The following is a 60948-nucleotide window of genomic DNA, read 5'->3' as shown; positions in this document are numbered from 1 at the left end:
GAGTTAGATTTTTACAATAGGGAGAAAGTTAAATTTTTACAGAGAGCTCCTACTCATGAATGCATTGCAGGTTACTCCCGCAGGGCTTGACACTCCCTTGAAATAACCACAGTGATCAGAAATGCTTTACTTTCTGTTCCAGTTTCATGCTTTCAAAACATCATGTAAATGGTAAAAAGTATATAAACGCTTGCCTGTCTAATAAACATTGAGCTCAGATTCACCCTCCAATAGAGTGTGGTGTCTATCTGTTCTCCCTCGCACCGACTCCTGACCCACCCAGGGCTCTCTTCAGCAGACTCTGACAACTGCTGCTCCCCAGCCTGAGCGGTCCGTTGCACTTCTATATGGTATCCATGCTTGAATCCATGGTCTTACATATGGTAAAATGCATTCTCTATTGGGTGAGATATATATCCCAGCTCCTGAACCTGCATTTAAACAATCCTCTTGGGGGAGTCGGGCGGTAGCAAAGTGGGTAAAGCAAAAGGATTCGCGTGAGGATCCCAGTTCGAGCTCCCAGCTCCCCACCTGCAGGGGAGTCACTTCACAGGCGGTGAAGCAGGTCTGCAGGTGTCTATCTCTCTCTCCCCCCTCTGTCTTCCTCTCCTCGCTTCACTTCTCTCTGTCCTATCCAACAACGACATCAGTAACAACAGTAATAATCACTACAACAATAAAACAAGGGCAACAATAAGGAAATAAATAAATATTTTTTTAAAATCCTCTCAGGGCCGGGCAGTAGCGCAGCAGGTTAAGCACGCATGGTGTGAAGCAGAAGGACTGGTGAAAGGTTGCAGTTTGAGGCCCCGGCCCCCAACCTGCAAGGGGGGGGGGGCTTCACAAGCAGTAAAGCTTGTGTCTTCCCCTCCTCTCTCGATTTCTCTCTGTCCACTCCAACAACAATGACAGCAATAACAATAACAACAATGATAAAGCAAGGGAAACTAAGGGGGGGGAATCCTCTCCTGGTAACTGAGGGGAGCACACCTGGTTAATCACATATATCATCATGTGCAAGGACCCAGGCTCAAATTCCCACTCCCGGGGGCTGGGCTGTAGCACAGTGGGTTAAGCACACATGGAGCAAAACGTTAAGGACCAGCATAAGGATCCCGGTTAGAGCCCCCAGCTCCCCACCTGCATGCAGGAGGGTCATTTCACAAGCGGTGAAGCAGGTCTGCAGGTGTCTTTCTCTCCTCTCTCAATTTCTCTCTGTCCTATCCAACAACAGCAGCAGCTATAATAACAATAACAACCACAATGGGCAACAAAATGGGAAAAATGGCCTCCAGGAGCAGTGGGTTCATAGTGCAGCCAGTGAGCCCCAACAATAACCCTGGAGGCCAAAAAAAAAAAAAAATTCCCACCCCCTACCTGCAGGGGTGATACTTATAGTAGGTCTAGTGAAGTAGGTCTGCCAGTGTCTATCATTCTCTAGCTTCTCCTTCCCTCTAAATTTTATCTCCTTATAAAAGAGAAAGAGAAGGGAGAAAAGAAGGAGGAGGAGGAGAAAATGACTGCCAGGAGTGCTGGATTCATAGGATTCACAGTGCCAGTACCAAGACCCAGCAGTAACCCTAGTGGCAATAAAAAAATAAATAAATAAATCTCCTCCTTTCCCTTGGATCTTTTAATTTTTAAAAAAGTTTAAATGAAGGGGGCCAGGTGGTGGCGCACTTGGTTGAGCACACATGTTACAATGCGCAAAGACCCAGGTTCAAGTCCCTGGCCCCCACCTGCAGGGGGAAAGCTTCACAAGTGGTGAAGCAGGGCTGCAGGTGTCTCACTGTCTCTCTCCCTCTCTATCACCCCCTTCCCTATCAATTTCTGACTGTCTCTATCCAGCAAATAAATAAAGATTAAAAAAAAAGTTTAAATGAATAGTTGAGTGAAGTATGCAATTAAAACCCTATATAGACTTCACCTTGATCACCAGTTCTTAGTATTGGCCACATTTGATTTCCTTTACATGTATGTGTTGATTCATCTTGAAAAGATTCTCGTGTAGTATCAGTTTGGCCCTAAAAACTTCAGCACATGGGAGTCAGTGGGTTAAGCGCAGGTGGCGCAAAGCGCAAGGACCGGCAGTGTAAGGATCCCGGTTCAAGCCATAGCTCCCCACCTGCAGGGGAGTCACTTTACAGGTGGTGAAGCAGATCTGCAGGTGTCTAGCTTTCTCTCCCCCTCTCTGTCTTCTCCTCCCCTCTCCATTTATCCCTGTCCTATCCAACAATGACAACAATAATAACTACTACAATAAAACAAGGGCAACAAAAGGGAATAAATAAATATTAAAAAAAAAACTTCAGCATATATCTGCCAAGAACAAGGACATTTTCAAATATAACTACACCATACCTATAAAAATCAGATATGGAGGGGGCAGGCAGTGGCACACTGGGTTAAGTGCACATAGTACTAAGCGCAAGGACCCAAGCAAGGATCCCGGCACCAGCCTCTGGCTCCCCAACTGTGAGAGGGATCGCTTCACAAGCATTGAAGCAGATCTGCAGATATCTTTCTCTCTCCTTATCTCCTTCTCCTCTCTAAATTTCTGTCTTATCCAATAAAATGGTAAAAAAAAAAAAAAAAAAAAAAAAAAAAGGTCTCAAAGAGCAGTGGATTCCTAGTGCCTGCACCGAGTCCCAGCAATAACCCTAGAGGCAAGTTTGAATCTAGGCTGGGTCACATTATCACCTTGCACAAGTTTCTTTAACTTCTAGCTCTCTCACCCATAAGGTGTCATGTCTAACAAATATACTTTTTTTAAATCTTTATTTATTGGATAGAGACAGCCAGAAATCAAGAGTTGGGGGGGTGATAGAGAAGGAGAGAGATAGAGAGACATCTGCAGCCCTGCTTCACCACTTGTAAAGCTTTCCCCCTGCAGGTGGGGGCTGGGGCTCAAACCTGGGTCCTTGCGCATTGTAACACATGTGTTCAACCAGGTGCGCCACCACCCGGTCCCACAAATATACTTTTTGACAGAGTTGTTTTAGGATCAAATGGGGAAACTATAATAGTTGCTAACATGGTTGTGTTCATTCTGCAATAAGCTTTAAGTCTGGATGTTGTATATATTGACTTCAACTTGATAGTCTCCCTAAAGTTTTGCTTCTAGTCATAAACTACATTTCTTCAGGGCTCAGCTGAAATATCAGGATTGGAGTAGATCTCCATGGCTCCTTATAGTTCTAACGCTTGTCTTAAGTTTAACATACATACGAGCCTCGCCAACGAGTCCCTGTCTGCCTCTAACTTCATCTCTTAACAGTCTCCTTTTCATTCACTGCCCTTCTTTCAACTCTTCCAACAACGAGCCCATAACCTTTGTATTTGCTTCCAGCCTGAAAAACTCTTCCATACGAATTTTTGCTTTCCCTCTTTAGAATTCAGCTCAAATGTCACTCCGCAGAGCATTTCCTGCTATGTAAAGCAACATTCACTGTCCCGAGTCACTATCGCAGCAGCCTGTTTTATTTTCCTTATAAAACAATCTGAAGTCATCTTTGTGATGTATTTTATTTATCTGAAGTTGTCTTGCCGATGTATTTGGGTTTTTTGTTTGGTTTTGGTTTGGTTTGGTTTGGTTTTTTGCTGATGTATTTATTATCTGACTTCCTCATGTTAGGGACCTCGCCAAACTGATCAGTCTGGAACAAAAATGTGTATAAACGCGATAATGAGAATAAATCACGGTAATTAGTAAACGGGGGGAATAATGCTGCCTCTTAACTTACTTTTTGAATCACTCTCTAGCCCACACTATCCCAAAAGACGCCATAAACAAAACTCTGCAAGGAACCCTACAAGCCAGACAGTGAGATGCTGAGGGAGGGGACCGGAAGTGACGAAGTGCTTTTCCGCTTCCTCGGCCACACACTTCCGGGTTAGACGAAAGGTGGCCACACTTCTGGACGGTGAGTAGAGAGCGCTTTTTGTTCGTAACTGTGCTATTTAGAGATGCACCTTTGCAGCCAGCAAGACAGCTTGCTGGGATAGTTCGCTTGCATTGGCAAGGAGACAGCACAAGTTCGCTTCCGTCCCCCTCCCCCTGCACTAGGGGAATCTTCGTGCTGCGGTGTCTGCCTTAAAAAGTTAACCAGGAGTGGTGAAGTCCCAGTGATAAATTAAAACCACGCCGTTGTAGTTTGAGGGGTGAGCGAGTTTTGCGTGAGACCTGCCTTTGGCCTGAGGGCCACGTTCCTCCTCCATATCTAGGCGATGCCACCGGAAGGCTGAGAATGTGAGTCTTTGGGTTTAAGAGGATGCAGAGTTGGACTTCTGGGTAGCTTCTCCCTTCTCAGTCTCAGATTGCTCACCCCAAAGCAGGGCGGGATCGTGTGCCGAATAAGGGGGCAGCAAGGCACGTTTAAATATGCACGGAGAGGGCGGGGGAGATAGCACAATGTTATGTCAACAGGCTCTTAGGGCTGAGGTTCTCTGGTCCCAGGTCCAGTCCCCCGCATCACCGTAAGCCAAAGCCCGAGCTGAGTAGTGCTCTGCTGAAAAAAATAAATAAATAAAATAAAAGTACTGAGGAACCGTTTGGGAGCGGAGATGGGCTAGATTCCACCCCTCTGGAGGCTGAACATGTCATAACTCCTCAAAATGCAACCCGGGGGTTGGGGAAGCGGAATTTATTGTGAAACTGTGCAGTTAAGTCTTCATTTAACGCCAGGCAGGTTCTTGGAAGCTGCAACTTTAAGCAAATATAATATAAGGTCCTGAAATAAGCTGCTTTCATTCAGCGTTGCCCAGGACTTTTTTCTTTTTTTGGGGGGGTAGAGGTAGTGGGTTTCTCATCAACGTTATAACCAAAGGACGTTGCAGGAACCGAGGTTATTCGAAAATCAACTGTCTGCTGTGTAACTGGGGGATGGAGCCAAGGTAAAGAATTAGAAAGGCCTTCTTGACCAAGTAACTAAAACTTAGATCAGTTAGGCACATAAAACAAAGCTTTTCAGGCAGGAGTTGCTTTTACAAAAGACCTTGAGATGAAAGGGAACTTGGTGAGCTTCTGGAACTGTAAAGGAGCAGGGTGAATAAATAAAAATCTTTAAGAAAGAGAGACCCCTGCAACACTGCTTCCACCATTCGCCAAGCTCCTGGGGATTGGGGGGGGGGGCTGGGGGTTTGAACCTGGGTTCTTGCACATTGTAACATGAGTGCTTAAATAGATGTGCCACCACTACCCTCTACCACCTAAATATTTCTAATCATTTAAATTAGGGTGAGAGTAGATAGCATAATTGTTATGCAAAGAGACTCTCATGCCTGAGGCTCCAAAATCCCAGGTTCAATAATCCCCCCACACCACCATAAACTAGAGTTGAGCAGTGCTGATTAAAAAAAAAAAAGAATTTAAGTTGTAACCAACTCTTTTCTCAAGTACATCTCTATTACTGTTCTTAAATTCCATATCATATAATACTTTTTTTTTTTTTTAAAGAATTTTATTCTTGAGGGAGATAGGAGGAGAGAAAGAACCAGACATTACTCTGATACATGTGCTCCAGGGATTGAACTTGGGACCTCATGGTTAAGAATCCAATGCTTGGGAGTCTGTGTGGGGGGTGGGGATAGCGTAGTGGGTTAAGCGCAGGTGACGCTAAGCACAAGAACCGACTAAGGATCCCGTCACGAGCCCCCAGCTCCCCACCTGCAAGGGAGTCTTCCCTTCCTCTCTCCACTTCTTTCTGTCCTATCCAACAACGACAACATCAATAACAACAATAACTACAACAATAATAAAAAGCAACAAGGGCAACAGAAAGGAAAATAAATAAATAAATATTAAAAAATTAAAAGAAAAAAAAAGAATCCACTGCTTTATCCACTTCGCCACCTCCTGGACCACAATATATATACTCTTTTCATTTGATAGAGACAGAAAAAATAATGAGAGGAAGGGGGAGATAGCAAGAGAGACAGAGAAACATTTGCAGCTTCACTACTTGTGAAACTTCTCCCCTGCGGGTGGGGACTAGGGACCTGAACTTGGGTCCTTGCACATTATAACATGCACTTTACCAAGTGTGCCTCCATCCAACCCCCAGAATGTATGTTCTCTAAAGTATTGACACTGTAGCCTTATTAAAATGTATTCCAACAAGCCTGGCATAATAGCCCAGCTGGTTGTATACCTGCAGCGCGGGTTTGATCCCTGACCTCATCACGTTGGAGGGAGCTTCAGTGCAGTGATGTCCTTTTCTTTCTTTCTTTTAAAGGATTTTATTTACTTATTAATGAGTAAGGTAGGAGAGAGAAAGAACCTGACATCACTCTGGTACATGTACTGCTGGGGATTGAACTCAGGATCTCATGCTTAAGAGTCAAGTGCCTTAGCCACTGTGCCACCTCCCAGATTACCAGTGCTGTCTTTTTCTGCTGTCTGTCTCTTAGTTTGAAGAAGTCATCCTGGAGCGGTGGGGGGAGGGGAGGAAATCAAAGTTTATTCCAACATGTTACAGAATTTGGATTCTTTGTTTTGACACTAACAAGTCCTATTCAGCCTTTTTCTCAAAGAATGACCCTTAGGGTTGGCATCAGTGGATCCTTGATACCTCTGCTGTGATGCCAAGCAGTGAGACCTGTGCTTTAATGGCGTTGTAGGGTATGGCTTCTAGATGGTGAAAATACAGAAAGGAGCTACACAGAGATCTACTTGCCTTCTTAGCATTCACTTGTCAGCACAGGAATCACACATCAAGTGACTGTTCCAGTTTCCTGTGAAAGTATGTCATTTGAGAAACTGCCCAAGCCAAAGGGTCAGGGGAAGCTTTCTTGAAGAATTGTGACTCAAGCCAAGCTTTGAAAGATCTGGGCGGGAGGAGGGGGATAAGAATTGTATGTCATTAGACCCTGAGCCAAGGAAAGGATGTAGCATGTTTAGGAAAGTGGGGGGGGGGGGGCATGAGTGACTGGAGCACAGGGTTGGAAAGGAGAAATAGAAGATGAGGCAGGGGGTGAGGGGGACAGATGGTGGCACACCTGGTTAAGTGCACACATCACAGTGCCCAAGGACCTGGGTTCAAGCCCCTGGTCCCCGCCTGCAGGGGGAAGGTTTTACAAGTAGTGAGGGAGGGCTGCAAGTGTCTCTCTCTCTCTGTCTCTTTCCCTCTCTATCTCCCCTACTCCTCTCAATTTCTGTCTCCAATATTAAATTTAAAAAGAAGAAGGTGAGGCAGGGAGAGGACAAAGATTTGCCTGTGTTATCTCTGTTAAGTATTTCTTCCTGTATCATAAAGGCAGTGGGAATCAGACAAAGTGACTGTGAGCCTCCCAGCTATTTAAAACAATGTAAGTGCATAACCATGATTCTAGTTTTGTCATCTGTCATATAATCTCGTTTCCCTGTATTTTTGTTTTTTACCTGTTCAGAGACAAATGTTTACTTTCCAGAAATAAACCACTGTTGTTAATTAGTTCAATAGGAATAAAATGGAAGGCAAATCTAGCCGATTGGGAGTCCACACTCCAGCTTTTGATAAGAAAAAGGAAAGGCATTCTGTTCATAAAGAAAGACTTCAGAAGCATTCCCATGAAAGTTTCAGAGACTCCGTTTTGGCAAATGAGCTGACTCCTAAGAGTGAAAAAAAGAGAAAGGATTTTCAACATCTCATTTCTTCTCCACTGGGCAAATCTGAACTCTCTGATGAGACTGAAAAGGCCACTTCTATGTCCAAAAAAAAGAAAAAGAAGAGAGAGAGGGGTTTGGGTGTAGACAAGGAAACAGGTATTGTGTATGTCCTGGTGGATAAAGAAAACATAGAGAACATTCAGGAGAATCTCAGTGATGTCGATGTTGTTTATGTTGATAATAGCAAGGAGCAAAAGTCAACCAAAGAGCCTGAAAAAGAGGAACCAGATTCAGATAACAAGTCTGAAGAACTGCCTGTTAAAGTTAAGAAAAAAAAGGGTAAGAAACATAAAAGGACAGTTGCATCCTGTGATGTTGTCCAGGAAATCCCATATGCACCCCTTGCTCTACCCCAGTCAGAAGCACATGAGCAGGGTTCCCTGTTTTCTGTGGGCCTAGAAAGTGAAATGACTCAGCTGCCAGTATCTGCTGATAGAAAAAAGTCCAAGAAAAAAAAGAGAAAACGTTTAAGTCACCAGGAATTTGAAACAGCATATGAGCCTGAGACTCCGGAGAATGTGTATTCTGAAGGGCCGCAAGTGGGCAGCTATATGGGAACTGCAGAAGGCAGCGAGGAGCCCACCAGCATAAAGAAAATGTCGAAGAAAAGGAAGCAAATGTCTTCTGCTGGGAATGCGATAGTGTCTGCTGGGGATAGTTTAGTGCACAGTCTGAGCGCTGAGGACATACTCTTTGATTCACTGGAAAGTAATGATACCTTAATTGAAGATGTGACATCTGAGCCACAAGAGGAGGAAGCCCGAGTGGATTCCAAAGAGGGGCAAAGGTAATGTGGGAGTGCAGTGTTACGTGTGAATTATGTCTGTGACCTCTTGGACATAAGTCAGATTAGATTTTCACCAAGAATTTCCAGCCCTTAAATTCTGTGAAAAAAAAATTGCCTTGTTAACATGGTGGGTAGCTCATCATTGTCAAAAAATTCCATGAATAAGCTTAAAAGGCATTTGAGATGGTTAAATAGAAGAAATCATTAGATAACTGATAACTTTTGTTATCTAATGCTACAGAACAGGGAGAAAATTTGAGTTAGGGTTCTCACTAGTAAATATAGATAACATTAGTATGCACCCCAGCATGGAGTATTGAAATCTCAAGAATGAGGTTCCAGGTTTGGTTCCTGGTGTTGCATGTTCCAGAATGATGTTGTAGTTCTCTCTCATTGATAAATAAATAAATATTTAAAAAAATACCAAACGATATAGTTAATATGCTAGATGATGAAAAGATGCCTAGCCGCTTTGTCTTTGTTGCTGACACGTGAGGTAGATTTTCTCCACATTTTTATTTAATGACTTTCTTGTATTTTTTTTTTCCCTTTTGTTGCCCTTGTTTTTTTATTGTTGTTGTGGTTGTTATTGTTGTTGCTTTTGATGTCATCGTTGTTGGATAGGACAGAGAGAAATGGAGAGAGGAGGGAAAGACACAGGGGGATAGAAGGATAGACACCTGCAGACCTGCTTCACCGCCTGTGAAGCGAAGCCCCTGCAGGTGGGAAGCCGGGGGCTCGAACAGGGATCCTTATGCCGGTCCTTGTGCTTCGCAACACATGCACTTAACCCACTGTGCTATCGCCATACTTTCTTGTATTTGTTAGGTTATCCTGGCTTAAAATGTTTTCAACTAGGCCTTGAAAGAGGTGGGAGAGGTATCCTACTCTCGTGGTGGTCATAATAATAGAGGACATTTTCAGGGCACTGATACTGAGGCAGGAATAGTCTGGGATTATGGTTCTTTTTTTTTTAATATTTATTTTATTTATTCCCTTTTGTTGCCCTTGTTGTTTTATTGTTGTAGTTATTATTGTCATTGTTGTTGGATAGGACAGAGAGAAATGGAGAGAAGAGGGGGAAGAAACAGAGGGGGAGAGAAAGATAGACACCTGCAGACCTGCTTCACCACTTGTGAAGTGACTCCTCAGCAAGCAGGGAGCCAGGGCTGGAACCGGGATCCTTACGCCGGTCCTTGCGCTTAGCGCGCTTAGCCTGTTGCGCTACAGCCCGACTCCCTGGATTATGGTTCTTAACTTAGATTTTTAGGCTATGACCCTTTAAAAGCTGTTGACAATTTATTAGGAAAATAAACCACCCTTACCCCCCCCCCCACAAGTTGGTTATCTGAGGAGATTCAGAGTTTAGAGATGATGTCTATCTTTCCCCCTCTCTGGTCTTCCCTTCCTTTCTTAATTTCTCTCTGCCCTATCTAGCAACAACATCAATAAAAATAATAACAAGGGCAACAAAAATGGGGGAAAATGAACTCCAGGAGCTGTGGATTCCTAGTGCAGGCACTGAGCCCCAGCAACAACCCTGGAGACAGAGAGAGAGAGAGGGAGTGTGTGTGTTTGGCTAATTATAAAGTATCTAAAACAAAAAATTAAGATATAGTAGTATAAGTATAAATACAATATATATAAATATAAATATCTGGGACCGGGACCAGACAACTGGGTTCAAGCTCCAGCTCCCCACCTGCAGGGGGGGTCGCTTCACAAGTAGTGAAGCAGGTCTGCAGGTGTCTTTCTCCCTCTCTGTCTCCCCTTCCCTTCTCAATTTCTGTCTGTCCTATCCAGTAAAATAGAAAAATGGTCACCAGGAGCAGTGGATTTGTAGTGCAGGCACTAAGCACCAACAATAACCCTGGAGGCAAATAATAATAATAAATGGGACCAGCAAAATAGTTCACCTGAATGGCATGCCTCGCTGTCTCTTTTTTCTTTTTAAGATTTTATTTATTTATTAATGAGAAAGAATCAGATGTCATTCTGGTATGTGTGCTGCCAGGTATCAAACTTAGGAGAGAGTCCAATGCTTTATCTGCTGTGCCACCTTCCAGACCACTCTCTCTTTCTATATGAAATAAACCAGGTTGGAGTAGTGAGACCCTGGAGACAGAAAAAAGAAATATCTACTGGAAATAGTGCTTGAGGGGGTCAGGTGGTAGCACAGTGAGTTAAGCGCACATGGCGCAAAGTGCAAGGACCAGCTTAAGGAACCTGGTTCGAGCCCTAGCTCCCCACCTGCAAAGGGGTTGCTTCACAGATGGTGAAGCACATCTGCAAGTGTCTGTTTTCTTTCCCCCCTCTGTCTCTCCTCCTCTCTCGATGTCTCTCTGTCCTATCCAACAACGAAAACAACAATAATGACAATAATAAGGGTAGCAACAAAAGGGAAAAAATGGCCTCCAGAAGCAGTGGATTCATAGTGTAGGCACTGAGCTCCAGCAGTAACCCTGGAGGCAAGAAAAAAAAAAAAGAAAAAGAAAGAAATAGTGCTTGAGGTCACACATTTACCTTCTAAGCAATCTTTGAGATGTACTCTAAGTTAGTAGGATTTTAGAATTCTGAGATCACAGGCTGAATCAGCTCCAAACTTTCTTCCATTTTTAATGCTGTATTAGTCTAAATGAGAGTATTTCAGACAAAGCATTTAAGTTGTTAGAGCAGCTGATATGGTAATATTGACCAATCTTACTTTCCCACTTAGGTTAGAATCTACAAATGAAGAAAATAATTTGGAATCAGTTAATGATTCTGAAGCAAAATATTTATCTGAAGATTCAGGAGACTCAAATGATTCAGATGTAGATTTGGGTTCTGCTGTGAAGCAGCTCCAAGAGTTTATTCCGGACATCAAGGACAGGGCTGCCACTACAATTAAACGCATGTATCGGGATGACTTGGACCGTTTTAAGGAGTTCAAAGCACAAGGTAATACAAAGTGATCGAGTAGGGTCTTGAGTTTGGTCACCAGCTTCAAATGTACTAGAATGATGCTCTGGCTCAGCCTCATTGAGCAATAAATAAATATGGTATATTGCACCAAAGTAAAAGACTCTGGGGTGGGGGATAGGGTATTCAGGTCCTGGAACATGATGGCAGAGGAGGACCTAGGTGGGGGGTTAAGATTGTTATATGGAAAACAGAAATGTTACGCATGTACCAACTATTTTATTTTACTACTGACTCTAAACCATTAATCCCTCAATAAAGAAAAATAGGGGGACCAGGTGGTGGTACACCTGGTTGAGCGGACATGTTACAGTGTGCAAGGATGTGGGTTCGAGCCTCAATCTCCATCTGCAGGGGGAAAGTTTAGCAAGTGGGAAAGCAGTGCTGCAGGTGTCTTCTCTCCCTCTATACCTCTCCCTTCCTCTCAATTTCTATCTCTATCAATAAATAAATAAAGATAGTTTAAAAAAAAAAAAGGAATAAGTTGCAGGAAATGAGGGCAATCTAGCTGCAATGTCTGTTAGCAGATTGCTCACTAGACCAATCTGACTGGCTCTCCCCTCCCCTCTACACTCCATGTGTTCCCTTCTGAAACTACATGTTCAATCAAGAAGGACAACTTTCCTTAAATAGAGGTGGATTATTTGGGGCCAGGTGGTGACACACCTGGTTAAGCACTCACAGGTTCAAGCCCCTGGTCCCCACCTGCAGGGAGGAAGTTTCACAAGTGGTGAAGCAGGGCTGCAGGTGTCTCTCTGTCTCTCTCCCTCCTCCTCCCCTCTCAATTTCTCGCTGTCTCTATCCAATAATAAGTAAATAAAAATATAATTTAAAAAGAGAGATTATTCTAGGTCCAGACAATATTCTAGCTCCATAGCTAGAATCTCTTCCAAAGCAAGCTTTCAAGAAGAAACTACAAATTTAAAACTACAATACAAGCTGAGCGTCTGTTGTTGAGGCGTTATACAACAGGCCATTAAAAAAGTGAAAAGGAGGGTGCAGTGGTGCAGCAGGTTAAGCACACATGGCATGAAGCACAAGGACCAGCCTAATTAACCCAGTTCAAGCCCCTGGCTCCCTACCTGCACAGGGGTGGCTTCACAGGCGGTGAAGCAGGTCTGCAGGTGTCTATCTTTCTCTCCCCCTCTCTTTCCCCTCCTCTCTCAATTTCTCTTTGTCCTATCCAATAACAATAGCAATAACAACGATAAACAAGGGCAACAAAAGGGGAAAAATAGCAATGGATTTGCTATTTTTATTATCCATTGCTACCAGGAGCAATGGATTTGTGGTACAAGCACAGAGCCCCAGCAATAACCCTGGAAGGAAAAATAAAAAGTGAAAAGACTCAGAATTAATCAGGTTGAAGAAATTTATTAAAAAAAAAAAAAAAGCAGACTTTTAAAAATTACAGTTTTATCACTGGTGATTTAACAGTGGTTTTCAAAATTGTATGATTTCAGGGATATAGTTTCACACCTCTGTCATATGTGTGTGTGAGAGCTGCTGCACCCTCCCAAAGTTCCTTCCCCCAACCCCTACCGTTGTAGTTCTCACATCACAGTCTGAGACAGCTTGGTTACTTACTTTTTTTTGCAAGTTAATCTACTTTATTTATATTCCACATTTGAACAAAGCCATTCAGGAGTTGAATAAAAGAAATAAAAATTATTATTATTATCATTGTTATTTTTAAATTTCTTTATTGGGGGATTAATATTTTACAGTTGATAGTAAATATAATAGTTTATACGTGCATAACATTTCTCAGTTAAAAAATTATTTTTAAGCATCTGTAGAATGATCCCATTTTATCTATATAGTCCATATTGAAACTTTAAAAAATATTTTATTTATTTTTCTGTTTGTTGCCCATGTTGTTTTTATTGTTATTGTGGTTGTTGTTGTTATTGATGTCATTGTTGCCAGATAGGACAGAGAGAAATGGCAAGAGGAGGGGAAGACAGAGAGGTGGAGAGAAAGGTAGACACCTGCAGACCTGCTTTACCACTTGTGAAGCTACACCCCGCAGGTGGGGAGCTGGGGGCTCGAACCAGGATCCTTGCGCTTTGCGCCATGTGCACTTAACCTGCTGCGCTACCACCTGACCCCCCCATCTTGAAATTTTTATGAAAGACACTTTAAAAATCAACCAAAGGAGGCCTGGAGATAACTGGTCTGATAGCACATGTAGCTTACCATGTGTGAGCCCCCTGATTTGAGTACCATGACACCAGGGAAAGCTCCATGGACGGGAGAACTGTGATGTCTCTCCCTTGCTCTCTCTCTTCATTATTATTATTATTATCTTTATTTACTGCACAGAGACAGCTAGATATTGAGAGGAGTAGAGAGACAGAGAAACGCTGTCAGCCCTGCTTCACCACCTGTGAAGCTTCCCCTGCTCCTTGTGCCTTGTGCTCAAGCAGGTGTAGCACCACCCAGTCCCTCTCTGCCTCGCTGTCTATCAGAAATAGAAGGAATGAGAAAGTCAGTCCAGGAGTGCTAAAATTTGTTGTTTGCAAAGCTCAGGTGCCACACAAGAAAATAAATAAAACGTGTGTGTGTGTGTATGAAAACTGGGCTATCTATATGTATATATATATAGTCATATATATATGCTACTTGGTTACTATATGTATCTATATGTATATATATAGTCATATATATTTGCTACTTGGTTACTTTGGATTATAAAGGAAAGAATATAAAGTGCAGTTGTCTCCTTCACATAATATATAGGCACAGATAATATAGATACATTTTCATGTCAGCCAATTCACAGTACTTTACTACGCAGTAATGTTTGAATTTTTAATAAACCCTTTTTACCAGAGCACTGTTCACCTCTGGCTTATGGTGGTATGGGGGGGGGGGTTTGAACCTGGGACTTGGAACTTCACTATCCAACTTTAAAAATACTGTTTTGAAAAGAGAATATAGGATAAAGGAGATAGCATGTTTATGCAAAAACACTCATGCCTGAGACTCTGAGGTTCCAGGTTAAATCCCCTGGCACCACCGTAAGCCAGAGCTAACCAGTACTCTGGTTTAAAAAGAGTGAAAAGGGGGGGTCGGGCGGTGGCGCAGTGGGTTAAGTGCATGTGGCGCAAAGCGCAGGGACCGGCGTAAGGATCCCAGTTCGAGCCTCCGGCTCCCCACCTGCAGGGGAGTCGCTTCACAGGCGGTGAAGCAGGTCTGCAGGTGTCTATCTTTCTCTCCCCTTCTCTGTCTTCCCCTCCTCTCTCCATTTCTCTCTGTCCTATCCAACAACGAATTGCATCAACAAGGGCAATAATAATAACCACAACGAAGCTACAACAAGGGCAACAAAAGGGGGGGAAAAAATGGCCTCCAGGAGCGGTGGATTCATGGTGCAGGCACCGAGCCCAGCAATAACCCTGGAGGAGGAAAAAAAAAAAAAAAAAGAATGAATGAATGAAAAGGGAGAAGTCGGGCGGTAGCACAGCAGTGGGTTAAGTGCACATGGCGCCAAGCACAAGGACTGGCGTAAGGATCCTGGTTTGAGTCCCCGGGTCCCCACCTGCAGGGGGTCACTTCACAAGTGGTGAAGCAGGTCTGCAGGTGTCTATCCTTCTCTCCACCTCTGTTTTCCCCTCCTCTCTCCACTTCTTTCTGTCCTATCCAACAACAGTGACATCAGTAACAACAATAAAGCAACAAGGGCAACAAAAGGGAATAAATAAATATATTAAAAATAATAATAAAATAAAAAGGGGAAGGTAGCATAATGGCTTTGCAAACAGACTCTCATTCATGCCTGGGACCCCAAAGTCCAGTCCCCTGCACCACCATAAGCCAAAGCTGAGCAGTGCTCTGGTAGGGGAAAAAATAAAAGTCTTAAAAATAAAAAGTTGAGCAAGGGTAGATAGCATAATGTTATGCAAACAGACTCTCATGTCTGAGGCTCCAAAGTCCCAGGTTCAATCCCCTGCACCACCATCAGCCAGAACTGATCAGTGCTCTGGTTTAAAAAAAAAAATTAAAAGTTGAAGTGCGTATCAGGGGGATGTGATGGGCACAGCATTGTAGTTGCTGAAGCCCAAGTGGTAGATCATTTTTGTTCACTACTGACAATATGTTCCTTTTCTCTCCCCTCCCCAAAATCGCAGGTGTTGCAATTAAATTTGGCAAGTTTTCTGCAAAGGAAAATAAGCAGTTAGAGCAAAACGTACAAGAATTTCTGTCCCTAACAGGGATTGAGAATGCAGACAAGCTGCTGTATACAGACAGATATCCAGAGGAGAAAGCCATGATCACCAGTTTAAAAAGAAAATACTCCTTCAGAGTGCACATCGGTAAGTGTAGAGCTGTTCCCTGTCTGACCATCCACAGCTTTCCAACTTTAAACAAAATACCTTAGGCTGGGCGGTTAGCACAGTGTCTGACCCAGCCAGTGCACAAAGTGCACGTTAACTGTGGCTGTGTTGCTAGTGCTCTTATTGCCAATCTGCACATTTGTGGATTGGGCAGATGTTCATATCTCCCAAGCAAGATGCAGTATAGATATTATGAAAACCTAAATGACTTCTTTTTTTTTTTTTTTTTTCCCCTCCAGGGTGATTGCTGGGCTCGGTGCCTGCACCATGAATCCACCGCTCCTGGAGGCCATTTTTCCCCGTTTTTGTTGCCCTAGTTGTTGCAGCCTTGTTGTGGTTATCATTGCCATTGTTGACGTTGCTTTGTTGTTGGACAGGACAGAGAGAAATGGAGAGAGGAGGGGAAGACAGAGAGAGAGGGGAGAGAAAGATAGACACCTGCTGACCTGCTTCACCGCCCGTGAAGCGACTCCCCTGCAGGTGGGGAGCCGGGGGCTCGAACCAGGATCCCTACTCCAGTCCCTGCGCTTTGCGCCACGTGCGCTTAACCCACTGCGCCACCGCCCGACTCCCCCTAAATCACTTCTGTCTCTCCTGCTTGGTAATAATTATAATCTATGTTTCTCTTCCTGTCCTTTTTTTTTTTTTTTCTTTTAATGTGTTGTATGAAGCATATCCTTATATACTTATATATCCCTCAGTCTTTTCAAGTGTATCCAAATATGTGCTCTACAACTCAAAACTCTTGATACTTGGAAAGCAAGGTTCTTGAATTCAACTGAAAGAAACCTCTCTTGAATTTAAAGAGGATAATTTCCTAGGTGTTTTCTAGAATCCTAAAAAGGAAAAGGAGCAAAGGAAGGCAGTAATGATCCCTTATAAAGGACTGTTGCATCATTAGAGGAGGAACCAATAAAAGCTTGTTACCTGGACTGTTATTTATCTTGGGCAGAGTTTCTGGTCCATATCCCCACCTTAGTGTCCCATCTTCTTTGTTTTTATTTTTGGTGCCAGGGAGTGAGCCCAGGGACTCATATATGAAGCATATTATGCCTTCTACCACTGCAGTACATCTCTGGCTCAGGTTTTCCTCCTCTTAAGTCAAATATGTTAAAATGACTTTGCCTGGGGCCAGGTGGTAGCGCACCTGGTCGAGTGCACATGTTACACTGCGCAAGGACCCAGGTTTGAGCCCCCGTCCCCACCTGCAGGGGGAAAGCTTTGCGAGTGGTGAAGCAGTGCTGCAGATGTCTCTCTGTCCCTCTCCCTCTCTATCATCCCCCTTCCTCTGTATTTCTGGCTGTTTCTATCCAATAAATAAAGTAAAGATAATTTTTTTTTAAATTCCTTTGCCAAAAGGGTCATTTCCCTGGAGACCAAAAGGTAGAATTTCTATAAACTAGTTCCAGAGATCCATAAGGAAACTGATAGGAGTTTGTGCATCAGCTCCACTAGACAGTTTTCTGAAGGCTGAAGGCCATATGAAACCTCCACTTTAGTATAGGCTATAGGCAGTCAGTGTTATTTTTCAATAACACTGTTCTCAGTTCCTTTTCTGAGTGTGTCTGCATGTCATGCTATAGTCTCTTGTCTTTCTCCTGACTTCAGGTAAAGGCATTGCCCGACCCTGGAAACTCATATACTATAGAGCAAAGAAGATGTTTGATGTCAACAATTACAAAGGCAGGTAAGAAAACAGTCTTAACCAGGTTGGGGTGGGGGGGTTAGAGTGTTATATGGAAAACTGAGAAATGATCTGCATGTACCGACTACTGTATTTTGTCAGTTGTAAACCATTAACCATCCCCCTCCAAGAAAGAAAGAAAGACAATTTTAGCAATTTGAGAAATAAAATTTCTCGTGTTTGCCAAGACTCTAAGTCAGATATCCACAGTCATGGATTAGATGATAAAATTCAAGATTTGTGGGGCCAGAGGCTAGCTCACCTGGTAGAGCGTCCACTCTACCATGCACAAGAAACCAGGTTCCAGTCACCAGCACCATGGACATCATTAGAGGAATCATCCGTGAATGGTTTGGCAGTGCTGTGATCTCTCTTTTCCTTGTCCTTCTCTCTTTCTTTCTTTTCTTTTTAAAGTCTTTTTTATTTTTTAAGATGTTATTTGTCTGTGAGAAAGATAGAAGGACAGAGAGAAAAAAACAGACATCACTCTGGTACATGTGCTGCCAGAGATTGAACTCGGGACTTCATGCTTGAGAGTCCAATGCTTTATTCACTGCGCCACCTCCCAGACCACTGTCCTCTTTGTCTCTGCTTGAAACTAAAAGAAGAAATTGGAATTGTGCAAGATCCCAGCAGGCAAAAAAGATTATGTATACCAGATGTGTATTCTGTTGTAGGGTGTCTTTAGGGCCCATTTCAAATCACAGCCTCTTTAATAAATCTTTAGTGATCTTGGCTTTTTTTTTTTTTTGCCTCCAGGGTTATTGCAGGGGTTCGGTGCCTGCATTACGAATCCACTGCTCCAGGAGGCTATTTTTTCCCTTTTTGTTGCCCTTGTTGTTTATCATTGTTGTTATTGCTGTCATTGTTGGATAGGACAGAGAGAAATCAAGAGAGGAGGAGAAGACAGGGAGAGAGAGATAGACACCTGCAGACCTGCTTCACCTCTTGTGAGGCGACTCTCTGCAGGTGGGGAGCCGGGGGCTTGAACCGGGACCCTTACGCAAGTCCTTGTGCTTGGCGCCATGTGCACTTAACCCACTGCACTGCCGCCCTGCCCCCAATCTTGATCTTTTTAAAGTGCTCAGTTTTCTCTTTTGGTACTAATTTAGCACTCAGTGTGCTCTGCCTGGATTACTGGCTCCTATCATGTTGCCTGTTACTAATTGTAAGCTTCTTGTGAATTTAGACTTTCCTTCCCAGAACTATTCCTTTTAGCAACTAGGACCGTTCTTTGGGTTTTCAGTAACTATGTAGGCAGCACCTGGTTTTTCAGGTACATTAAGAAGTTTGTTGGAGGGGCCAGGCGGTGGCGCACCTGGCTAAGCGCACACACGTTACAGTGCACAAGGGCACAGGTTCAAGTCCCTGGTCCCCACCTGCAGGGGCAAAGATTCACAAGTGATAGAGTAGGGATGCAGGTGTCTCTCTGTCTCTCTCCCTCACTATCTCTTCCCCTCAATTTCTCTCTGTCCCTAGCCAATAAATAAATAACTGTATAAAAAAAAAAGTTTTTTTGAAGGACCTGGGTAATGCAGCTCCCAGTAGCAGGTATGTGTTATCATGCATGAGGAACTGGTTTCATGTCCCAACTCCCCACATGCAGGAGAGATGCTTCATGAGTGGTGGAGCAGTGTTACAGGTGTCTCTCCTTTATGTCTCCCAGCTTCTAGAAGACAAAAGAGAGAGAGACTGTCAGGGACATTGAACCATGTAAACTAAACGTCAAGGCCCAGCAATAACCCTGGTGGAAAAAAAAAAACTATTATATTTTATTGTTGGCTATAAACCATTAATCCCCCCAGTAAAGGAAAAAGAAAAAAAAATGAAGGAATGAATTTGTAAAAAAAAAATAAAATGTTTAGGAGCCAGGCCATAGCTCACCCAGTAGAGCACATGCCTTACTGTGTGTGGTGAGCATCCAGGGAGCACCAGAGACTACACTGGGGATCCTCCATGGATGGTGGAGTGGTACGATACCTCTCCTCTGTCTTTCTTTTATTTCTGTCTCTCACTTATTCTCTAAATAAAGAATGAACAAAAGAAGGGACTGGGAGTTGATACACAGGTTAAGCGCACATAGTACAAAGTGTAAAAATCCTGGCTTCCCACGTGCAGCAGGGGGGAGGTCACTTCACAAGTCGTACATCAGGTCTGCAGGTGTCACTCTTTCCCTCTCTGTCTTCTCCTGCCCTCTCAATTTCTCTCTGTCCTATCAAAAAAAAAAAAAATCAGGGCGGGGGGAGCCACAGCAGGGCTGCATGTGTCTCTCTGTCCCTCTCCCTCACTATCACCCCTTTCTCTCTCGATTTCTGGCTGTCTATCCAATAAGTAAATAAAGATAATAAATGTGTGTTGTTGTTTTTTTTTTAAGCCATAAGAGCGGTGGATTTATAGTGTAACCACCAAGCCTCAGTCTTCTTCTAGCGTTTGCCCTTTTTCCGTAGCCAGTCAACAGCGTCAGGTTGAGCCTGATGTCTGCTTGTTGCTGGCTTTGAAAGTGACTGGGATCCATGTGGATTCAGTCGGCTAGGAAGGATCGTCAGTTTCCCCAATAAATGGGTACTCAAGGGGTGCACCACAAGAAGGTCAATCCAGTGCATCCCATAAGCCTCAGTGATAACCCTGGAGACAAAAAAAAAAAAAAAAGAATGAGTAAATTTAGACAAGGGACTCTTCTCAGGGCTATTATCATGCATGTGTAAAGCCTTGGGTTCATTCCCTAGAGCTGTAGTTAAAAGGTTGATTTATTTTACAATGGAGAATGAACTTGAGATCTCATATAAACATAGTACCATTGCTGAGTGGCATCCTCAGACTGATTTTTTTTTTTTTCTTTATTTTAGAGAGGGAGAAACAAAGGGGGAGGAGGAGATACCTCAGCACCACTCCACCATCCAGGGAGCCTCTCTCCATGTCATGGAACCTCCCATATTGTGCTAGGATTCAAACCCAGGGCTTCACATATGGTAAGGCACATGCCCTACTGGGTGAACTATCTCCCAATGTAAACTATCTCCCAATGCCCTAAAGAAAGCTTTACTTTAAAAAAGAAAACGAAAAGAAGGACTTATAAATGACTAGGTGGTAGAGGACATGCCTTTACATCAATGAGGCCCAGAATTTGCTCCCTGGTACCAAAACATTTGTATTTCACTGTATTAAATGTGAAGTCTGGGGGCTGGGCGGTAGCGCAGCGGGTTAAGCACACATGGTGCAAAGCACAAGGATCTCAGTTCACGCCTGGCTCCCCAACTGCAGTGGGAGTCACTTCACAAGCAATGAAGCAGGTCTGCAGGTGTCTATCTCTCTTTCCCCCTCTTTGTCTTCACCTCCTCTCTCCATTTCTCTCTGTCTTATCCAACAACAATAACAGCTATAACAACAATAGCAGTAACAACCACAACAAGGGCAACAATAATGGGAAAAATAGCCTCTAGGAGTAGTGGACTTGTAGTGCTGGCACCGAGCCCCAGCAATAGTTCTGGAGGCAAATAAAATAAAATAAAATAAAGTAAAGTAAAATAAAATAAAATGTGATCTTAGGGATTTGGATTGAGAAGTAATCTGTTCTTTTTACTTGTTCTAACTGCTGTATAGCCACACCTCACCTCTGACCTGACTCAGAACCACAGTCACTAGTTGCAGGATGACCAGAATTGAGAAGCCAGAAGTGACCCTGAGCCAGGTTTCCATATGGCCTTCCTCCTCTGTTCAAGTAGTCTCATGCCCACAGCATGTGGCAATGAGAAGATAGTTGCTCATCTTTTGCCTAATTCAAAATTGTAATGTGTTTTCCCTTCCTCTTAGGTATAGCAAAGGAGAGGCTGAGAAAGTGAAGATCTACCACTCCCTCCATGGCAATGACTGGAAAAAGATCGGTGAGCTGGTTGCTCGAAGTAGCCTCTCCGTTGCCCTGAAATTTTCCCAGATCAGCAGTGGTGAGTTGTGGTGCCCATTGCCCATACATACCATCACATGAGTCCAGGGGTGCCCACGTTGCCATGCATGCAGTCCTGGGCCAAGCCCCAGTATGCTGGGGAAGGGGGGTGCTTTGGCATCAGAGGGAGTTTCATTGTTGTGGTGTCTCTCTCTCTCTCTCTAAATGAAAAAGTGATTCAGAGCAATGAAATTGCACCCATATGAAACACAGGTTTAAAAAAAAAAATCAGGTGTCATCCAGTAGAGTGCACACATATCCATGTGCAAGGACCCAGGTTCAAATCCCTAGTCCTCACCTGCAGTGGGGAAACTTCACAAGTCATGGGACAGTACTGCAAGTGTCTTCCTAGCTCTCCTTCCCCTCTCAATTTCTCTCTGTCTCATCAAGTGAAAGAAAGGGGAAAAAAGACAAGTGGTTGCCAGTATTTGGTATATATTTGGTATCATACAGATACCAAATCCCAGCAATAACTTTAGGGCTTCACCCCTCAAAAAAAAATCATAGACATAGAGTAGCTTGCTGACCTATAGGTCTTCCTTAGCATAACTGTGGAAATCTAGACAAGAAGAGTGAGCCACACGTTTCTGACGTCACCATCTCCACCCTCTCCAGATTATTGATTTTAGAAACTCTCAGGTTCCCTCATTAACTGTTATATGGGTGTCATTGTGGCTGTTGACTTTACAATAGAAATTCCTAGGGGGAAGAGGGGTGGTAGTGCAGCAGGTTAAGTACACGTGGTGCAAAGCGCAAGAATCTGCATAAGGATCCTGGTTCTAGCCCCCGGCTCCTCACCTGCAGGAGAATCGCTTCACAGGTCTGCAGGTGTTTTTCTTTCTCTCCTTCTCTCTGTCTTCCCCTCCTCTCTCCATTTCTCTCTGTCCTATCCAACAATGACAACGTCAATAACAACAATAATAACTACAACAACAATAAAAAACAACAAGGGCAACAAAAGGGAAAATAAATATAAAAAAAAATTTTTTTTAAAAGAAAAGAAACTCCTAGGGGAAGTGATGTACGTGACATAGCTCATTGGGAGATCTCATGCCTTGCATGTGTGAGCAATGCATTCAATCCCCAACACCAAAAACTAAAATATAAGTTGTTTAGTATTTTTCCCACAAAATGTTTGGGAACCTTACGTTTTCACATAGAAGATCAAACTCTCAGAAACTAAAGGAACAGTATTTTTTTTTTCAAGTTAATCAAAAATATGTTCCTTTCAAAGGGGGCCTTTCTGGGATCTATTTCTGAAAGTAATCTGTGACCACTTTAGTAGTTTTCCTTTAGTTTTCACATAACTGTGCTTGCTAGTTTCATGTTTATATAGCTGAGATGTTGCCCAGTACCTTCTGAAATGTATCTGTCCCCCCTCCATTTTTCCTTTCACTTTAATTTTTTTACAGCAGCTAAAGTTGAGAGGAAGATAGAGAAATTTCCCATACATCCTTTCCCCTCCACACATGCTTAGCCTTTGCTATTGATGATGTTTGCCACCAGAGTGGTGCACTCATTACAGTTCATGAAGCTACAGTGACATGTCCTTATCACCCAGTCTGTAGTTTGTGTTAGGGTTCACTCTATCTGTCTGGGGTTGGGGGGAGAGAGATGAAGCTAGAGGAACATACTGGCATGTTGAGTGTCAGCAATTAAACTTGAATATTGTGTTTGAAAGCCAGTAGTTTAGCAACCATAAGAATATCCTTTATGCCTATAGAACGAAATCGTGGTGCTTGGAGTAAAACAGAAACCCAGAAGCTGATCAAGGCTGTCGAAGAAGTGATTCTAAAGAAAATGTCACCCCAAGAACTAGATGAGGTAGATTCTAAACTCCAAGAAAACCCTGAAGGCTGCCTGTCAATCGTTCGAGAAAAACTTTACAAGGGCATCTCTTGGATAGAAGTAGAAGCTAAAGTAGAAACGAGAAATTGGATGCAGTGTAAAAGTAAGTGGTAAGTTTTAAGGCTTCTTACATCAATTTCAACAAGATGCTGTCTCTCTTGGCTATTTCTTTTTTTTTAAATTATTTTCCCTTTTGTTGCCCTTGTTTTTTTATTGTTGTAGTTATTATTGTTGTTGTTACTGATGTCATTGTTGTTGAATAGGACAGAGAGAAATGGAGAGAGGAGGGGAAGACAGAGGGGGAGAAAAATACAGACACCTACAGACCTTCTTCACCATCTGTGAAGCGACTCCCAGGGGAGTCGGGGGCTCAAACCAGGATCCTTATACCGGTCCTTGCACTTTGCGCCACCTGCATTTAACCCGCTGCGCTACTGCCTGACCCCCTTTCTTGGCTATTTCTATAGAGAGAGGAGATTGGTGATGTTCCTAAGAAGAAGTGAAAACCTTTAAATGTCAAGAGTGCTTGCTATCTCGGTGTGAGAAAAGCCTCACCTGATAGAGCACACGTCCCACTGTGTTTTAAGCCCTGGCACCTTAGATAAGCACCATGGACAGCCATAAGGGATTTCCCAGAATGGTGGGACAGTGCTGAGGCCTCTCCTCTCTCTGACTCTCCCTCTCTATTTATAGGAAAATAAAGAATGGAAAGTGGGGTTTGAAAAGCTGCTTAAATGATGCTGTTGCCTGCACATGAGGCCCTAAGCTCATTTTCTTAATTTTTTCCCCTTTTTAAAAGATTTATTAATGAGAGAGAACCAGAATATCACCTTAGCTTGGCACATGTGATGCCAGGGATTAAACTTGGGATCTCATACCTGATAGTGTAATGTTTTAGCCACTGCACTACCTCTGAACCACCCTGAGTTCACTTTCTGACACCACATAAAATAAGAGTATTCAGGAGTCAGGCAATAGCGCAGCAGGTTAAGCACAGTTGGTGCAAAGCGCAAGGACCAGAGTAAGGATCTCGGTTTGAGCCCCCATGTCCCCACCTGCAGGGGAGTCACTTCATAAGCAGTGAAGCAGGTCTGCAGGCGTCTTTCTCTCCCCCTCTCTGTCTTCCCCTCCTCTCTCCATTTCTCTCTGTCCTGTCCAATACAACGACATCAATAACAATAAAACAAGGGCAACAAAAAGGAATAAATAAATATTTTTTTTTAAATCTAAAAAAAAAACTTAAAAAAATAAGAGTATTCATCTCTACTCTGCCACTCCAGTTACAATCTGATTTAAGTTTTTATTTAACTAACCCTGATTTGCTCTGTGGCTTTATCAGAAAGAACTAGAGCCTTGTTACTACTGTACATTGGCTTCTGGCTCTCCACCCTGTGCCTTCCTAAGTCTTCAGTGCAAGGTAGTTATTTGTGCGCATCATTGAAATATAACATTGAGGAGAGATGATCATGAGCACCACACTCAGCAAGAGCCCTGCCTTTTGCATTTTATCTTTCTTTAAGATTTTGATTGGGTTATTTATTTCTTAAATATATATAGTTTTTCTTAAAGATTTATTTATTCCCTTTTGTTGCCCTTGTTTTATTGTTGTAGTTATTATTATTGTTGTCGTTGTTGGATAGGACAGAGAGAAATGGAGAAAGATGGGGAAGACAAAAATGGGGAGAGAAAGACAGACACCAGCGGACCTGCTTCACCACCTGTGAAGTGACTCCTCTGCAGGTGGGGAGCTGAGGACTTGAACCAGGATTCTTACACTTGCGTTTTGCGCCACTTGCACTTAACCCGCTCCACTACCGCCCGACTCCCATATATATAGTTTTTATCAGAGCACTTCTCAGCTCTGAGGATTGTGGTGCAAAGGATTGAACCTAGGACCTTTGGTGCCTCAGGCATGAAAGCCTTTTTGCATAACCATTATGCTATCTCACCAGCTTTTTTTTTTTTTTTTTTTTTCTCCAGGGTTATTGCTGGGCTCGGTGCCTGCACCATGAATCCACCACTCCTGGAGGCCATTCCCCCCCCCCCTTTTTTTTTTTTGTTGCCCTTGTTGTTGTAGCTTCGTTGTGGTTATTATTATTGCCATTGTTGATGTTGTTCATTGTTGGATAGGACAGAGAAAAATGGAGAGAAGAGGGGAAAACAGAGGGGGAGAGAAAGATAGACACCTGCAGACCTGCTTCACCGCCTGTGAAGCGACTCCCCTGCAGGTCTCACAGCCTTCTAAGATTTTATTTATTTATTTATTTATGAGAAAGCTAGGCGAAAGAGAAAGAACCAGACATCACTCTGCTACGGGTACTACCAGGGATTGAATTCATAGCACATTACTTTGTCTACTATGCCACCTGGACCACTGCATTTGTTTCTTCCTTACTCAGTGGTTCAGATGTCTTCATATAAAGTGAGGCAGCCATACTCTTAATCTTTGGACTTTTTTTTTTAGCTTTATCAGTCACATAGTAGTATTTTCAGCCCTGCTCTTATTATTTCCTTTGGTGGAGCCAGGGCATAACACATGCATTGTTTCAAGGCTCTGGACTAGTTTTTCCTGCTGCCATGGCACTTCCTTTGGTGCCAGGATTCCTTCCTAGGTGGTGTATATGCCCTATGCAGTTAGCTCTCTCTCTCTTATTCCTTGCTAAATACACTTTGTCGTAATGTAGCTTTTCCAAACCCTAGACAATCTCCTGAATTGGTTGTTGAACTGTGAATTGACTCCTTGAAGACATAGTAAGTTGAAGGGGTGCGACGGACCGCTCAGGCGGAGGAACATCAGGAAGGAGCAGAGTCCCCAAAGAGACCGGTGGGGGGCGTCAGGAGTCGGCGCATGGGAGAACAGAACACACCACACTGTTGGAGGGTGAATCTGAACTCCATTTTTATTCAGCCAGTGAGAACTTACATATCTTTCAGCCTTAAATAAACAATATCTGAAACAGAAAGTAAAGCTCATTTCTTGATTAGATGGCCTTGCGGTTTTACACAGTAATGTCATACTTTATGGGGTAATGCATTTCTGAGCAATAGGCTTAGCAGATAGTATTTTACGTACAGTTTTAACATATTTCATAAGAGGAGGTGAGTAAGTATTATTAAGAATTTTTCCTAAACCTTTATGTATTTGATGACCCATAACTTTGTCCACCTCATTTCTTGTTCATCTGTATCTAATCTGGGAACGGGCTGTTCATCCCCGATTACACGGCATCGTTACCATGTACATAATGAAAACAATAATCAGAGTTTTCAATTTAGATCTGCTCAGGATGTCAAGACCCACTCCCAGAATTCTTCTTCCTTGAAGAGTTTTCTTTTTTTTTAAATAATATTTATTTTTTTAATTTTTTTGTTTATTTATTTATGTTCTTTATTGTTGTTGTTGGTCCCCTTGTTTTTCATTGTTGTTGTAGTTATTGTTGTTGTTGCTGTCGTCGTTGTTAGATAGGACAGAGAGAAATGGAGAGAAGAGGGGAAGACAGAGGGGGAAAGAAAGATAGACACCTGCAGACCTGCTTCACCACCTGTGAAGAGACTCCCCTGCAGGTGGGGAGCCGGGGGCTCGAACCAGGATCCTTATGCCGGTCCTTACGCTTTGCGCCATGTGCGCTTAACCCGTGTGCTGCCACCCGACTCCCTTGAAGAGAGTTTTCTAGGGTGCTGACCCTGTCAGACCCATCATTCTGGAGCTGAGTGGGGCGTGGCAAGGGGGTCTGGTAGTAGAACACCAAGTTAAGCGCACATAGTCAGAAGCGCAAGCACCTCTGCAAGGATCCCAGTTGGAGCCCTCAGTTCTCCACCTGCAGAAGGGTCACAACAGCAAGTGGTGAGGCAGGTAGGTGTGCAGGTGTCTCTCTGTCCCTATCCCTCTCTGTCTCCCCCTCCCCTCTCAATTTCTTTCTGTCCTATAAAAAAAAAAAAGAAAAAATAGCCACAGGAGCAGTGGATTCTTAGTGCAGGCATCAAACCCCAGCGATAACCCTGGAGGCCAAAAAGAAAGGATAGTTGACTGTGTGCAAAGGGAACCTGCATAGGATTTTTTCCCTTTTTTTTTTTTAAATTTTTTAAAGATATAATTTACTTATTAGTGAGAAGGAGGAGAGAAAGAACCAGACATCACTCTGCTACACGTGCTGCTGGGGATTGAAGTCAGGACCTCATGCTTGAGAGTCCAGTGCTTTATCCACTGTACCATCTCCTGGACCTTTTTCGTTTTTCTTTTTTTAATCACAAGTTCTTCAACCTTACATAAAGCAAACATAAATCTACAAATAAAAGTTAAAATGGTGTCCAGAATGTGGCTTAGCTGTAGAGCACATGCCTTTCCATTCATGTGGACCCGGGTTTGATCCCTGGCATTGTATAGGAGCACTATGGCTGGCATGGGAGCTTCATGGTAGTACTGGCATCTCCTCTCTCCTCACAGCACCATGGGCTTAGTGTGTGGTACAATGGTGCTCTAGTGTCTGTCTCAAGTAGTAAAGAGGGGGAAAAAAGCTTGGGTTGTGGGTGCAACTCATGCATGCCTGAGGTCTTGACTTGCTTCTCAGCACATCTCATTAAAAGGGAAAAAAATCAGCTTACATGATGCTAGTGGACACTACATAAACTGTTTGGATTGTTGATAAAAACAGAGTATTGCTCTTATTACCAGTTGTTAAAACACTGATATATTAGCAGAAATAATAAGGGCTGGTTGACTCTTCTAATGCTTAATTAGTGGTGGAAGAAAAAGGCTGATTAATATATTCCTAATGAAACCAGAAACCCAATTACAGAAATTTTTAGTAGCCAGGAGAGATAGTTCGACATGTTAGACCATAGGACTTGTCTGTCTGAGGCCCCAGAGGTCTGAAAGTTCAATCTCTAGCAACACCATAGGTCAGGGCTGAGCTCTACTCTCTTTCTTTCATAAAAGTGAATATTAATAGAATATTTGTTATATGGTTATATAGAATATAACCAATACTTTTTTTTTTTTTCTTCTAATGTAGGACAGAAATTCTAACCAAGAGAATGACAAGTGGACAGGCAGTATATCGTGGAGTTAATGCCCTACAGGCCAAAATCAACCTTATTGAGAGGTATGAAAATAAAAAGTATGATATTGGGTCTGGGTGGTAGTGCACCTGGTTCAGCGCACATGTTACAGTGCTTAAGGACCCAGATTCGAGCTCCCAGTCCCCTCCTGCAGAGGGAAAGTTTTACAAGTGGTGAAGCAGTGCTACAGGTGTCACTGTCTTTCTCCCTCTCTTATCACCCCCTTCCCTCTTGATTTCTGGTTGTCTCTAATAAAGAAAAAAAAATTTTTAATCCTTTAAAAAAAAAGTATGCTATTTAATAATTTTTCTCTCTAGCCAAACAAAAGAGTTCTATGATCCACTCCTTTTCTAGCACTTTCTAGGTGTCTTATCTGGGTAATACTTCCTACCTTTCTAGATTTAGCCCTTTTAAGTGAGAGTGATGATATTACCTACCTCTGAATATTAATTGGGAGGAGAAATGAAATATGTATGTAAAATGTACTGTGCATTCAGTGATTGTAATTATGTTAGTCTGTGGACATTTTCATATGAATATGTCATTTCTGTCCATTGGAAAGTAGGAGAGAGTCATTCCTGCCAGGTGCTACTGCTCTCCTACATGTATTAGATGGTGTCAGTCACTGTTACCTAGTTTTTGATCTCCTGGTCCTTGCAGAGTCCTCCTTCCCCTGAAGGAAGGATAGGATAGATACAGGCCTCATTTACAGAGTGGACCTGTGACTCTGCTGATGGCGCTCCCATAGAGACACCACAGACTCATTCACAGATCTGAGGAGGGTATCTCAAGTCAGACAGCCTGGGTTCCATTGTTGAGACCTTCAGGCAATAACTGGCTCTCAACCCTCCTTCCTTTTCTGTGCAGATGACCCCCAACTGCACAGGGGTTTGTTGATAATAAGTGAATTAGTGACATCCTCATGCTGTTGACATAGAATAGTGAAGTTGCGATTGTTTGTTTTTTATTTTACATAGAGACAGAGGCAGAGAGAGTGAGAGACTACAGCACCAGCACTTCTTCCAGTGCAGTGGGGATCAAGCTTGAACCTTGCCAAGCACATGACAAAGCAGTGCGCTATCCAACTGAGCTATTTTGCTGGCCCTGTTAGTTTTTATTTGAAAGTAGCACGGTTTGGTGAGACATGCAAAGGATCTCAGGAGAGGTTTTTCAGTTGGTAGCTTACTGACTCTGTGACTTTGAGCTACTATGCTAAGGTCTTTAAAAGGTAAACCTGCAGGTCCAGGTGGTGGCACACCTGGTTGAGTGCACATGTTACAGGACCCAGGTTCGAGCCCCTGGTCCCCACCTGTCTGTCTCCCTCACTATCACCCCCTTCCCTCTCAATTTCTGACTGTCTCTATCCAATAAATAAAGATTTAAAAAAAAAAAGGTAAACCTGGGTGGAGGGGGGTATATGCATAATGGTTATGCAAAGAGACTCTCATGCCTGAGGCTCCAAAATCCTAGGTTCAATCCCCTGCACCAACGAGAGCCAGAGCTGAGCAGTGCTCTGGTTAAAAAAAAATAAATGAAAGTAAACCCTGAACAAGGCTGAATGTAGTAGTATTTTCTAACTCTTAATATTCTTGACTAAGAATGTTTTACTTAGCAACTTTTATTCTTACAGATTATATGAAATAAATGTGGAAGATGCAAATGAAATAGATTGGGAGGATCTTGCCAGTACCATTGGGTAAGGAGACCATTTATTTACAATTAAGTTAATTAAAAATTGGAAAGTAATTTTTAATAAATGATTAACCTCAGATTTTAAAGAACAAGGCTAAAATGTCTGCTTCATAGAGGGTGTTAAGTAAACAGTGGCTAAGTGACCAGAAAGGCTGCTTATAGTATAGTTGCTTATAAGTATGTGTGAGGCCTTGGTTTTGATCCTTGGCACAATACATACCAGAGCTGTTCTCTCTCTATCTCTGATTAAATAAAGACGTTTTTAAAAATTCATCATTAGTAGATGAGACAGCATTAACAATTATGCAAAAAAGACTGTCATGCCTGAGGCTCTGAGGTCCCAGGTTCAGTCCCCAGCACTACCATAAGCTAGAGCTGAGCAGTGCTCTGGTAACAAAAGAGAAGTAAAATAAAATAAAATAAAATATTCATCATATTTGCTAGCAAACCAGTTCAGCATAACTTAAGTTTTCTGAATGAAATATACTTAAAAGACTGATGGGGACAGGTGGTGGTGCACCTGGTTAAGTGCACATGCACAAGGAATGCACATGCTACAAGGAATGCACATGCACAAGGAATGCACATGCACAAGGAATGAGGTTCAAGCCCCCATCCCTACTTGCAGGGTGAAAGCTTCACAAGCAGTGAAGTAGTGCTGCAGGTGTGTTTCTTTCTCCCTATCTCCCCTTTCTCTTTCTATTTCTCTCTTATATGCAATATAATATTTAAAATAAGTATTGGCGCTGGGTGATGGTGTACCTTGTTAAGTGCTTACATTACAGAGCATAAGGACGCAGGTGTCTCTCTGTCTCCTTACCTCCTCCCTTTTTTCTATTTATCTGTCTCTAACCAATAAAACTTAATAAAGTATTTAAGAAAAATATTTCTAAGCTGCTAGGTAGAAAAGGTTTTCTTGGCACCAAATATATTGTTTTTTTATTATCTCTATTTTTTTTTATTGGATATAAGAGAGAAATAAAGGGAGATAGAGGAGAGAGAAAGAGAGACACCTGCAACACTTGGAAAGCTTTCCCCTGGAGGTGGGGACTAGGTCCTTGAACCTGGGTCCTTGTGTGTTATGACATATGCTCAATCAGGGGCACCATCATCAAATATATATGTATATATATATTATATATTTTTTTTTAATATTTATTTATTCTCTTTTGTCTTGTTGTTTTATTCTTGTAGTTATTACCAAGTATATTATTAATTGTGTTTGTTTTTCACTTTGCTTTAGTTTTTCTTTGTTTATTTTTGTTGTGTAGATCATCCCACCTAAAGTATTGTTTGACTGCAAATACCTATTGCCCATTTCCCTATTAAGTTTTCCAGTAGACAACAATTGTGTTGAAATATTGCCATACAATCAACTAGACTTTGGCAATGTCTAAGATTATAGATACTCAGCTTTAGTTAGAAGAAATGTATTACCCCTGTTCATACACTTTATCAAATCTAATTATTGGAAAAGTCAAAGGTTCACAATTACTCTTCTACCAAAAACTAAGCACTGGTCAAAAGGTAAGTTCCTTGCCCACAAGCTTCTGTTCCATTGATACAAATACAGAAAAATAACTTAGTTTCACCACATTTTTGTTATTTATTTGCTTACTTGCTTATTTTTAATAGACAGTAGACTAGAAGCACAGAATTAAAGAAATATGCAAGAAGAACCAGTAAAAAGTATCTTTTGCTGTTGAGAAGACAGCATAATGGTTATGCAAAAAGACTTTCATGCTTGAGGTTCCCAGGTTTAATCCCCAGTACCACCAGAAGCCAGAGCTGAGCAGTGCTCTGGTAAAAAAATAAAATAACTTCTCCAACCCACCTACTCCAAACCAGAGAACCACTATCTTCTGCAGATATTTTATGCAGACAGTCTGTAAGATCTGAATGTTGTTCTGATTGGCACATCTCTCTCTCTTGCTTTCTCTTAAGCAGTTAACAGAAATTCTCTTTTCATAAAACCAGCTTTGATTGTACTAACCCTGCTATCTGATCGTTTCATTACCTGCTCTTGTTGTTTAGCTTGATGGGAACCTCACTCGTTATTTACTTTTCTTCCTTTTTATTATATATATAATTTAGATATTATACACATACCCTCTAAAGGACTGCTTTATCACTGATGCCTTTTTTCTTCATTTGAAGTTTTTGAAGAGAAAATTCTAGATGAATACAGAGTGAGTGAGCCCCCAAGTGCTCATTTTCCATACCAGCAACTGTCAATACACAGCCATTATTTGTTCACCTTAGTACCCCCCCTCTGATTATTATTATATTTTGGCACATTTTATATATTTACAACCACAATATGCTTGAGAATTCAAAAGAATATTTCCTTTGAATAATCCCATTTCTAAAAATATGAACTATAGGGAGTCAGGGGGTAGCTCAGTGGGTTAAGCACAGGTGGCATAAAGCGCAAGGACCGGTGTAAGGATTCCGGTTCGAACAGGCAGTGAAGCAGGTCTGCAGGTGTCTGTCTTTCTCTCCCCCTCTCTGTCTTCCCCTTCTCTCTCCATTTCTCTCTATCCTATCCAACGACGACATCGGTATCAACAACAATAGTAATAACTACAACAATAAAACAACAAGGGCAACAAAAGGGAATAAATAAATGCACCTACTACAAGCATGAAATGATTCATACACAAAAAAATCTGTTGCAGTTGTGTTTTACTAGAATAGCCAATATCCAAAGAGGATTCGTTAAATGTATATGGCAGGTGCCCCCAGAATGAGAAAGCTTTGAAGTGATGCTGCAGGGACAGCGCCGAGATGGGATTCTTACATGAGAAAGCAGGGGCGTGTGAGGGGGATGTTCAAGTCACTTAAGGAAGAGGATAGACGATAATTCATATTTATTTGGAACCTCACCTTGTTCTGTGTACTAAGTAAATTAGAGCACCTCTACTCCACCTCCCATGGAAGGATGCCTTCCTTTTTTTTTTTTTTTTTTTTACACAAGTTGAAATGAGTACAAAGCTTCTTAAAAGCTTCACAGGAGGTAAGGACTGGGAGACAGCATAATATTTATGCAAAGAGATTCCCTTTCCTGAGGCTCCAAAGTTTCAGGTCCTTTCCTGTGCCCTACCATAAACCAGAGCTGAGCAGTGCTCTAATTAAAAAAAAAAAAGGGAGTGTGGGGGGTAGGGGTGGATAGCATAATGCTTATACAGACTCTCATGCCTGAGGCCCCAAAGTCCCAGGTTCAATCCCCCCACACACACACAACATAAGCCAGAGCTAAGCAGTGCTATGGTGAAAGAGAGAGGAAGTTGGCAGTAGCACAGCAGTTTAAGCACACGTGGCATACCCCCAGCAGGGGAGTCGCTTCACAGGCCATGACGCAGGTCTACAGGTGTCTGTCTCCCCCCTCTTCCCCTCCTCCCCCCATTTCTCTCTATCCTATTCAACAACAACATCAGTAACAACAATAATAACTACAACAGCAATAAAAAACAAGGGCAACAAAAGGGAATAAATAAATATTTTTTTTTTAAATTTTTAAAGGGGGGGCTTCACAGAGCTAACAAGTTGAAAGATTCGTACAAAGAACCCTTGTAACCTTTCCCAAAATCACCTATTCTTAATATTTTTGGTGCATTTGCCTTGTCTGTCTTCACTCTTCTTGCTCCCTGTTAGTGGTGAGCAGTGTGCCCTAAGCAGAGAATTTATTTTATTTTTTAATGTTTATTTATTATTGTATAGAGACAGAAATTGAGAGGGGTGGGGGAGATAGGGAGAGAGATAGAGAGACACCTGCAGCCCTACTTCACCACTTCTCTCTGCAGGTGGGGACCAGGGGCTTGAACCTATGTCTTTGTGAACTGTAATAAGTGCGTTAAACCAGGTGCGCCACCGCTTGGGCCCAAGAATTTATTTTACATTACGTGATCATAGTCAGGAAATGTGGCATCAATATAATACGGCATACAGCCCGCACTCAAGTACCATCAATTATCAGTTTTCTTTATATACTTCCCCTGGTTTTGATCTCAGGACTGTATTTAATTGTCCCATTTCCTCAGTAAATTTCTTCTGCCTTTGTTATGACCTTGAATTTGTAGAATACTTGCTTGTTGCTTTCTACTGTATTGTTCGTTTGAGTTTGTTTTCTGTTTCCTCATGATTAGATTTGGGTTTTGTATCTCAGGCAGGGAAAACAGTAGGTGGTATTGTGTCTTTATCACACCAGTTCACATTTTGATCATTGACTCAGGTGGCAGGCCTCTGCCACACTGTTCTGAGGTGATAAGAAATGGCTATGGGGAATATTCAGTTATTTTGAGACTATGAATATCCTGTTCCTCTTGAAGCTTTTGTCAGTAGTTTTAGTGAGATATTCATTTGCATTTCTCATCAGAGCAGTGAGATTGAACTTTAGTGCACTCTACCTACCTTTGCAGTGAACCTGCCCTGCCTATAGTCTTTGGATTTGAATCATTTTCTGCTTCTAAAAGGAGAGAGGTCCCATCTACAGCCATACCACCCTGAAAACACCTGACCTCAAAAGCTAAGCAGGGTCAGGTCTGGTTAGTACTTGGATGGGAGAAAGGCCACCACTCTGTTGATTGCTAAGTAAGAAAAAGCTTGTCCACCTGGCATAGTCCCTCTAAACAAAGCGAATTGTTGAGAATTGAGGGCATTTGAGATTTGTAAATTTTTGGAAGTAGGCATGCTACGCTTTTTTGGCCTTCAGTTTAAGGAGGAGACTGATCTGAAGTGAGGTCAGTGGATCAAGGCCACCATAGCTGGCTAACTTTCAGATATATGACTACTAGGGTGAAGTTGTTGCTGATAAGTGAGGAAGGGTTTACATTTAAACTGGCTCTGGTGGTTAGTTATTTATATCTTGTTATTTTGGCCAAAGAACAATGGATTATTTTTTCTCTTTTGACTTAAAGAACTGCTGAGCCTGTAAGATCACTCACTTGAGAGTGTTTTGTCATGTATATAACCAAGTAAGTGTGTTTAATGCCTGGGAGATAGCATGATGATTATGCAAAAGACTTTTATACCTGAGGCTCTGAGGTCCCAGGTTCAATCTACCACACCACCATAAACCAGAACAGGGCAGTGCTCTGGTAAAAAATAAATTAAAGGGAGTCGGGCGGTAGCGCAGCAGGTTAAGCGCACGTGGCACAAAGCACGAGGACCAGCATAAGGATCCCGGTTCGAGCCCCCGGCTCCCCACATGCAGGGGAGTTGCTTCACAAGTAGTGAAGCAGGTCTGCAGGTGTCTGTCTTTCTCTCTCCCTTTTTGTCTTCCCCTTCTCTGTCCATTTCTCTCTGTCCTACAGAGACATCAATAATAACTACAACGACATCAATAATAGCTACAGCAATAAAACAAGGGCAACAAAAGGAAATAAATAAATAAATAAATAAATATTATTTAAAATAGGGAGTCGGGCAGTAGCGTAGCGGGTTAAGTGCACGTGACCCAAAGCACAAGGACCGGCATAAGGATCCTGGTTCGAGCCCTGAGCTCCCCACCTGCAGGGGAGTCGCTTCAGCTTCACAGGCGGTGAAGCAGGTCTGCAGGTGTCTATCTTTCTCTCCCCGTTGTCTTCCCCTCCTCTCTCCATTTCTCTCTGTCCTATCCAACAATGACAACAACAATAATAACTACAACAATAAAACAACTAGGGCAACAAAAGGGAATAAATAAATATTTAATTAAAAATAAAATTTAAAAAAATTTTTTTGAAGTGTGTTTAACTTAGAAGTTTGCAGGCCCCACCAATAATCTCAAACAGGTGTGCATGATGCCAAACCCTTCTCCTTCCTAGCTCAGCTCAGGAATGGGGCACCCACTCTTCAGTGCCATGAGCCCTGACTGGTGAGAGTATCAAGTGTTATAAAGGAGGGGAGCCTGCTGTGCACCCCACCAACTCCCATCCTGACACATACTAACATTGACAGGACCCACTTTACCCCCCGCTGGTGTGTGTGTGTGTGTGTGTGTGTGTGTGTGTATATGTGTGTATGTGTGTGTGTGTAATAGTTATGGGTGCCCAACCTCCCAACAATAACCACTATAGTTCTTAGAAAATCTAGAGACGGGTCGGGTGGTGGCACAGTGGGTTAAGCGCATGTGGCGCAAGGCGCAAGGACTGGCATAAGGATCCCGGTTCGAGCCCCCGGCTACCCACCTGCAGGGGAGTCGCTTCACAGGCGGTGAAGCAGGTCTGCAGGTGTCTGTCTTTCTCTCCCCCTCTCTGTCTTCCCCTCCTCTCTCTATTTATCTCTGTCCTATCCAACAACGAACAACATCAACAATGGCTATAATAATAACCACAACAAGGCTACAACAACAAGGGCACCAAAAGGGGGAAAAATGGCCTCCAGGAGCGGTGGATTTATGGTGCAGGCACCCAGCCCCAGCAATAACCCTGGAGGGGAGAAAAAAAAAAAAGAAAAGAAAATCTAGAGACAAATTGTTTACTTCTGGTTTTGTTTTCTTTGCAAGTTCATATGTTTTGATTCTTTAGATTTTGCATATAAGTTAAGCCATCTGGTAATTGTCTTTACCCTCTTTACTTACTTGGCTAAGAGTAAGCACTTAGTTCCATCCTAACATGCTTTCAATTTGCTTTAACCCTTTATCTCTTTTTTGTTTCTGTTAATTATTTTCTTTTTTTAAAAAAAAAAGATTTTTATTATTATTTATTTATTGAACAAAGAAATCAAGAGAGAAGGGGGAGATAAGAGAAAAAGAAAGATACCTACAGCACTGCTTCATTGCTCACTGTGGGTCTAATGCGTGTTTGAGCATAAATGGTTGACCCCCTGGAAGCTCGTCTATTAGACTCCCCTTGGCATGCCAGCCTTGTGGTTGAGCGAGATGTGGCCAGAGTACATGGGGGAATTCCAACCTTCCTATCAGCCTCGCCACATCACCCCACCCTCCTCCCTCTGATGGGCTTCGCCTTCTTTAAATTTCTGTTTCCCCGTTACTACATCACCATCCACACCTTCTCATTGCCTTGCTCTCTTTTCCCTTATAAGGAGATACTGGCCAGCTGGCTACTTCCCCTGCACAGCTACCCCTTTATAAACCTGCAACTGCGACAACAAAAGGTTCCGTCCTCCACCACAGTACCCTGAGGAGGTTTGTTGTATCGTCTGCCGCCACAGTATGCTGGGAGACCCCTCAGCGAGCTCACCCCTGCCTCTGCTGGCCTGAGATTTCCCTGCTCTCTGTCTGTCTCCTGGTGGCCAACAGGCCAGATGGAGAAGTGGGAGCCGGGCTGGCTCATTCCCTGAGGAACCCGACAGCTCATGAAACTTTCCTTCTGCAGGTTGAAGACCAGAAGCTTGAACTGGGGTCCTTGCACACTGCTGCCTAGCCCCCAAATGCTGTGTTTTTAAGGCCAGTTCTCAGTTGCAAAATTTTACTGTATACCCCCATTCAGTCTTGACTGCCATAAACAGGCAGGTGACAAGCATGAGGTTACTTTTCTTCTGTAATGGGAACTTTTGTAGCAGTCAGTAACTAACTACTCCAGGTCTGTTAAATAGATGTATGCCTCCCTTTTGTACTATCAAACCATTTAACTTTTTTTTTTAAATATTTTATTTATTTATTAATGAGAAAGATAGGAGGAGAGAGAGAAAGAACCAGACATCACCCTGGTACATATGCTGCTTGGGATTGAACTCAAAACTTCATGCTTGACAGTCTAGTGCTTTATCCACTGTGCCATCTCCTGGACTACAACTTTTTTTTTTTCTTTTAAATGAGGGACGAGAGAGAGAGAGAGACAGAGACACAGACAGCACAGTGCTTGCTGCTCCACAAGCATGGAGTTCCACTTGTTTAGTCCGTATTGCTCTGGTGCGGTACTAGGAATTAGACCCAGCGTCTCACTCATACAAGGCACATGCTCTCCCACTGAGCTACCTCCTTCCTGATCCCTCCAACCACTTTTATAAAATATTTGTTTTTATGGGCTGAGGAGACAGAATAATGGTTATGCAAAAAGACTTTCATTCCTGAGGCCCCAAGGTCTCAGGTTTAATCCCCATCACCACCATAAACCAGAGCAAAGCAATGCTCTGATCTTTCTGTATCTCTCATTAAAAGAAAATAGCTTTTAAAAAAATTTTTATTATAATGAGAAAGAGAGATTCAGAGAGAGAGAAAGACCATCTTCAGAGGTTGAACGTAGGACCAGTGTATGAGCTCTACCAGTGAGCAACTTCCTGGCCTGAATTACATGTTTTTAAAGTGATTGTTCCTGTTAAGAGTTACCAATCTCAAACTGTAGAGATTCTGTACTTAATCAAATACTGTTTGAAATAATACATCCTCTTAAGTTTTGATGAATCAAAGTAGTGAAAAAAGATCACATTAAAAAAAATTGTGATTTCTTTTATTTTTAATTTATTTCATTCATCAGAGCACTGCTCAGCTCTGGCATATGGTGTTGTGTGGAACTGAACCTGATACTTTGGTTTCTCAGGTATGAGAGTCTGTTTACATAACCATTATGCTATCTCCCCCACCCTACATTTAAAATTTTAACCTAAGGAACCAGGAGGTGGCACTCTTAAGCAGGTTGCAGATTCAAACCCTGACATCCCATATGCCCAAGTAAAGCACTGGCTGGCTCACTTTCTCTCCCCCCCTCTCTCATTAACATATGTAAAATCTTTTTTTTTTTTTTTTAATTTTTGGATAGAGATAGAAATTGAGAGGGGAGGAGAAGGTAGAGACACCTGCAGCCCTGCTTCACCACTCGTGAAACTTTCCCTCTGCTGGTGGGGAACGGGAATAAACCCAGGCCCTTGCTCACTATAGTATGTGCTCCACCACCTGGTTCCCAACTTTTTTTTTTAACGTTCACTTTTTCTTTTCTTTTTCTTTCTTTCTTCCTTCTTTTTTTTTTTTTTTTTTTTTTTTTTTGCCTCCAGGGTTATTGCTGGGGCTCGGTGCCTGCACTATGAATCCACTGCTCCTAGAGGCTATTTTTTCCCTTTTGTTGCCTTTGTTGTTATTGTTGGATAGGAGAGAGAGAAATCGAGACAGGACAAGAAGACAGACACCTGCAGACCTGCTTCACTGCCCATGAAGTGAACCCCCTGTAGGGGGGGGAGCTAGGGCTCGAACCAGGATCCTTACGCTGGTCCTTGTGCTTTGCACTATTTACGCTTAACCCACTGCGCTACTGCCCAGCCCCCTTACCATTCACTTTCTGCAGAACTTAAAGTATCTCCACCTAATAAACTTAATACCTGCTTAGTTTTAAAATAGCTGCATAGGGCAGGCAAAATAGCTCATTTGGTTAATGTACATGCTTTGCACACAACCCAAGTTTATTGCACTGGAGGAAGCTTCACTGCTGTGGTGTTTTGCCACCAACTGCTTCCTTCTCCTCCAACTATGTCCCTGTGATAAAGGTGGCCCAGAGCACTGAATCCCCAGCTCTGGCCTACAGAACAGAATCACATTGGGCATGTAGCATTGTTAGAGGAGAAAGACCATGAATGCCTTAGAATTTGATCACGACTGTTCTCATTATTTTTTAATTTTATTTATTTATTGTTGGATAGAGACAGAGAGAAATTGAGAAGGGAGGGGGAAGCAGAGAAGGAGAGACACCTGGAGCTCTACTTCACCACTTGTGAAGCTTTCCCCCTGCAGGTGGGGGACCAGTGGCTTGAACCTGGATGCAGTATATGTGTTTGCCTTTAGCCAGGTGTGCCACTGCCTGGCCCCCTTGTTCTCAGTGTTTACCCATGCTTGGGCAAATTGTCCCTTAACTAGTCTCTGAACTTATTTACTCATCTGCAGAATAGTTTGATGGGACTATAGGGAGGACTAAGGTCAGCAAAACACTGAAGATTCCTAGCCTGAGACCCGGCACATGATAAGTGCTGTAAAGGATTACACGGATAGCATAACGATTGGCTGTGTGAAGGAGGTTAAAGGAACCAGATCATCTTTTGCCTCTATATGCAAGTCTTTACAGCAGTAATTTTAGCAGCTATCAGTAGATTAATTATTGAAGCATACACCACATTTTTATCGCCAAAAAAAGAAGGAAAAACAGTGCAGCTATGATTTTCACTTGAAAAAGCAATTTAAGACGCGGTTGCTTCTGTTTTTCAGTTCTGAAAGTTGAAAATATTATTCAACTCATGAAAATATAGGCACTATTTTTTTTTTTTAACTTTGCAACACAAAATGTCAGGGGACATCTGCCTTTGAATTTTAAGAATTTTGAGAAATGCGTGCTTACCCTAAGAGTAGTGGTTAATAGTAGTGGTTAATAGACTGGAATCACACCACTCAATTGAAGGCCTCTTTTTTACTATAATATTGTTGATCAGGCGGTATTTTACTATAATATTGTTGATCAGGGAGTCAGGCGGTAGCGCACGTGGCATGAAGCACAAAGACCAGCATGAGGATCCCGGTTCAAGCCCCAGGCTCCCCACCTGCAGGGGAGTCGCTTCACAGGCGGTGAAGCAGGTCTGCAGGTGTCTCTCTTTCTACCCCTATCTTCCCCTCCTGTCTCCATTTCTCTCTTTCTTATCCAACAATGGCAACAACAATGATAACCATAACAACAATAAAAAAAAACAAGGGCAATAAAAGGGAAAATAAAAAAAATAAAAAAGATTGTTGGGTAAAGACTGTGTGCCTTCATTTTCTTTTTTTTTAATTTTTTTAAATTTTTACTCTTTATTTTCCCTTTTGTTGCCCTTGTTTTATTGTTGTAGTTATTATTGTTATTATTGATGTTGTTGTTGGATAGGACAGAGTGAAATGGAGGGAGGAGGGGGAGAGAAAGATAGACACCTGCAGACCTGCTTCACCACCTGTGAAGTGACTCCCCTGCAAGTGGGGAGCCAGGGGCTCGAACTGGGATCCTTATTCTGGTCCTTGCGCTTTGTGCCACGTGCGCTTAACCTGCTGCGCTACCGCCCGACTCCCGTGCCTTCATTTTCATCTCCAAAGTGAGGGAAAAGTAGAGCAGTCCTTTCACAGAGTAGTCATGAAGATTTGTTTACTGCTGTATGGAATGCGTTAAGGGCAGGGCTAAGTACCAAGGTGAGTTGATATTATACCTTATCTTCTTAGGTCATAATTTTGATTATTCTGATTTAAATTTAATCCATCTTGCACTGCTGATTCTTTTTTTCTTCTGTGTGTGGATTCAACCAAACTGGTAATATTTTTTCACACATACCTTATTTTCAACTCTGACTTATGGTGTCAAAGATTGTACCTGGGATCTCAAAGCCTCAAGCATGAATATCTTTTGTGTAATCATTATGCTGTCTTCCCAGCTCAAGTGCCTTGTTTTTTACTCAGATAAGAACATAGTGGTTTCATGTTCAAGAATAAGAAGGTTCCTTATGTCTATAGACCTCACTTTAATGAATATATTAGTACCTAGTACTGAAATGCTCAGTTTCTAAACTGACACTTTAATCTTTTCTTTTCTAAAGTGATGTTCCTCCATCTTATGTCCAAACTAAATTTTACAAGCTGAAAGCCACTTGTGTTCCCTTTTGGCAAAAGAAGACTTTTCCAGGTCAGTATTTTCAGAATTTGAATAGCATAGTATATGATGCTACACTGTTAACTTTGGTCAAGTGACTTAACTTCTGGGAACCGCAGTTCCTCATTTGCAAGATGGTGAAAATGGGCCACCTGCAACTCCTACCTAACAAATCTTTCAAAGGTACAAAGTGAGATTATGACCACGTTGAATGTGATCCTGGAGTGCTTGGCACTAGTGAGCTCACAGTGACAGAATGGAACTGACTACCACCAGGGGCATAGTCATACACAGGCACACTTCATGATGATACCCAGGCTGTTCCAGAAAAACAGGAGATGCTACTTCCCTCTTTACAGCTATTTTGGGTCATAGAGATAGTCACTTCCCAAACTGGGTTAACCAGAGTCACGGGATCCTGTTTAAAATGTGCACATCACAGCCCCGGAAGTGGCACAGTGGGTAGAACTTAAAACTTTCAAGCATGAGCTCCAAGTTTACTCCACACCATTGCATGTGCCAAAGAACGGATGGGTTTCTCTGTTACAAATAAGTATAGATCTTTTTTCTTCTTCTTCTCCTCCTCCTCCTCCTTCTCCTTCTCTTCCTCCTTCTCCTTCTTCTTCTCCTCTCCTTCTTGTCCTTCTCCTTCTTCTCCTTCCTCTCCTCCTCCTTCTCTTCCTCCTTCTCCTTCTCCTTCTTCTCTTCTTTCTCCTCCTCCTCCTTCTTATTCTTCTGTTTCTGCTTCTTCCTCTTCTTCTTCATGTGTCTGCCAGGGCCTCATTCCAAACCTACCAAATCCTGTTCTCCTGACCAGGTCCATTACAAGTGGTCTTCCCAGCACAGTGGGGAGCCAGTGGTTTTGGTAGTCCTTGCAGTATGTGATGAGATACTTTTTATATTCCGCAGGAACTACTTGTGTCTGAATTCAGTGAATCCAGGTTTTACTTAACTTCATGATGGTGTCCCTTTTTTTGTTTTTTTTTTTTACCACCAGGGTTAATGCTGGAGTTTGATACCAGCACTATAAATCCACTGCTCCTGGTGACCATTTTTTCTGTTTTATTGGATAGGACAGAGAGAAATTGAAAGGGATGGGGAAAATAAGAGGAGGCCAGGTGGTGGTGTACCTGATTAAGTGTACACATTACAGTGCATAAGGACTTGGGTTCAAGCCCCTGGCCCTGCCTTCAGGGGGATAGCTTCACAAGTGGTGAAGCAGCGCTGCAGGTGTCTCTGTCTAACTCCCTTTCCATTCCCCTTCTCTCTGTTTATCAAATAAAATAAAGTTGAAAAAAAAAAAAGAGGGAGAAAGATAGATACCTGCAGACCTGCTTCACCACTGTCAAGCTTTCCTACTACTACAGGTGGGAGTGGGGGCTTGTACCCAGATCCTTGTGTGGGTCCTTGCACTTAGTACTATGTGCACTTAGCTGGGTGTACCACCACTCTTCATGATGCTGTCTATATGCCTTGGTTTCCTCATTTTAAAAATGGGCTGGGGGTCGGGAGTTAGGTCAGCAGATTAAGCCCACATGGTGCAAAGTGCAAGGACTGCCATAAGGATCCCAGTTGGAGGCCCCAGCTCCCCACCTGCAGGGGAGTCACTTCACAGGGGGTGAAACAGGTCTGCAGGTGTCTGTCTTTCTCTCCCCTTCTGTCTTGCCCTCCTCTTTCCATTTCTCTCTGTCCTATCCAACAATAATAACCACAAGGCTACAACAACAAGGGCAACTAAAGGGGGAAGAAATAGCCTCCACGGGGAGCCGGTGGTAGCGCAGCAGGTTAAGTGTACATGGTACCAAGCACAAGGACCAGCATAAGGATCCCAGTTGGAGGCCCCAGCTCCCCACCTGCAGGGGAGTCGCTTCACAGGTGGTGAAGCAGGTCTGCAGGTGTCTATCTTTCTCTCCCCCTCTCTGTCTTGCCCTCCTCTTTCCATTTCTCTCTGTCCTATCCAACAACAACTGCAACAATAACTACAACAATAAAACAACAAGGGCAACAAAAGGAAATAAATATTTAAAAATAATAAATAATAAAATGTTTTTAAAAATGGTCTAACAGTAGTGCTTCTTTTATAGGATTTTTGAGAGGACTGAATGAGCCAATTACAACAGGCTCTAGCATACAGTAATAACAGTAGCAGTTCATTATCAGTACCCAGTAGCCTTTGACTTGGGGGGAGAGACATTGGATAAATAGCTTTTTTTAATGATTTATTTATTTATTGGATAGAGACTGAGAGAAAAGGAATTCCATATCCCATCCCTCCACTTGAAAGCTTTCCTATTCTTTATCCCTCTGGGAGTATGGACCCAAAATCATTATGGGATTGTGATGTGTATGCTTAACTAGGTGTGCCACTGCCTGGCCATGACAAATATTTTCAGAATCTCGAGGCCAGGTAGTAGTGGTTAAGCACACACATTATAGTGCACAAGGCCCCGGGTCCGAGCCCCTGTCCGCCCCCCCCCCCTGCAGGGGGAAGGTTTTGCAAATGGTAAAGCAGTGGTGCATGTTCTCCCCTTTCCCTCTCAATTTCTGACTGTCTCTAGCCAATAAATAAAAAATAATAATAATAAAAATAATAATTTTAAAATCTGTTTCTCTTCTTTAGAGATTATAGACTACCTTTATGAAACTAGTCTCCCTTTGCTTAAAGAAAAGCTTAAGAAGCGGATGGAGAGAAATGACATTGAAATTCAAACTCCTGCAGCTCCCAAGCAAGTGTTCCTGTTTAGAGACATCTTCTATTGTGAAGACGACAGTGAGGAAGAAGATGTAAATGAGAAAAGTTAAGAGGATGATGCTATTTCTTGTCCATTTTTCTTTTTTTTTTTTTTTAATTTTGTATTTATAAAAAGGAAACATTGACAAAACTATAAGAGTGGTACAACTTTGCACAGTTCTCACCACCAGATCTCCATATCCCATCCCCTCCCCTGATAGCTTTCCCATTCTCTATCCCTCTGGGAGTATGGACCCAAGGTCATTGTGGGTTGCAGAAGGTGGAAGGTCTGGCTTCTGTAATTACTTCCCCACTGAACATTGGTGTTGACAGGTCAATCCACACACTGTCTCTCTCTTTCCCTAGTGGGGAAGAGCTATGGGGAAGCGGAGCTTCAGGTCTTGTCCACTTTTCTAGGTGTGTGTGTGTGTGTGTGTGTGTGTGTGTGTGTGTGTGTGTGTGTGTGAACACATACACACTCATGCTTCATTTAAGGTATTTTCAGTACTGATGTTTATTACAGCATGTAGAATGAAGGCCAGGGATAGCATAGATATATACAAAAGACCTTCATGGAAGAGAATCTCCTAAATTCAATCCTCAGCACCACCATAAGCCAGAGATGAGCAGAACTCTAGTTTATAGGGGGGGGGGCAGTGTAGCAGGTTAAGCACACATGACACAAAGCGCAAGGGGTGTAAGGATCCCGGTTCCAGCCCCCGGCTCCCCACCTGCGGGGGAGTCACTTCACAGGTAGTGAAGCAGGTCTGCAGGTGTCTATCTTTCTCTCCCCCTCTCTGTCTTCCCCTCTTCTCTCCATTTCTCTCAGTCCTATCTAACAATGATGACATCAATAACAACAACAATAATTACCACAACAATAAAGCAACAAGGGCAACAAAAATTAATATTAAAAAATATTTATTTAAAAAAGGGGGTGGGCAGAACTAAGATAAGGGACTAGCCAGGACTTGTGTTCCTTCACTTCCACAAGAACAAAACCCTAAAGTTGTAACATACATGGAAGCTGCCCCATGGAAAAGTGCTTGGATCTCAGACCAAGTTTTTACAACAAAGTACAGCATCTCTGATAAAGACTCTGATCCCAGGAGTCGGGCAGTAGTGCAGCAGGTAAAGCACAAGGACCAGATCCTGGTTTAAGCCCCCAGCTCCCCACCTACAGGGGTGTCACTGCACAAGCGGTAAAGCAGGTCTGCAGGTGTCTGTCTTTCTCTCCCCCCTCTGTCTTCCCCTCCTCTCTTGATTTCTCTCTGTCCTATCCAACAACTGTGATATCAATAATAACTATAACAATAAAATAACAAGGGCAACAAAAGGGAAAAAATCAATACAGCTAAGTAGTAATCCATTGTGAATATGAATCACATCTTTACTCATCTATCAGTGAGCATTTAGCTTGCTTTCTGATTCCTGTCTTAGCTCTCACAAACCATACTGCAAAATTGAGTTGCTATTGGGCTTGTCCTTCAGGAAAGCAAAGAAAGGATGAGTATAGAGGTGTAGGTTATAAAGTTGCTCACCTGGATCTAGGAGCTGGGTGGAAGTCACTACAGCCCCCAGATGGCCTGCACTGAAGTGTCCCTCATGCTGCCTGTGCACAGTGGGCTGCCTGCTGCTGCCTCCCTTTAGTGGCCCGTGCTCCTGTGTTTCTTCTCTCCCAAGCAGCCTCAGCAGAAACCTGCATCTTCTCTCAAAACTGCATCTTCTGTCATCTCCTGCCTTCTGTTCTCTGGCAGATGCCGCCCATGCACAACCCCTTACCCCTTACCAGAGCCCAACTAGAAAAGAAAGCTTTCAGGCTTCTAGCCATTCTGTACAGGGAAGAACATACAAAGGAAAATTATCCCATCCATGTGATATTGGCTAATGAATCTATAAAGCTGGACATTTTTCCAGGTTTGCTACAATTGAAAAAGGAAGGTTACAGAGAAACAAATTTATCCCTGCATCTGTGGTAGAACTGGGCAAATAACACTTTAAAAAAAAAACTCAGGAAATGACCTCCTTGGGAGAAGAGGATGTTTCTCAGTGATAAAGTACATGCTATGCATGTATGAAGTCTTGGGTTTGATACCTAGAACCCCCCCTCAAAAAATAAAAATTTGCTTAAGCAAGCATTTTGCATTTATCTACTTCCTGTCCAAACACACCAATACTGTGCTGATGGGACTATAAATTATGTGTTCCTACCTGTGTGCCTGGGGGAAGGAAATTGCTGCGCAGGACATAGGAATGGAACGATGTGGGTGGGGAAGGCGAGGCTTGGATGTTTATGAGTTAGATCTGTGGACATGGCTCTCTTTCTGCCTAGGTGAGCTCGCTATATGTGAATACGTGCTCTCAGGCTCGCTCGCTCTCTCTCTCTCTCTGTCCATGTGTACTGCAACATGTGGGTGTTCTCAGTTTTTCTGAATAAAGTTTAAAATTCTTTAAAATCAAAAAAAAAAAAATTATGTGTTCCTTTTGTAGGACAATCTGGTAAAATATATCATGTATGCTGTGGTCTAGCTATTTCATTTCTTTTATCTAAAGAATAATAAGGTCTGGTGTATAAGGATGGCACTTTTTCACAACTGAAAAATAGAAAAAATTTAATTGTTCCTTAATAGAAATTTTGTTAAGTTGTGATTTATTCATCTTGAATGGGATATTATGCAGGTAATGATGGAACTGAAAAATAATTCGACCTGTAGAACAAGTGCTTTACCAAGTGGAAAGCCCAAGGTTCAAACCCTGGCACCACATTGGGATCACCACAGCACCGGGGAAAACTCTGGATGGTGGAACAATGCTGTCATGTCTTCTTGTCTCTACTAAAAAAGAAAAAAAAAAAAACAGAAGGAAGGAATTGGCCCAGGGTCAGAGGATTCACATATGTGTGAGACCCCTGCACTACAGAAATGAGTAAATGATGAATTTGGTTGCCATAAAGAGGTAAATAGTATTGTCAATAAAAATTGTTATTTCAGAATATATTTTCTTGATTTTATAAAATAAAGAATAATTTGTGTATATAGATTTTGACTGTGCATAAATGCGTTAAAACCTATGAGGTTTTTTTTTTTTCTAAGTCTGGGAGTACAGCCCAGGGAGTTGATATACTAAATAATATTGGACTCTCAAGCATGACAGTCCTGAGTGTTATCCTTGGTGTCGCATGTGCCAGAGTGATGCTCTGTTTCTCTTCTCCCCACCTCCCCTAAATAAAGTTTTTCCAAAGATGAGCCCAGCCAGGAGATGGCACAGTGGATAAAAAATTGACATTTCGGGGGGGGGGGTTGTAGCGCAGTGGGTTAAGCGCACATGGCGCAATGTGCAAGGACTGGCATAAGGATCCGGTTCAAGCACCCGGCTCCCCACCTGCAGGGGGTTGCTTCACAGGTGGTGAAGCAGATCTGCAGGTATCTTTCCCCGTCTTCCGCTCCTCTCTTGATTTCTCTCAACAGCAATAGCAACAATAACAACATCAAAATGACCTCCAGGAGCAATGGTGCAGGCACCAAATCCCAGAAATAACCTTGAAGGTAAAAATAAATAATTTTTTTCTAAATTGCCATCCTGGGGCTGGGGATATACCACAGTGGTTATACAAAAAGTCTTTCAGGCCTGAGGCACCAGACATCCCAGATTCAATCTAGCACCCCTGTAGGTCAGAGCTGAACTGTACTCTGGTGCAACGACAACAAAAAATTGAGACTGGGGAGTTGGGTGTAGTGCAGCGGGTTACGCGCAAAGCGCAAGGACCCCGGTTCAACCCCCCAGCTCCCCACTTGCAGGGGGGGTCACTTCACAAGCAGTGAAGCAGGTCTGCAGGTGTCTATCTTCCTGTCCCCTTCCTCTATCCATTTCTCTGTCCTATCTAGCAACAATGACATCAATAACTACAACAATAAAAAAACGGGAAAAATTAAAATAATAAAAATTAAAATTGACTGTTATGTCATGGTGGGTGAACTGCAGCAATTTCAATTTCAGGTCTTATGATAGCAAAGAATTGGAGATTGAGTGCCAGTCAATCAAGGTGGTGCCCCCTTGTTGAGTGCACACATTACAGTACACAAAGACTTGGTTCAAGCCTTCAGTCCCCATGTGCATGGGGAAAGCTTCACGAGTGGCGAAGCAGTGCTGCAGGTGTCTCTTTATCCCTCTCCCCTCTCAATTTCTCTGTCTCTATCCAATAAATGAATATAAAATTAAATTAAAAAAAAGAATTGGAGGTTGATGCAAATAAGCTTTAAGGAAAGCATTGTATTGAAGCAGTAGTGCACTCAGAGAGAGGTACAGATGAACCGAGTCCCTTGGGGTGTGTGTGTGTGTGTGTGTATGTGTGTGTGTGTGTGTGTGTGTGTGTGTGTGTGTGTGTGTGTGTGTGTGTGTGTAGGAAGAGGACTTAGGGGTATTTTGTGTTTGTGCCTATGCTGGGTTTTCTCTAGAGCAGTATTTCCTGCTTAGTCAGGATGTACCCAACCGCAGTCTATGTATTCCGAGGTGGGTCTTCCTTTGTGGCTTACACCTGTAGCTCCCCATACTTCCTGATTATGCCTACCTAGTCTGCCTCCCCTAACATTATAATTATACCAAACTTAATTCTCATTACCAGGCAACTTTTATCAGTAGACATAACTGACTACGCACAGTGAGCAGAGTCCTGTTAGCATAAGGTCCCTTTATGCTAAAGATGTAAAAGTGAACAGTAGAGATCACATATTAGAAAAGAAGGAAAAAATATGAAATAAGTAGTCTAAGTTTCCACCAGAGAAAATCATAAAATAAGAACAAATTAAACCCAAAGTAGGAGAAAAACACACACACACACACATACATATATGAATATATGTATGTATGAATTAGAACAGAAATTAATGAAATTGAATATAGGAACTCAATAGGGAAAAATAATAAAACCAAAAACTTTGAAAGGATCTGGAAGGTGGCACAGTGGATAAAGCATTAGGGTCTCAAGCATGAGGCCCCAAGTTTAGTCCTTAGCATCACATGCACAAGAGTAGTGCTCCAGTTCTCTCTCTCTCTCTCTCATAAATAAGCCTTTCTTTCTCTCCCTCTCTCCCTCCCTCCCTTCCTTCCTTCCTTTCTTCCTTCCTTCCTTCTTTCTCTCTTCCTTTCTTTCCTCTTTCTTTTTTTTAAAGAAAAGATCAGGCTGGGGAATCAGGTGGTAGCGCAGCAGGTTAAGTGCAGGTGGCACAAAGCACAAGGACCGTCATAAGGATCCTGGTTTGAGCCCCCAGCTCCTCACCTGCAGGGGAGTCACTTCACAGGCAGTGAAGCAGGTCTGCAGGTGTCTGTCTCTATCCCCGCCTCTGTCTTGCCCTCCTCTCTCCATTTCTCTCTATTCTATCCAACAACAATAATAATAACCACAACAACAATAAAACAACAAGGGCAACAAAATGGGAAAGATGGCTTCTAGGAGCAGTGGGTTCTTGGTGCAGCGCTGAGGATCCCTGGAGGCAATAAATAAATAAGACTGATGTCTCTAAACAAGTTAGGCCAACATAAGTCATAGTGAATCATAACTAAGAAGTGGATGAAGTCGGGGCAGTGGACGGGCGGTAGCACAGCGGGTTAAGTGCACAAGGCACAAACTGCAAGGACTGGCATAAGGATCCTGGTTCGAACCCCCAGCATCCTACCTGCAGGGAGGTTGCTTCACAACTTCACAAGCGGTGAGCAGATCTGCAGGTGTCTATCTTTCTCTCCCCCTCTCTGTCTTCTCCTCCTCTTTCAATTTCTCTCTGTCCTATCCAACAACAATGACAATAACAACAACAACAAAGGCAACAAAAAATGGGAAAAATGGCCTCCAGGAGCAGTGGATTCGTAGTGCAGGCACCGAGCCCCAGACATAACCCTGGAAGCAAAAAAATAGAGAAAGAAAGGGAGAAATGGTTCAAGTGCAACCCTCACTGCATCTGATAAAGTTTTAACACTAAGGTGTCTTTCCCTCTCTCTCTCTTTGTGTTCCTTCTGTATCTGAAAAACATAGGCTCAGAGCAGCAAAGTCTCATCTGTTTGGAGCAGCGAAGCACAGAAATGACAAAGAACAAAAACAAAACAAACAACACTAGACACAGATCTTAGAATCTCCGCAAATACTAATTCAAAATGGATCATAGCTCTAGATGCAAAACATAAAACTACAGCCAGGCAAGGCCCATATAGCAACATTCAGTCAATAACAAACTGAATGTATGACAGTACTTCTACATGATTTGTATGTGTACTATAGGCTATATATAGCATTCTAGTTTTTCTAAGTATACAGTGACCAAATTGCCTAACTACACATTTCTCAGAATATTCCCCGTTGTTAAGTAACACCAGACTATAAAACCCCAAGAAGACAACATAAGAGAAAACTTCTACAATTTTGTGTGTATGATGATGATTTTTTTAGGTGTAATACCAAAGGCAAGGTCAATGATAGAAACAATTGAGGGTGGAGGGACAGCACAATAGTTATGCAAAAAAGACTTGGTAGCGCAGCGGGTTAAGCGCAGGTGGTGCAAAAGGCAAGGGCCCGCATAAGGATTCCAGCCCCCGGCTCCCCACCTGCAGGGGAGTCGCTTCACAGGTGGTGAAGCAGGTCTGCAGGTGTCTGTGTTTCTCTCCCACTGTCTTCCCCTCCTCTCTCCACTTCTCTCTGTCCTAGCTAACAACGACAACATCAATAACAACAACAATTTTTAAAAAAGGGCAACAAAAGGGAAAATAAATATAATTTTTTTAATTAAAAAAAAAGACTCTCATGCCTGAAGCTCCAAGTCCCACATTTAATCCCCACACCACCATAAACCAGAGCTGAGCAGTGCTCTGGTTTTAAAAAAAAAAAAAAAGAGGAAGAGGAGAAGAAACGATTGAGAAGTTGGATTTCACTGAAGTAAAAAATTTTGGGAGTCGGGCGGTAGCACAAAGGGTTATGCGCAAGTGGCGCAAAGCGCAAGAACCAGCATAAGGACCCTGGTTCGAGCCCCTGGCTCCCCACCTGCACAGGAGTCACTTCACAGGCGGTGAAGCGGGTCTGCAGGTGTCAAAAACAAAATTTTTTTTTCACTGTGAAAGACGATGTAAAGAGGATGATATGACAAATCATAGACTGGGTGGGGATATAGCATAATGGTTATACAAAGAGACTGATGCCTGAGGCTCTCAAGTCCCATTTTCAATCCCCCACACCGCCATAAGCCAGAGCTGAGCAGTGCTCTGGTTAAAAAAGAAAAAAAAGGGAGTCGGGCTGTAGCGCAGCGGGTTAAGCGCAGGTGGCACAAAGCACAAGGACCGGCATAAGGATCCCGGTTCAAACCCCGGCTCCCCACCTGCAGGGGAGTCCCTTCACAGGCGGTGAAGCAGGTCTGCAGGTGTCTTTCTCTCCTCCTCTCTGTCTTCCCCTCCTCTCTCCATTTCTCTCTGTCCTATCCAACAACGACAACAACAATAATAACTACAACAATAAAACAACAAGGGCAACAAAAGGGAATAAATAAATAAAATAAATATAAAAAAAGAAAAAAAAAAAGACAAATCATAGACATGGAGAAAATATTTGGAAAGACATATCTGATAAATGATAATTATCCAAAATATATAGGGGAGGTGGTGCAGTAGATAAAGCATTAGATCTCAAACATGATGTCCTGAGTTCAGCCTCCAGCATTTACAAGTGCCAGAGTGGTGTCTGTCTCCTCTCTCCCAGGAGGGTTGCCCCTCTTAATCTGTATGATTATAGCTTTCCTTTGCTGACATGACTTGTCTATATCTCATTTTGTTTCTCACATTTCTTCTATTTTTTTAAATTTTTGTATTATCTTTATTTACTTATTGGACAGAGACAGCCAGAAATCAGGAGGGAAGGAGGAGATAGAAAGGAAGAGAGAGTGGTCCGGGAGGTGGCGCAGTGGAGAAAGCACTGGACTCTCAAGCATGAGGTCCTGAGTTCAATCCCCCGCAGCACATGTACCAGAGTGATGTCTGGTTCTTTCTCTGTCTCCTATCATTTCTCATGAATAAATAAATAAATAAATTCTTTTAAAAAAAAAAGAAAGAAAAAAGAAAGGAAGAGAGACAGAGAGACACCTGCAGCCTTGCTTCACCACTCACAAAGCTTTCCCCCTGCAAGTGGGGACTGGTGGCTCAAACCCAGGTCCTTATGCATTATAACATATGCATTCAACTACCTGGCCTTGTTTCTAACAAGGGAGGTATTTTTTTTTATTTCTTTATTGGGGAATTGATGTTTTACATTCAATAGTAAATACAATAGTTTGTACATGCATAACATTCCCCAGTGGGAGGTATTTTAAATGTGTATTTACTGAGTGAAAGAGGCCTATCTGAAAAGGCTAGTTACTGTAGGATTTCAAGTGTGTGGTGTTCTAGGGGGAAAAGAAAACTATGAAACTAGAAAAAAGGGAAAAAAAAGTCAGGAGGCCAGGTGGTAGCGCACCTGGTTAAGCCCACAGATGACAGTGTGCCGGGACTCAGGTTCAAGCCCCTGGTGCCCACCTGCAGAGGGAAAGCTTCACAATTGGTGAAGTAGGGCTGCAAGTGTCTGTCTCTTTTCCTGTCTCCTCCTCCACTCTCAATTTCTCTCTGTCTCTATTCAATAATAACTAACTAGACAAATAAATACTAAAAAGAAAAGAAAAGAAGTTATGGTTGCCAGGGGTGAGTTGAGAGAGTGGGGTGAGTAGATAGACAAAGCACAGAGTGTAGTTGGGACAATGAAATGAAAGTACTTGGTACTTAATATAATGCTGGATACACTGAAGGAAATTTGCTGAGGCCTCACAGAAAGAACTTACCTCGCTGAAACTGACTACAGGGGATGTGCTGAGAACAAGCAGAGCCCTCACACATAGGAAAAACTTGTCTTGCTCTTGCCTATACCAGACACATCCAACCAGGGATATCTCTGAAGAGATCATAAATCAAGACTACCAATTTTTCTTCTCATGCCAGAAATATCCCCTGAGCCAAGACACTATATAAGGCCACCAGCCTGTCCCAGGGTGGGCTCCTCAGCTCCCCCTGGCCACTATAGCTTCTCAGACTCTCCCCAGGCCACTATAGCTTCTCAAACTCTCCCCAGGGTACTACATTAAGGCTTTCCATGGTCTATACAGCTGACTACTTGCCTCATATGTGTCTCCTGTTTCTAACATGCATACCATTACAAATTTTGTCCAACCCCAAAATGTTTATCACCAAGAGGAGCTCTAATGTAAGCAATGGATTCTGGGTGTTGATAATGTACCAGCGTATGTCCATTAACTGTGACAAATGTACTACTTTTGAGAGGGTTATCAATAGTGGGGAAATCTATTTATACTGGGGGGCAGGGAGTACTGTCTCAATTTTTTTTTAATTTATTTATTACTGGATAGAGACAGAGAAACTGAGAGGAGATGGGGAGGTAGCGAGGGGAAGAGACAGGGAAACATCTACAGCCCTGCTTCATCACTCATGAAGCTTTCCTCATGCAGGTGGGAACCAGGGACTTGAACCCGGGTTCTTGCGCACTGTAATGTGTGTACTTAACCAGGTGCGCACCTGGCACCCCTTCTCAATTTTCCTATGAAGCTAACACAACTTTTTATTTTTTTTCACTAGAACACTACTCAGCTCTCTCAGGTTTATGGTGGTTGGGGGATTGAATCTGAGACTTGGGTTCTCAGATATGAGAATCTCTTTGCATAACCAGTATGCAGTCCCCACCACCAACCTAAAAATACTCTTTAAAAAAAAAAAACACCATGAGGGGTCTGGGAGATAGCTTCCCCAGTACAGTGCACACTTTACCGTGCACAAGGTTACAACCCCTAGCCATCCATTTGCAGAGGAGAACCATGCAAACGGGAAGCTTCATGAGAAGTGAAGTGAGGGGCCAGGTGCTGTTGCACCGGTTGAGCGCACATGTTATAGTGCACAAGGACCCAGGTTCAAGTCCCTGGTCCCCACTTGCAGGAGGCAAGTCTTTGTGAGTAGTAAAGCAGAGCTGCAGGTGTCTGTCTCTCTCCCTCTCTATCTCTTCTACCCTCTCAATTTCTGACTGTCTCTATCCAATAAATAAATAAATAAATAAAATATTTTTTTAGAATGTATTTATTTATTCATGAGAAAGACAGACAGAGAGAGAAAGAACCAGACATCATTCTGGTACATGTGCTGCCGGGGACTGAACTCAGGATCTCATGGTTGAGAATCCAGTGCTTTATCCAGTGCGCCACGTCCCAGACCTCCCGAACCACAATAATAATAATTTATAAAAACACTTAAACCTGAGGCTTTAATGTCCCAAATTCAATCCCCAGCAGTAACATAGCACCCCAGCACCACCCAGCATAAAGCTAAGTAGTGTTGTGGTGTCTCTCTCTTTGTATTTCTCCCTTGTTAATCATAACATATTTTTTAAATTTTTATTTATTTATTTATTTATTTATTTATTTATTTATTTATTAGTTATTGGATAGAGACAGAGAGAAACTGAGAGAGAAGGGGAAGAGAGAGAGGAAGAGAGAGAGAGAGAGAGAGAGAGAGACGCCTGCAAATCTGCTTCACCACTTGTGAAGCGACTCCCCTGCAGGTGGGAAGTCGGGGGCTCGAACCAGGATCCTAACCGGTCCTTGCGCTTTGTGCCACATGTGCGCTTAACCCACTGTACTACTACCCAACTCCCAATCATAACATATATATTTTTTTACTATTTATTTATTTATTTATTTATTCATTCCCTTTATGTTGCCCTTGTTGTAGTTATTATTGTTGTTGATGTCGTCGTTGTTGGATAGGACAGAGAGAAATGGAGAGAGGAGGGGAAGACAGAGAGGGGGAGAGAAAGATAGACACCTGCAGACCTGCTTCACCGCCTGTGAAGCGACTCCCCTGCAGGTGGAGTCACTCCACAATGCCGGTCCTTGAGCTTTGCACCACGTGCACTTAACCTGCTGTGCCACCACCCAACTCCCATAACATATTTTTAAAAAGAAAATATAGTCACTCATCATCAATGTCAGAACAAGAACAGGAGTTTTGTTTGTTTTTTTTTTTAAGAAAAGAAAAGGCGCATTCTAAATAGAAATAATGACTATAGTAGGTTTTAGACTAGGGAGATGGCACAGTGACACTTGCATGCAAGAAATCCCAGGTTCACATCCAGCACCAACAAGAGCCAGTGTTGAGTGGTGCTCTGGAACACTGATAATACAAATAATGAGGAAAAGTACAGAAATGTTCCTTTTTGGTATAAGATACCTATACAATTCATGATATGTATCGAAAAGTGAGAAGTTCTAACAGCATGCAATAAATTCTAAGTGATCCACGAGGTGGCAAAGTGGAAAAAATACTGGACTTTCAGGCATGAGGTCCTGAGTTCAATCCCCAGCAGCACATGTATCAGAGTGATGTCTGGTTCTCTCTCTCTCTCCTCTTATCTTTCTTTTTTCTTTTTTTTTTAATTTTTTAAATATTTATTTTATTTATTTTCCCCTTTGTTGCCCTTGTTGTTTAACATTGTTGTGGTTATTGATGTTGTTGGACAGGACAGAGAGAAATGGAGAGAGGAGGGGAAGACAGAGGGGGAGAGAAAGACAGACACCTGCAGACCGGCTTCACCGCCTGTGAAGGCGACTCCCCTACAGTCTGTGAAGCGACTCCCCTACAGGTGGGGAGCTGGGGGCTCGAACCGGGCTCCTTAAGCCAGTCCTTGCGCTTTGCACTACGTGTGCTTAACCACTGTACCACCGCCTGACTCCCCTCTTATCTTTCTTTTTTTTTTTTATTAATAAATAAAAATCTAGTGGTACGTGAGGTGGCGCAATAAAGCATTAGACTCTCAAGCATGAGGTCTTGAGTTCAATCCCCAGCAGCAGATATACTAGAGTGATGTCGGGTTCTTTCTCTCTCTCCTCCTATCTTTCTCATCAATAAATAAATTTGAAATCTTTAAAATAAATAAATAAAATCTAAAAAATATATAAATTCTCAGTATTGATATTTAAGTTTAAGCACTACAGTAATAACTTTATGCTCTGCAACCTAAAACTCACATGTTAATAAAAAAAACAAAAATCAGGAGTTGGGACGGTAGCGCAGCGGGTTAAGCGCAGGTGGCGCTAAGCACAAGGACCGGCATAAGGATTCCCGGTTCAAGCCCCTGGGTCCCCACCTGAAGGAGAGTCACTTCACAAGTGGTGAAGCAGGTCTGCAGGTGTCTGTCTTTCTCTCCCCCTCTCTCTCTTCCCCTCCTCTCTCCATTTCTCTCTGGCCAATACAACAACATCAATGGTAACTACAACAATAAAACAACAAGAGCAACAAAAGTAAATAAAGAAAAAAGAAAAATAAATAAATAAAGCAAACAACAGCAAAAACAGCGTGCTCTTGGGTTTCTGGATGCCAGGGTGGTTTCCTTTGCTTCTCAAGATTGAAGAGAAAAACCTCATCACACCATTAGTAGTGAGAGAAAAGAGGTTTTCACACCATTCTTAGTGAGAGAAAAGACATCAATAATAACGACAATAATTACAGCAATAATAAAACAACAAGGGCAACAAAAGGGAAAATAAATATTTAAAAAAATATTAGAAAAATATTTTTAAAATTTTTTTAAAAAAGAAAGAATGGACCTTTTCTTAAAAAAAAAACTGTCTTGTTCTGACATTGATGATGTAGTGACTATATTTTCTTTTTTAAAATATGTTATGATTGAGAGTCGGTGGTAGCACAGTGAGTTAAGCTTTACTATGCTTATTACTGTTGTTGTCGTTGTTCATTGTTGGATAGGACAGAGAGAAATGGTGAGAGGAGGGGAAGACAGAGAGGGGGAGAGAATGACAGACACCTGCAGACCTGCTTCACCGCCTGTGAAGCAACTCCCCTACAGGTGGGGAGCCGGGGGCTGGAACTGGGATCCTATGCTAGTCCCTGTGCTTTGAGCTGCATGCACTTAACCCGCTGTGCTACCACCCGACCCCCAAGACTCGTAATTTCTATGCAGTAGATATTTAAATAACTATGAAACTCCTCCAATTTTCGACACAACAAAACATCATACAATAAAGAGAAATACAGGATGTACAATGAAATGACTGGTACTGTCTGAAGGTGACTCACAGCAATGACTATATTCATCATGCTGCTAATTTACCTCCAAAGGTTTATTTAGCACGTCAGAAATGTATTTTTATTAGTTATTTAATATTGATTCGTGAAATTATGAGACAACAGAGGTGTAATTCCACACCATCCCCGCCATAAGACTTCTATATCCCTACTCTGTCCATTGGAAACTGCAGTGGTCCTCCCAAGGTCACAGATATGGGTTAAAAATTTTTTTTCTGCCTCCATGGTTATTGCTGGGGCTCGGTACCTGCACTACGAATCCACTGCTCCTGGAAGCCATTTTTTCACTTTTGTTGCCCTCATTGTTTATCGTAGTTGTTATTATTGTTGTTGTTATTGTTGTTGTTGTTGGATAGATCAGAGAGAAATGGAGAGAGGGGAGGAAGAAAAAGAGGGGGAGAGAAAGACAGACACTTGCAGACCAGCTTCATCATTCATGAAGCGACTTCCGGGCAGGTGGGAAACCAGGAGCTCTAACCGGCATCCTTAAGCCAGTCAGTCGCTTTGCGCCATGTGTGCTTAACCCGCTGCCCTACCGCCCGGTACCATGGGTTAATTTTTTTTTTAAGATTATTTTATTTTATTTTATTGCTTCCAGGGTTATCGCTGGGGCTCAGTGTCTGCACTACGCGAATCCACTGCTCCTGGAGGTTATTTTTCCCCTTTTTGTTGCCCTTGTTGTTATTGCCATCGTTGTTGTTGGATAGCACAGAGAGAAATGGAGCAAGGAGGGAAAGACAGAGAGGGGGAGAGAAAGATAGACACCTGCAGACCTGCTTCACCACTTGTGAAGTGACCCCCCCCCTCCGCTGGTGGGGAGTTGGGGGCTTGAACTGGGATCTTTATGCGGGTCCTTGCGCTTGGCACCATGTGTGCTTAACCTCTGTGCTACCACCCGACCCCCAATTTTTAAAATTGATTTAATATGATCTGCAAGTCTGTAGGATAGAAGGGTACAATTCCACACAATTCTCACCACCAGAGTCCTGCATCCCATCCCCTCCATTGGAAGATTTCCTATTATTATACCTCTGGGAATATGGACCCAGAATCATGGTGGAGAGGTGGGGTTCCAGGACACATTGGTGAGGCCCAGGGAAGTCATGGCATCTTGGTAACATCAGCAATTCGTTGACTGAAAAAGTATTAAGATATAAAGCAGAACAAATAGTTTAATAATCAGGAAACTAAAAGTAAGAATATAGCAGATGAGATTTAGGGTCTCCATTTTGGAAAAAGCCAGTAGGTCTATTTTAGGTATATTTCGAGAGGCCCATGACTTTACTAATTTTTACCCCAGCCCAACAGCTAACATGCAGGAGGCTAAAGGTATTGGGTGACTATTATTTCTATAAATATATATATATATATATATATATATATATATATATATATTTGCCCTTTTTAAAAATCTATGGTCCTGCCTTCCATTCTTTTCTAAATCACACCTACACCTATTGCTATTTCTGAATGTCCTTTCTTTTTTCTTCTCTCTCCAGACCTTGGGGTCTTGATGGAATTGGAGTTTTGTTTGTTTTATTTTGTTTACTATTTTATTTACTTATGAGAAAGATAGGAGAAGAAAGAGAACTGGACATCACTCTGGTTCTATCACATGTGCTGCCAGGGACTGAACTTGGGACTGCATGCTTGAGAGTCCAATGCTTTATCCACTGTACCATCTCCCAGACCACTTATTATTATTTTTTAAATAATTTATTTCCTTATTGGGGAATTAATGCTTTACATTTAACAGTAAATACAATAGTTTGTACATGCATAACATTCCCCAGATTCCCATTTAACAATACAACCCCCACTATTTCATTCATCATTTTTCATGGACCTGTATTCTCCCCACCCACCCACCCACCCCAGAGTCTTTTACTTTGGTGTAATACTCCAATTCATTTCAGGTTCGACTTGTGTTTTCTTTTCTGGTCTTGTTTTTCAACTTCGGCCTGAGAGTGAGATCATCCCATATTCATCCTTCTGTTTCTGACTTATTTCACTCAACATGAGTTTTTCAAGGTCCATCCAAGATCGGCTGAAAACGGTGAAGTCACCATTTTTTACAGCTGAGTAGTATTCCATTGTGTATATATACCACAACTTGCTCAGCCACTCATCTGTTGTTGGACACCTGGGTTGCTTCCAGGTTTTGGCTATTACAAATTGTGCTGCCAAGAACATATGTGTACACAGATCTTTTTGGATGGATGTGTTGGGTTCCTTAGGATATATCCCCAGGAGGGGAATTGCAGGGTCATAGGGTAGGTCCATTTCTAGCCTTCTGAGAGTTCTCCAGACTGTTCTCCACAGAGGTTGGACCAATTTACATTCCCACCAGCAGTGCAGGAGGGTTCCTTTGACCCCACACCCTCTCCAGCATTTGCTGCTGTTACCTTTTCTGATGTATGACATTCTCACAGGAGTGAAGTGATATCTCATTGTTGTCTTGATTTGCATTTCTCTGACAATCAGAGACTTGGAGTATTTTTTCATGTGTTTCTCTGCCTTTTGGATCTCTTCTGTGGTGAATATTCTGTCCAAGTCCTCCCCCCATTTTTGGATGGGGTTATTTGTTGTCTTGTTGTTGAGTCTGGCAAGCTCTTTATATATATTGGTTATTAAACTCTTATCTGATGTATGGCATGTAAAGATCTTCTCCCATTCTGTGAGGGGTCTCTTGGTTTGGGTAGTGGTTTCTTTTGCTGTGAAGAAGCTTTTTAATTTGATGTAGTCCCATAGGTTTATACTTGCCTTAGTCTTCCTTGTAATTGGATTCGTTTCATTGAAAATGTCTTTAAAATTTATGCGGACAAAAGTTCTGCCAATATTTTCCTCTAAGTATCTGATAGTTTGTGGTCTAACATCCAAGTCCTTGATCCACTTGGAATTGACTTTTGTATTTGGTGAAATACAGTGATTCAGTTTCATTCTTCTGCATGTTTCAACCCATTGTTTCCAACACCATTTGTTGAAGAGACTCTGCTTTCCCCATGTAATAGTCTGGGCCCCTTTGTCAAAGATTAGATGTCCATATGTGTGGGGCCTCATTTCTGGGCTCTCAATTCTATTCCACTGGTCAGTGTGTCTGTTCATGTTCCAGTACCAAGCAGTTTTGATGACAATGGCCCTATAATACAGTTTGAGATCTGGCAGTGTGATGCCTCTGGTTCTGTTCTTTTTTCTCAAGATTGTTTTGGCAATTCTAGGTCTTTTCTGGTTCCAGATAAACATTTGTAGCATTTTTTCTATTCTCCTAAAAAATGTGGTTGGGATCTTGATGGGGATAGTATTAAATTTGTAGATGGCTCTGGGTAATATATTCATTTTGATGATGTTAATTCTTCCAACCCATGAACATGGAATATCTTTCCACTTCTTTGTGTCTTTTTCAATTTCTCTGAGTAGTGACTCATAATTTTCAGTATACAAGTCTTTCACTTCTTTGGTTAGGTTTACTCCTAGATATTTTATTGTTTTTCTTGCTATAGAAAAAGGAACTGATTTCTGGATTTCAATTTCTTCTAACTTAGTGTTTGCATAGAGGAATGCCACTGACTTTTG

The 60948-nt window shown here is 42.4% G+C and overlaps 1 protein-coding gene across 6 annotated transcripts; it reads left to right on the top strand.

Annotated features, from left to right (window-relative positions):
- The first annotated feature begins 3887 nt into the window (after positions 1 to 3887).
- Positions 3888 to 47198, top strand: TTF1 (transcription termination factor 1). 6 transcript variants are annotated; one of them, XM_007527880.3, is made up of 12 exons: positions 3888 to 3923; positions 7432 to 8432; positions 11149 to 11372; positions 15527 to 15712; positions 17342 to 17420; positions 21228 to 21358; positions 23081 to 23315; positions 28218 to 28307; positions 29894 to 29959; positions 41431 to 41516; positions 44104 to 44280; positions 46894 to 47198. In XM_007527880.3, the coding sequence occupies exons 2-12, from the start codon at positions 7447 to 7449 to the stop codon at positions 46914 to 46916; spliced, it is 2283 nt and encodes a 760-aa protein (XP_007527942.3). In that variant the 5' UTR covers positions 3888 to 3923; positions 7432 to 7446; the 3' UTR covers positions 46917 to 47198. The 6 variants fall into 6 exon arrangements, 5 of the variants coding, with proteins under 5 accessions (XP_007527942.3, XP_060056429.1, XP_060056426.1 ...); XM_060200446.1 differs by having other exon boundaries at positions 3889 to 3923; positions 7387 to 8432; positions 15611 to 15712; XM_060200443.1 differs by having other exon boundaries at positions 3889 to 3923; positions 7387 to 8432.
- Positions 47199 to 60948: the final 13750 nt, after the last annotated feature.

This window comes from Erinaceus europaeus, chromosome 10 (genome assembly GCF_950295315.1).
Source record: "Erinaceus europaeus chromosome 10, mEriEur2.1, whole genome shotgun sequence".
In the NCBI taxonomy this organism is placed as follows: Eukaryota; Metazoa; Chordata; class Mammalia; order Eulipotyphla; family Erinaceidae; genus Erinaceus; species Erinaceus europaeus.
Note: the sequence above shows the minus strand (reverse complement) of the source record. Positions and strands in the feature narration are given on the sequence as shown.

Bases quoted from the DNA above. Each gene is read 5' to 3' on its own strand.
- TTF1 (XM_007527880.3), top strand. From the start codon at position 7,447: ATGGAAGGCAAATCTAGCCGATTGGGAGTCCACACTCCAGCTTTTGAT. The intron at 11,373-15,526 runs GTAATACAAAGT...CCAAAATCGCAG, and splicing joins TAAGGAGTTCAAAGCACAAG to GTGTTGCAATTAAATTTGGC. The intron at 17,421-21,227 runs GTAAGAAAACAG...CCTTCCTCTTAG, and splicing joins GTCAACAATTACAAAGGCAG to GTATAGCAAAGGAGAGGCTG.